Raw genomic sequence first — 72,089 nt, 5'->3', positions numbered from 1 at the left:
CCAGGGATCGATCCTGCGTCCCCTGCATTGGAAGGCAGATTCCTAACCACTGGACCGCCAGGGAAGTCCCTGGGTGTCTAAACATTTGAGTTTGCACCAGCATGCTTTTGAGCCAACGGTCCCAGTTGGCTGTGAGGGGCCATCTTTGCCTCATTATGTAACTATGTCAGTCTTAGAAGCCGATTCTTAATCCCAATCAAGTCTCAGGCAACTGTAGTCCCAAAAGAACTTCGAAACTTCACGAGAGACTCTGAGCCACAACAACGCAGACACTTGGCTCCCAAATTCCAGACCCTCAGACACTATGTGAGATGTAAACGCCTGTCGTTTTAAGCTGTTAAGCTTTAGGATCTTTGCTCTGCAGCAGTAGATAGCTAATACAAATGCCTTGAGAGGCAAAGCCCATCGAGCTGCAGGAAAGGCTGGCTTTGTGCTTACTCCCTCTTTCTCCCAGGAGGCCGAGGGTGCTGCTTTGAAACAGACAAGGCACAAATCCATCAGAATCAGCCACTTTTCACTTGCTTCTAGATTATTTAGGCCTCCTTTGCCTTCATCCCAACGCCAGACCTTTTAAAATGTTAAGCCTTTAAATAGGCCTGGGCTTCAGTTTGGGAAACTACATTTCTCTTTAATCCCTGCCACACTCTCCTCTGCCCAAAGCCAGAAAGGTCTTGGAGGAAGCTCATCTCTGCCCTGATTGATTTTTCCCCTCAGCTGTGGCTCCATGTCATTGGCTCTGACTGGGTCCTAATTAGGGAATTGGCTTCCCCATTTCTTGTCCTGGGAGCTGGAGATGGCACTGCCAAGGTGGGGGACACCTCCGTGCCCTTCCATTCTCACCCCCCTCAGCCAGGATGTTCTTTCAGAAGTCTGGCCTGAATCTCTCCTGGTGCAGCTTAAATCTGCACCCTTCTCTCTTTCTCCACAAAGGAGTTTCTTCCCAGCAAATACAGCCTCCTATTTGCTTTGTCACAGCTGGTGATCTGAGCCGAGCCTCTTCTCACTCCCAGCACAGCCTGCTGACCCCCTCCCAGAAGAGGACAGAGCCCACGCTGTGTGAGGCGTGTCCTGCTCTCCCAGATGCCTCATCATCGTCCATCTCTTGTTTCCCTTGCTGCCCCAGGGAAGCCGGGGAAGCCTCTGGGGATCCCTGTGCCCTATGGGGCTGAGACCAGGAGAGGAGTCCTGAGCTCAGTTCTCAGCTCTGTCCTCTGCTCTCCCGGAGTGGCTCCCCTGGACCTCCGTGTGCTCACTTGCAAGTCCGTCTCTCAGGGCTGCAGAAGCTTGAGTCTCCATCTGACCCGTAGGAAAGCCAAGACATGCAGGTTATGGGCCAGCTCAGCCGGGTCCCCAGGACTGGAGTTCCTGCTCAGGGCTCAATCCCCAAGACAGCTGGGCCTGCTAGAGTCCTGGTGGGATTGGTCTGTTTCCTCTACCCCTTCTTCTCTGCCCTCCTCTGAGAGGCCTGTAGAAGGGGTGAGTAAGGGAGGGGAATCCTGAGTCAGATATTCTATCTTCTATTATCATCGAAAAGTTCCAGGAGAAACCAGCTCATTCCAATTCTCACCATGCACAGGCCTTAAGTAAAACTTAAAATCCTATTTCCTTTTTTTTGTGGGTAAGCAATTAGTGAATGGTCCGTTAATAATGATGGAGATCAGAATTGTGATTTGTTTGGGAGTTTGTTTTTTAAATTTTTTTCCACTTTCTCTGAGAATTGGCTTCAGTGCAGGAGAGGAGCAAGAAAAAAGGAAACTAATGTTTAGTGAGTATCTGTTAAATGCAGCAGGATTCCTTGTCAAGGGTTCTCATGAAGTTGTTACCAGTTGAACAGTGCCTGTTGCCCCATCTTACATATAGGGAGAACATATGATTTGCTTTTGACCAACACAAGACCTCAGTGCAAAGGTAGGTGTCTCCATTCAGAGCACCAGTAAGCCTTCCTCAGGTGAGGCTGGCCTCATGCTTCCCCAGGGAAACAAACATTTATCTGGCTGGGTTGGGATCCATGGACACATGGGTTTTCCCACTGCCTATCTCTGTGCCCTAAGCCTCTTTCACCTCCCAGGCCCTGGGCCCCTCCACACACATGCCTCAGGGAGGCCTATGTGGAATTCGGAGATGTGAATGAACAGGATATTGTATACAATGCAGGTAAGAATATAAACTGGAAACAATTTGACAGTCTCTTGTTAAATGGAACATTTGTGTACCCTAATACCTAGTATCTTATTTCTTACACATACATAGAGAAATTTTAGAACTGTATACCAGGACACATGTACAAAACATATTCAATGCTTGGTATCATTGTTCAAATGGCAAAGGAGTAGAAACAGTCTCCGCATCTATCAAAAGGAGAATGGGTAAATAAATCATGGCATATTCACACTGTATCAGTTGAGATCCAGTCTGGAAAGCAGAAGCCACACTTTCTCTCTCTCTCTCTTTTTTTTAAATTTTTATTTATTTTATTTATTTATTTTTGGCTGTGTTGTGTCCTCGTTGCTGCACGTGGCATTTCTCTAGTTGTGGCAAGCGGGGGCTACTCTTCATTGCGGTGTGCGGGCTTCTCTTGTTGCAGAGCACGGGCTCTAGGCGTGCGGGCTTCAGTAGTTGTGACATGTGGGCTTAGTTGTGGCTCGCGGGCTCTAGAGCGCAGGCTCAGTAGTTGTGGCGCATGGGCTTCGTTGCTCCGTGGCATGTGGGATCTTCCCGGACCAGGGATCAAACCCGTGTCCCCTGCATTGGCGGGCAGATTCTTAACCACTGTACCACCAGGGAAACCCAGAAGCCATACTTTCAATCAGAAAGGATTTAATACAGGATGTTGTTAGCAGAGGCACTGGAGGGCTGAAAGAAGACAGAGGGAGTGCTGAGCTAATCCCTGAATAAAAAGTCAGGAAGGAGCTACCCACTCCAGGGTGGAGAAGCAAAAAGGAAGGGAGGGTTTTCCAGACCTCCCAGAAGCTTGGAGGAGGGGCTTTAAGGAATCTGCGCTCTGACCTCTGAGGACGGGACAAAACCCACCACTGCCTCTGAGAGGAAGCAAGAGGTTTTGGGGGAGTGAAGAAAGGGCTGGAGCCTGGGGCTAAGTGCCACCACTAGAGAATCACTGGAAGGAACCAGGGATATACAGAGATAAAAAGAAGGTAGTCCCTTCTCCCCTCTTCCACCCTCCAATTTCTCTTCAGCGCCCCCTATTAGCAGAACCTAACAGGATGCCAGCTGAAAATGGATCAAGGACCTAAATGCAAGAACTAAAACAATGAATCATGTCGAAGAAGACGTAGGACAAAATCTTCACAATGTTGGATTTGGCAATAATTTCTTGCATATGACACCAAAGGCACAGGTAACAAAAGAAAAAATAGACAAACTGGACTTCAAGAAAATTTAAAAATTTTGTGCACCAAAAGACTATCAATAGAGAAAAAGGCAACCCACAGAATGGGAGAAAATACTTGCAAATCATATTTGCAAAGGGATTACTATCCAGAATATATAAAAAACTGAAACTCAACATCAACAACAAAAAAACAACCTGAATAAAAAGTGGGCAAAGGACTTGAGTAGACATTTTTCTAAAGAAGATATACAAATATTCAATAAGCACATGAAAAGATGCTCAAAATCACTAATCACTGGGGAAATGTAAATCAAAACTGCAATGAAATACCACCTCACATCAATTAGGATGGCTATTATCAAAAAAAAAAAAAAGGGGGGGCTTCCCTGGTGGCGCAGTGGTTGAGAGTCCACCTGCTGATGCAGGGAACACGGGTTTGTGCCCTGGTCCGGGAAGATCCCACATGCCGCGGAGCGGCTGGGCCCGTGAGCCATGGCCGCTGAGCCTGCGTGTCCGGAGCCTGTGCTCCGCAACAGGAGAGGCCACAACAGTGAGAGGCCCGCATACCACAAAAAAAAACAACAAAAAAAACCAGAAAACAAGTGTTGGCAAGGAGAAAAATTGGAATCTTTGTGCACTATTTGTAAGATTGTAAAATGGTACAGCCACTGTGGAAAACAGTACGGCGGTGCTTCAAAAACTTAAAAATAGAACGATCATATGATCCAGCAATTCCACTTCTTGGTACGTACCCAAAAGAATTGGTAACAGGGTCTCAAAGAGATACTTGTACACCCATGTTGATAGCAGCATTATTCACAGTAGCCTAAAACGCTGCAGCAACCCAAGTGTCCATTGATGGACGAATGGCTAAGCAAATGTGGTGTATACACACAATGGAATGTTATTCAACCTTAAAAAGGAAGTAAATCCTGACACATGCTACAACATGGATGAACCTCGTGGGCATTATGCTAAGTGAAATAAGCCGGTCCCAAAAGGATAAAAACTGCATGATTCTGCTTATGTAAGATACGTAGTAATTTAAGACAAAAAGTAGAATGGCAGTTGCCTGGGGCTAGGGGAAGTGTGGAATGGAGAGTTATTGTTAAGGGGTACAGAGTTTCAGTTTTACAAGATGAAAGAGTTGTGGAGACTGGTGGTGATGATGGTTGTACAACATTATGAATGTATTTAATACCACCGAACTGTACACTTTAAAATGGCTAACCTGGTAAATTTTATGTGTATTTTACCACAGTAAGAAAAGTTGGGGGAAAAAAAGATGAGAAAACATGAACTTTAGGACAGTTTGCTTCTTGTTGGGGGAGACAGGAGGGAGCGGGGTGAAGAGCAACACAAAGGAAGATGCAAGTTATTACTGATGTTTCAGCTCTCTTGTCGGGTGGCAGGCTCATGGGTGTTAACCATATTATGTTTTACAGATAATATTTTGTTAAATATGCCTTTTTAAAATGCACAGAACATTGAATTTTAAAATATAAGTGAGAAAGCATTCAGAGGTAAAAGAAGGAGGGAATGTAGCTTGGAGGCGGGCCAGTTGGAGTAGTGGGCGTGGGCGGTGGCACAGCCATGACGTCCGTGGGACAGCGGGGCCCGGTGCTCCGGCAGGAGGGCAGCACGGGTGCAGGAGGAGGAGGAGGAGGAGGAGGGCAGCCTGGGATCCTGGCGGCGGGGATGCAGTGCCGCCCTCGACCACACGAGGGCGCCCCACACCGCCACATCCAGGCGGCGGCAGGGGAACGGGGTGGGCGGCAGGAAAGGAGGGAAGCCGGGGAAAGGCCTTTTGGGGAGGGTGGGGTGGAGGGAGAGCCTCCTGTCCGCCCAGACTGGCCCCTGTGTTCAGGTTTACTGTGTGGTCAAGCCTTGAAGAAGGTCAGTGTGAGGTTCAACTGGAAACAGAGCCGGCTTTCAGGCCCTGAGGAATCCACGCGAAGGTCCATCAGGGCTGCCTGCGGGACTGGGGTGGGTATTTGTTATTTATTGAGGCGTGGGTGGTGTGCCTGTGCTGTGTCGGGAGTGACTCTATAGGTTAGCGGGTGTGTGTGTGTGTGTGTGTGTTTCTCCAGGAATATAGTGGAGAGTGGGAGCAGGGCGAAGAGAGGAGCAGTTGCTGCTTCCCCCCGGCCTGGGGCTGGTACTAACAAGGAGAGCCTGCAGCAAGATCCAGCCCGTGAGGACTCAGAACTTCCGCCTCAGAGGAGCCCCAGGTCTGAAAGAGGAGGGATGAGCCTGGCTGCCGGCGGTGGAGGGCACCGCCCTCAGTCTGGCCCAGCAGGACTGTATATCGGGGGCTTCCTCTGGGGCCTGCAGGCAACGCGCCCCCCGCCCCAAGCCTTCCAGTGGTGGTTCGGCACCCAGCAAAGTCTAGGATGCCACAGCGGCTGCGAGGCCCTGGATCCTGCTAGGGGCTGCTGCTCAGGGACCTGGTGTTGCTAACTGGTGCCCAAGGGCATAGCCCAGCAGAGGTCTGTGACCTGAAAAACACCGCTGATCTCACTTTAGACCAGAACATTTTTTTTTTTCTCCTAAAAGCAGTGGCAGGGAGCCCAGGTTTGAGGAGGGTATGAAGGGTGGGAGAATATGCCACCTCAAAATACGCCTCTAGAGCAGAAGGATTATTCTGAGCTGATTATTTTGAGAAACTACACACAAAGGAGGAGTTCTGAAAAACAGAGTAGAAATTACTTTTTTGAAAGAGAAATTTACATTTATAAAGAAAATCTCCGTTTGTAAGGGTATCTCCCTCACTGGGTGGAGAAGTTGACTTTGGATCCCAGAGAATCTTAAAAATCCCTGAAGAAGGCAGTAACTTAAATCTGCATAACAAACCCTACCCTTGTTTACTCTGCTTCTCCTGGTAACCCTTCAGAACTGACTTCCTCCCCACACTCACCTTTGTTTCTTCTGTTTTTGGCTGAAGGTGGTATTTAAACCTCTGGTTTAAGCCACCTGGGAGAGTTAACTCCTCTTCCCTAGGTATGTCCCTGGTGTACAAGTATATGAGAATAAACTTCTGTTTTCTTCTTGTTAATCTGTCTTCTGTTTACAGAGGTCTCAGTTGAGACTCAGAAGGGTAGGGGAGAGTTACTTTTCCTCTCCTACAGCTGGGACAGCTTCGAGGACCTAGAGGCTTCTCCCCTTCCCACCAGTCTCTGGTCGGCGATCGCACGTGAATGCGCTTTGCGGGCTATATCCTGGTCTGGCGTCTCAGCCCAGAATTTGAGAGCATTAGGGTTGGTAGAAATCAAACCCAGGGTGGGAGCCTCTGGCCAGTAGGCTGAGGCCCTGTACAGTGTCCCAGAGCAGGGGGAAGAGAAAGTCCTGCAGCTTCTCAGGGGAAGAGGAGGAATAGCAAGCCACAGGCGTCCTGGGGATGAGAGCAGGACATTGCAGTGCCCAGGACATGCCCTGCGGGGGAGGGAGAACAAGAGCAAGCCTCAGAGCGCTCTGGCTGATCACTCTGTCCTTGTCCAGCCTTCTCCCCAGTGGCCTGGCCTTGGCTCTGTACACCCCATCTTTCCAGGAGCTGCATTCCTAGGTCTAGCCAAACAACCACGAGGAAGATGTGAGAGAACAACTTCCTTCTGGGATGGGACCCCTCTGGGGAGTAGCAGGACCTGGTGGGAAGCGGGGGTCCGGGGAGCAAGGCTTAATGACCATGTAGTCTTTAAGAAGAAGGCATCAGCACCAGTCCTGGGTTGGTTAAATTTCCAGTTCCGCCACCTGGTAGCCATGTGAACGTAAATGAGCAAATTACTTAACTTCAGTTTCATCATCTGCAAAACATGGGAACGATAATTACCTTGCAAAATTATGAAGATTTAGAAATTAGGAATGTAGAATGCTCAGTCAATAGTAAATGCTGTTACTGTTGAAACCGACTTCACCTAAAACCTCTGCTGAGTTTATGATTAACCTCTCTGTGCAAAATTTTATTGCCTTTCTTGTTGCATATCTGTTCCCCACAGGATTGAGGATTATCAAAGAAAAAGGGGGATTGAAACCTAGCAGGACCCTGCAGAGATCTCCCAGGTACAAAAAGCCTTTCCATTTCCCCGTTTTTCGTTTGTAGGAAAAGGCTTTAGTCTCCTAGGCCTGAGTTCCAAAGAGCAGATTCAAGCAGTTACTAATTAGGGAAGTGAGGAAATGCAGAAATAAAGGGAAAGCAGCCAAGAAACAATAGTTCAGTGATAAAACAGAGTCCTAAGGATATACATAACCATCTGACAGGTATCTTTTTTTTTTTGACAGGTATCTTTGAATTGTTGTGCAGGAAGTAAGACCCTTATCCAGGTGGAGGGCAAGCTGAGCACAAGCAGGTACATCCCAGACTGGCTGGAACCAGAAGGTTGGTGATTAAGATTCCTGAAATATCACCCTGTTACCTCACCACCAACCAATCAGAAGAAAGTCATGCCCCCTGCAGCCCTCACCCCAAATGTTGCCTTTAAAAACCCCTTCCCTGGGGGCTTCCCCGGTGGCGCAGTGGTTGAGAGTCCGCCTGCCGATGCAGGGGACACGGGTTCGTGACCTGGTCCGGGAAGATCCCACATGCTGCGGAGTGGCTAGGCCCGTGAGCCATGGCTGCTGAGCCTGTGCATCCGGAGCCTGTGCTTCACAACGGGAGGGGCCACAACAGTGAGAGGCCCGCGTACCGCAAAAAAAAAACAAAAAAAAACCATCCCAAAACCCTTCCCTGGGGACTTCCCTTGTGGCACAGTGGTTAAGAATCCACATGCCAATGCAGGGGACACAGGTTCGAGCCTGGTCCCGGAAGATCCCACATGCCATAGAGTGACTAAGGCTGTGCACTGCAACTACTGAGCCTGTGCTCTAGAGCCCATGAGCCACAACTACTGAGCCCATACACTGCAACTGCTGAAGCCCATGTGCTTAGAGCCCGTGCTCCAAAAAAGAGAAGCCACTGCAATGAGAAGCCTGCGCACCACAATGAAGAATAGCCCCTGCTCGCCGCAGCTAGAGAAAGCCCGCCTGCAGCAACAAAGACCCAACGCAGCCAAAAATAAATAAATAAATACATTTATTAAAAAAACAAAAAGCCTTCCTTGAGAGCCATCTGGGAGTTTGGGTCCTTTGAGCACAAGCCACCTGTACTCCTTGCTGGGCCCTGCAGTAGATGCTGTACGTGCCTTCACCACGACCTGGTGTCAGTAAGTTGGCTTTGCTGTGCCATGAGCAAGCAGACCCAAGTGTGGTTTGGTGACACTATCATTACTTTCCAATGCCCAGACCCGTGTAAGATGGCTCCAGGCCTCTCTTCCAGGCTCTGACAAAGCAATCCTATAATTTGCCTGTACTACTGTACTGTGATAGTGAATCACTAAGAAGTTATTATGTTACCCAGACAGGAGTGGGTTAATGTCTCTCTGTTGATGGGAGCCTCTGGGAAAATGCCTTGATTCCAAAGACTTTGTTGGTTGGTGAGCCTCTCCTTTCATCAGGGATCTCACAGCAGAAGTCATACAGAACTTTCAGAGCAGAAAGAGACCAGGGGTGGTGCCTGTCTCTATGGCCTACCCTGATAGAAGCTGGGGCCCAGGCAGTGTAAGGCTGTGCCGATGTCCCTTGTAACTTTCGTATCATGGGGGTGAGAGCTCAGGGGTCAAGTGCCTCCAACATTGGGGGAAGAGAAAGGCCCTGAACTTAAACTATGTTGTACAGCTTTTCCCTTCTCCTTGCTCTGGAGCCTCTCAGGCAACCCGTTAAAACTCCCTTAGGTGAGGCAGGGAGAAGCCTCCCTGGTTCATGGCACATAATAGCTGCTTAATAAATGTTGCTGGAATTGAATTACATGCAGACAAGAAGGTTTTTGGGAGCGAAGGGACTTTATGTGAATTCAGTCCAGAGGCAGGAGCCTGTAGGTGGGCACCACCCAGGATCAAGTGCCAGGAGTTGATAGGGGCCGCACCCTTCTGGGTGTGCCTGATGTTGAAACCTGGCAGCCACCCTAGGTTTCTCCCTGCTCCCACTCCCACCCTGCTCAGTTCACTCTGCCTCTTCCTAAACTCGCTTGAATATGCTCTGCTGTTTCCCTTGCCCTCCTCTCAGCAACCATATTTCCAGCCCAGACCACTGCCGTATCATACCCGGAATCCTCGCTTCCAACCTATTGCACAAACCGCATCCAAGCGATATTGAGACCAGAACGGTGATCCCTCTCCCTGCTTAAACACGGCTATGAGTCCCTATTGCCTACAGGATAAAGCTCACATTCTTCAAAAAATGACATGTAAAGCCCCATGCGCCTGCTCTCCTCTCCAGTTTCCCTTCTTACCCACTACCCCCACTGCCACGCTGGGCACGGGTCAGACTGAACTGTCCACTCGTGGAGAATGCCAAGCACCCTTTATCTTCCAGGGTTTTGTGTATGTAATGCTTCCTCAAGGTGGAGATTAGCATTGTCTCACACACACACACACACACACACCTTGTTTCCTCCTGCTTAGTCTGATTAATTTCTAGTTCTCCTTCAAGCCCCATATTAGACTCCGCTACGACTGGGAAGCTGTCACTTACCCCCTTCCCTCCGCACCCTGTCAGTGCTGGCCTGGGTGCCCCTCTCTGCTCTCCCAGCTTCCGGTGCCCCCCAGGCCTTTACTTTTGCATTGACCTTTGTGATCCCAGTTTTTGCTCCCCCCGAGGAGGAGTGAGTCTCCTCCCTTCTTCAGGGTGTGGCCCTGCCTGGTTCACTGCTTTATCTCCAGGGCCTGGCCCAGTGCTGACACTTGGCAGGCGTGTAGCTGTGACCACTGTAACTTCGCCAGAGCCCACCTTCATTCAGCACACGCTGCGTGCCAGGCCCCGGGAGGGTGCCTTCAGGCATAAATGTGGTTAATCCTCACATGGCTGAATAGCACACAGGGTCCATTCCCACCTGTTTCCTGTCCTTTAGAGGTGGAAAGCTAAAGCCTCATCATCTCGCAGACCTACTCCTTCGGGAGTGGTGGGCGCACATTGTGATCCAACGCTGAGATCCCTCATGTAGGATCTGGAAGGTGGAAGGGAGCTAGAGGCCACCTTCCTACCGCTTTGGCTATTCCCTTCTGGCAAACAGGGTCATACAGATGTGCGTCTTCTCCTGCAGCGGTGTCCAGTGTGTGGTCCCCACCCCCGGCAGCAGCAGTAGAGGCCCTGCCTGCTCCCTGGGTCACAGCCACGACACTGTATCTTGAACTCAGGTTGCCAGTGATAACGTCCAGATGCTCACCTTCCTCTCCTGCCCACAGCGAGGGAGCAGATCCTCTGGAGACTCAGCTTTACCTCCTCCCTTCCCCCGTCCAGCCATCCAACCATCCCATTAGCACCTAACCCCCCCGTATCAAGTCACTCTCTGCTCAAAATACCTTGAGTGGTTCCTGTTTCCTGTGCTAAACTCTGGCTGATACGACTGTTGTTATCCTTATTTTACAGATGGGGAAACCGAGGCACAGAGAAGCAAAGTGATCTTCCCAGAGCCACACAGCCAGTGGGTGGTAGGGCCAGGCTCCAAACCCAGGTCTTTCTGAGCCCCGAGCCCACTGCACCATCTTGCCTGGTGAATATGTGTTGGTGTTGCTGGCTGCGGGAGGAGGCCCGGTGAGCTTTTAGGCGGTGGGCTGTGCTGACACCCATGGCAGGTCCTGAGCAGGTCCCCAAGGTGTCTGTTCCTTCCTGAGAAGCACAAGTGGCTCAGGTTCCTGGGGACTGACCCCGAGGCTGGGGCTGTGGGATGTGTGGGGCAGGGAGGCTGCTGAGAGCCATGCCGTCTGGGCACCGCGTCAGTCAGTTCCCAGGGTTGGAGCCCATCAGCAGTGTCTGGAGAAACACAAGTGACCAGTGCAAAATCAGATTAGGGGGATGGTGAGGTGGAGGCGTCACCAGGCCCGGAGGCCGTCTTGGGCGGCACCACCTCGGTGAACTTGTAGTGGTTTGTTCTTGTCATTGCCCCAGGGTTGAATGGAGCCTGAGAGTCTGACAGACATTTGAGGCTCATGTACGTACCAGAATTCAGAGGGAGAACATGGTGGGCACTCAGACTGAATGTTCCTGCCAGCATGCTCTCTCCTATTAGACAGCTAAAAGTATAGGGGAGGCCAAAAGGTTGTCCAGTGAGGAGAAAAGTAAATCAAAGGAGTTGGTTGACGCTTCAAGTATTTAGAGGACACCAGTCTTTGGCTGACTACATCTGAAGGCAGGGAGCAAGGCAGCCAGTGGGCCAGCCCCTCTCCCTGGACAGATCTTCCTCTGGTGTCTTCACTCATGTATCCGTTCTTTCCTTCTTAAACAGACTCAGTAAGTGAGTGCTATCACATAACAAGCATCAACAGATCCTCCTGGCCTCACAGAGACGTTCCAAGGGAAAACATGTCTTCTGAGTTTCCTTGTTGATTAGTGCCTTTCAACATCCTGCCTTTGCACAGGTGCAAACCATTTTCTTGTCAATGACTCTAAGTGCGCTAGTTGCCTGTGAGACGTGCAGGGTTGCCCGGCGCTGTAATGAGGACTTAACATTCCTAGACATCTGAGGTACCTGGGACATTAATGCTCCACCACCACAGGTCTGCCGGCAGAAGTTCAGCCAAAAGGTAGGAAGGGAGGGGAGGGAGTCTGACAAAGGGTATAGAACGCAGACACATTTTCATTCATTTCTCCGAGGCTGCCCATAGGTTCACAGGGATCTCTGTGTTTGTTCCTTTATCAGACCTGGGCTTGGGAAACACTGCTGCTAATTCTCTCGAGTTCCTGAAGTTCACCTTCTGGATTTTAGGGTCCTCATCACACTGTATTGTAAGCACTGATTTTCTTTTATTGCCCCCACTGGACAGAGCTTCTTGCAAACAGAGACTGGCCCTCATTCACGTTGCTATCTTCCTAGCCTAAGCCAGGGCCTGGCACATGGTCTGTGTTTAACACATGCTTGCTGGTCGCCTCTACCATGCCTCCACACAGCTCTCTCTGGATGCTCTTCTCTGGGAGACATGTAGCCTTCCCTTTCTCTACCCAGCTCAGATGTCACCTCCTGCAGAAGCTTCCCCAAGTCTCTCAAATCAAAAGGGCTCAACAGCTTTGCATGTTGTCCCCTCTCCTCTCAAGAAGCTCAGTCTGGTAGGGGTTTAGAAAAGCAAGCTAACGTGTACAGTGTACTGTGATGCTTGACAGACTTTAAATGGGCAAAGGATCACTGCGTGTTCATTCAGTGGAGTGCTCTGAGTTGTCTAGGATTCCAAGCTGTCTGATTCTCTAGGGAACTAACTGCACATTTGATTATCTTTTGCTGGGCTGTTTTATAACTTTGCTGTGATAGAAGTTAACTTGTACAGGGCTAATGATGGCGCAGATGTTTCCTGCCTGATGTGTGATGCAAATTGTTCCTGTTCGTGGCAATGCAAATGAGTTTTGTCCAGTAGAGAATAAGTCTCCATAAGTCCAATTCTCATTTGAAAGTTGTAAAATCTTACTGGTTCTTTCCTTTTTTTTTTTTTTCCAATTCAATTACTTATTTTAGTAAATGAGTAAGAAATAGAAAATTTTAAATATAGATATTTGTGTCTTTTTACATTTTAATTTTAATTTTTATTGGAGAGTATAGTTGCTTTCCAATGTTGTCTTAGTTTCTACTGTACAGCAAAATGAATCAGCCACACACATACATATATCCCCTCCTTTTTGGATTTCCCTCCCATTTAAGTCACCACAGTGCATTAAGTAGAGTTCCCTGTGCTATACAGTATGTTCTCATTAGTTGTCTATACTGGTTCTTTCCTTAATTAATGAGTTATATAAATATGTTAATTTTATTTCTGTATGAGAGTCATGATTTTACCATTTTGCAAATTATGTTTCAGTGGTAAAAACTATGACAGAGGTAGTGATAATATGTACTGAGCATTTATTCTGTGTCAGGAAGTATGCTAAAGATTTTATAGTTGTCATATTTAATCCTCACAGCAACCCTATAAGGTAAGTTCTATTTATTAGTCCCATTTTACAGATATAGGAACTGAGGCCTAGAGGTTAAGTAACTTGCTTAAGGACCCAGTAAGTGGTCTATCTGGACTTTGCACCCAGAGACCTGGGATTTGACACTAAGATTCATATTCTAACTGCGCTGTCGCCATAAAGGCACTCAGAAATAAATTGGGGCAGCCACTGTGGAAAACAGTATGGAGATTTCTCAAAAAACTAAAAATAGAACTACCATATGACCCAGCAATTCCACTCCTGGGTAAATATCCAAAAAACAAAACAACAAAACAAAAAACACTAATTTGAAAAGATACGTGCACCTCAATGTTCATAGCAGCATTATTTACAATTGTCAAGATATGGGGACTTCCCTGGCAGTCCAGTGGTTGAGACTCTGTGCTTCCACTGCAGGGGACTCAGGTTTGATCCCTGGTCAGGGAACTAAGATCCCCCATGCTGTGTGGTATGGCCAATAAATAAATAAAATATGGAAACAACCAAAGTGTCCATCAACAGATGAATGAGTAAAGAAGTGGGTGTATATATATGCAATGGAATACTACTCAGCCATTAAAAAGAAAGAAATTTTGCTATTTGCAGCAACACGGATGGAATTGGAGGGCATTATACTAAGTGAAATGTCAGACAAAGACATACTATATGTTATCACTTGTATGTGGAATGTAAAAATTACAACAAACTGGTGAATAAAACAAAAAGAAGCAGACTCAGAGATATAGAGAACAACCTAGTGGCTACCCGTGGGGAGAGGGGCAATATAGGTGTAGGAGGAAGAAAAAGGGTTGCTATGGGATTATATGAGATCATGTGTGTGAAACTTTTGAAAATTGTAAAGCACTATAGAATTTAAAGAATCATTCATTCAATTAGAAGAACAAAACAGATCAGTGGAAAAAAAAACAAATTGGGGAATCAGAGAAGTCCTCCTGGTAAAAGGAGACATGAAGCAAGTTTCAAACGGTGGATAGGAGCTGGTGCAGAGGAGAAAGGAGGGAGGGGTTTCCTGGCAGAAGTCAGCATGTAGGAAGGCAGGGAAGTCTGAAATAAGGTCCTGCACTTAAGGAACTAAGAAATTCACCTGGGGCTTCCCTGGTGGTGCAGTGGTTGAGAATCCACCCGCCAATTTGGGAGGCACGGGTTCAAGCCCTGGTCCGGGAGGATCCCACGTGCTGCGGAGCAACTAAGCCCATGCGCCACAACTACTGAGCCTGCATGCTACAACTACTGAAGCCTGCATACCTAGAGCCCGTGCTCTGCAACGAGAAGCCACTGCAACAAGAAGCCCGTGCACCACAACAAAGAGTAGCTCCTGCTTGCCGCAACCAGAGAAAGCCCACGCGCAGCAACAAAGACCGAACACAGCCAAAAATAAATAAATAAAATAAATTTATTAAGAAGAAAAAGAAACTCACCTGGGCTGGAGAGCGGGGTGTGGGCTGAGTATTGGCAGAAGAAGACTGCAGAGGTATGTGGGAGCTCATCAAGAAGGGCCCTATGGGTCAGGCTAAGGAGTTGGGACTTTATCCTCAAACTACAGGATTTAAAGCAGAGTGAGTGATTAGACGAGTTTTATTATTTTTATCTTTATTGCCTTTATTTGAAGTTATAAAAGCAGCTGAAAATCTGGCCGTTTTAGAAAAATCATTTTAGAAGCAGTGTTGAGGCTGCATTGGAGGTGGTGAGAAAAGACAGGGAGGATGTTAAAAACCAAGTCTATGGCAGGGAAAAAGAAAAAGCATTGCAAGGAGAAACAGTATGTACAGCAGTTCAATCTATACATTCGGGCAACCGATGAGGTACGTGGAGGTGGGAATGGGGAGAGGCTGGGACGCAGGTAGTTTACAGCCCTCCAAAGTTCAGAACTCCATCTACTGCAGGCCTGCTTATGCTCATTCTTAGCATTTGAGAAACAAGATAGTACTTGGGATTTAAAAGGAAAAGGGTTCTTCCCATTCTGAAAAGCATATGTAAATAGGGCCTGACACAAAAGTACCCAGGCACTTTTCTTTTAGCCTCAAGGGAAAAAAATGAGTTAGGAAAATAAAGATAAAACACAATGACAAGAATTATTATAAACCTTCTCTTAATAATTACAGACATACAGATTGTCAGCACACCAGGTGATTTTTAATCCCAGCCCAGTTCCCCTCCTGGCTTCTTAATGGCTGCTGGCCACTTCCTCTTGGGACCTGGCCAGAGTAAGCTCAGGAAATGCAAACTTTTAATTCTGGAATCAGTAAAGCATATTAGGAAAGGAAATCCCACAACTGAAGAAATCACATTATGAATTCCAAAGCCAAGGAAAAGGATTATAAATCAGATTGTGAATTCATTGGAGACGGGACCATTTTACTTATTTTGGTGCAGGATCCAAGTGACTGGTTTGGTCTCTATTCACCCTTCAAGGTTATCCAGGATTCAACCTCTTTCATTCTCGTGTTTCCAAACTTCCACCCAGTACAACATTTAGCTCTAGCAGCTGAGCTGTCTGCAGTCTTGCTTTGCACCCTTCTGACAGCAGGTGTGGGGGAGGGGTGGTGCCAGCTAAAGGGTCAGTGTTTTCATTTATACCCATGTCCCTAGGATTGTGCGTGAATGAGAACGTACTTGAAAGGCCTTTGTACACTCTGATGAGCTATACAAATATTACCGCATGTTCTTTATTGTTCTGGTTGATGACAACTGACACTATTTAATTTTTAAAACTACTATGAGCTCAATACTGCTATGCACTCAACTGTATGCAGTGTACATTCACAATCCGCACAATAATTTCATTATGTTTAACTGACCAAAGAGGCTCAGAGAAATTAACTTGCTAGAGTATATACTTTTTGTCCTTTTTAGGCCCTCCTGAGATTGGGTTAGAGACTTCTCCATGTGCTGGCCCATCACAGCCCTTACTATGCAGTCTCCCCCGCTAGACTAGGAGCTGGGGGTGCCAGGAACTGCATTCTGATCACTGTTATCCCTTCTATCTAGGAAATAGGCAAAAAACACTATTTAGGTGAATTGATGAAGGCTGATCTTATGTCCACTGCTCTTTTCTGAATATTGCTGTTTTCCTTATAACTTACTGTTCACTGTCTGCTTTCCCTTACTAGAAGGTAAGATGCATAGAAAGACATTTTGTTCATGACTGGATTCTCAAAGCCTAGAGCAATGCTTGGGGAACTAGTAAGGGTCCAGTAAATACCTGTTAGTAAATAAACTAAAATAGCTGCTCGGGCAAGCAAATTCTACTTTTTGTGACATCATAGTATTGTTTTCTGATGCTGATCTCAGTAAGATAATGTTCGACAACCGTTAACACTGTAACGTGGGTAAGTGCGGAATGCTCTGGCTTCCTGAGTTAAACATTCACTTGCAGCTGAATGATGACTGCAAGGGGAACCGCAGGAATGCTGTCCCCAAGAGCACCGTCTCAGGAAGGAGACACTGGTGGTTGACACAGGCAGCCCGTGGACTCTACACTCTACAGCTTTGGTCCAGCACCAGCGAAATCACAGCTAGAGACCACTGTGCTCTTGACTTCCATCTCATTCACCTTCCTTTCACCAGATGCAATTCTTGAAGCAGAAAAATAAAACCTGTTTGTAATAATTATCAGCTGCATTTTCTTAGGAGTCATGTGTCTCTTGCCAGAACTCTTCTAGATCAAAGGTACTGTTTTTTCCTCTCTGTAAACCAGTATTATGTGCTCCATTAAATATTTCTTTTAGTATAAAAGTAACCATGACATCAAGAAACTTTAGAATGTGGAAAAAATATAGAAAAAAGTTACCTCTAAATTTACCAGGCTCACAAAGTTAGTATATTTGTTTATGTCCTTTATCCCCTGTGCACATGTATATATGTACTATGCACAGACATACACACCATGGTAGTTCTGCTTTTTTCATTTAACATTGTGCTGTGAATATATCATAAGGACTTCATAACCATCTGTTTAAATCATTATTGATACAAGAAATTGGTAATTTCAAAGGAACAATTTTCTTATATAAATTCCAAGTCTGGAATTCTTAGGGAAAAGATGTGAACTCATGGTGTTTGACACATATTATGAAATTGCTTTGCCAATACTGTTGTACCAATTTATTGAGCCACCAACTGATGATAATTTATAATTTAAGTCATGTTATTGATATAGTAGAGAAAAATAAAAATCTCATCAATCTTTCAGTTTACCTTTAAGAACATTGCTAGGGACAAAGGACTTTAATCATGATTGGTTACTAGTTACATTTCTGCTCTTTAAGAATCATCACGAATATTGAGGGGAAAAGATTATCAGTTACTAATCAGGTGTCTTCCTTGTGGAGGCAGTGTACAAAGAGCAAGGGCTTTGGGATTCAAATCCACCTTACTTAAAGAGCCGGGACATATATGCAACAACCTCATGAGGTGTTAGTTTCCATTCATTTCAAGACCATTACATTTGTAAGACTAAACGGAGGATCTGATCCAACAGGACAGTTTTTGATCATTTAGCTAATAGTCTTATCTTTAAGAGTCACTCCCTTAGAGCTATCCTCTGCATGTAAGGCTCCACCCACCTTGGAAATTAGAAGAGCTCAATTTTTTCCCAGGTACCACTTTTCTTTGATTTTTTAATAGGTGCCTACCCTTATTAAGCCCTTACTTAACACAAGCTGTCACATATCAACTAACCTTCATGACAACCCTAGTGGGGGATGGTACTAATTATTAATACCTTACGAAAGAAAACATCTGATGCTTAACCCTAGCAGTCTATATCGTTAAGCAACCGGTAGGCTGTGATTCCTTTGCTAGCTATTCCAGCCTCCTCTAGCAAGTCAAGGTAAAAGTCAGCAAAAAGTAAGTAAATCAGTGCTGTTCTGCTGAGGAGAAAGATACTCTGCCAATCACTCTCAACTGAATGATTGTCACTATGGCCCCGACTAAATGGGGGAAAGGATACAAAGCTAGAACACGCTTCAGGAACGATGTACTTGAAACCTCCTTAGATGCTTCAGATTAGAAGCATCTAAGGAGGTTTGGCTTAATTTCTCACATTTGGGCAAGCCAGTCAAGCTTAGGCCATCACTTCCTTATCAAGTTTTCACAGTGACAGAAGTCTATCACTAACCTCTTTCTTCAAGTGCCTGAGCTGATTAAAACAAGCCATGTTGTTGCAAAGGTGGAAATTTACTGTTAACCTTTCCTCATCTTTCCAACCATAAGGAGTGGGCAGGGGGCACATGCCTGATTGATAATTAAGTTTATTACACTGTGAACCATTTGCTAGGGAAGGTGTAAAACCCAGACACTGAGGTTTTTCATATAAACCAATACCCAATTTATCAATCTGAAATTCAATATAATAAAACATTGGCTCATATATTAAATGGCTTTTAACAATTTTTTTCCTTTTTAAAATACAGGATTAATATTGACATATATAATCTATGGCACAAACTACTAAATTCACACAACCCAAGAATAAGAGGATTATTCATCAATGTGATTAAATCGGGGATAAAAATACCTCCCTGAATTTTCCATAATTTGTTTTAGCATCATCCTTTCCTGAATATTTTTTGTAGAAATTATTTATTTTGAATAGTTTAAGATAATTTCAGTTCTCAATAGAGGACTATAACGTGATAATATAGTCTTGTTATCATGATCATCTACAACTGTCCAACCTATCAGTTTCTTAAATAATTTTCCAGATTTGAATTGGGAGGCTATTTCAGAGTATACTCTTGAACAGTCCCAAGCCTCTTTGGGCGTAACTACTTAGAGAGCTGTATGTTCTCTGTGACTTACAGAGTGTGGAACAACGCAAAGATAGGCAGGGACTCTATTCTCCCAAAGCAGCCACTGAAGCTGTGTCAACTGAAATAAAATTAAGAAGTCTAGTCAATCCTCCTATGGAGCAAGGGACAACAGACTGCCCAGTCAGAGAGCCCAGACACATCCAGTGTTGAACACAACACTGCAACACAGAGAGGATTAGTTGATTGTTAACAAGAAATAGATGGCAGAGTAGGCCTATATCGGGTTTTAGTGTTGGCTCTGTTACCAAACTTGATCTTGAATAAATCCCTTAAGCTTGTATCTTCAGTGGGAAAAAGTCAGAGTTGGACTGGGTAATAAAAGGTTTGTTTAGTCCAGCTTTGAGCCAGTTTTTAAACTTTGCTTCAGAATACAGCAACTTCAGAACACTTCCTTCTGATAAATGGTCAGTCTGCACCAAAACCCCCTCACTTCACTAACAAGATTCAACTAATGGAAAAAGACTAAGTAGGGTCTTATGTGTGGATGTAGCTTAACAACTGGGATGGGGAAAAATCATCTCATACACCAGGTTTACTCCCCCCACCTCACATTTTTTACTTGTATTACTTTACTCAAGGGTGATCCTCATTTTTATAGAAGGGGAAACAGGTACACAGAGGTTAAGTCCATGCAAAATGGCAGAGTCCAAACTGGAGCCAAGCCTGCCAACAATCACAGTAGGCTTCTCCACTAAAATTCCTCCTCCATCTGTCATGATACTTGGGCACAGAAGGGGAGCTTTCATTGTATCCTTAAGATTAACTGCTCTGGTTTCAAAATGCTTTCAGAGAGGTCGTTTCAAAAAATTCCCCTCCTGGTTGCCTTAAAGAAGAGGTAAGGAGAAAAATCAAAATAAGCACAAATCCCAACACACATAAGCTGAATAATTTACATTAGGAAGGGCCAAATTGAATCTTGATAATAAAAATGAAGACACAAAATATTTTCCTCAAGAAAATAAGCACATGGAAGAAGAAACATTTCTTAAAAAAAAAAAAGTTTATTTTAAAAAGCCAGCCTCTTAAGGTTTTATACCTATACTTTCACACTGTCAATTACAATGACATTTAAAAATGCATTGAATATAATTTATTGACTGTCTATCATTATCCTCCTGCCACCATTTAAAAGATATTAGGTGAAAAAATATTTACAGTTTTCATTCTGGTCCATCCTCCTTCCTATCCTTATACTAAACCCATTTCTCTACTTTTCAGATAAGTGAAAAGGGTCACAAAATCTTTAGGTTTATGTAAAGAGTAAGAATGTGTCTAATAATTCTAAGCAAAACATTAATTTTCTTTAAGGCCTTATAAGAAAAAGAAAAGGAGTTACTTATTAAAGCAAACATAGCAACTTCTCTCCCAATCTTATCCTTATTGGTTTGTGTGGGCCAAATCTCTATGGGTCTCTTTAATTAGCAAATATTTTTTAAAAAAACCCAAAAAACTGAACACACAAAGACTATCTCACACACAGTGCTAAGCTAGATGTGGCTATAAATGGAACCACTATGAATCAAAGGGGGAAAATTCCAGGAAAAACAACAACAAAAGATTCCAAGTCTCACAGTTTAACTGAAGTTTTGGAAAAACCTAAGCTGAATTCAGCTGCTGTTTGAAATGCCTGTCTATGTTTAATTTACTGAGGAGGCACAAATACACAGTTTTGTGTATTTTAATACTAATTTTTCCAGTGTGGGGGGGGGAAATACTATGTGATCTCAAAAGGGGCGGTGATCTATGACCACTCAAAATTTATCTTTGGAAAGGGGAGCAAAAATAGTAATTTAATGAAGTCAACTCTCAAGCACTTGGCTTCTAATAAGCAAACCAAGAAAAGATAACTGGAGGAGGTGTACTGATGAGTACAGTGCATCTAGAACAGCCAAGATGTTTGCAAAGTTTTATGCCTTAAATTTCCTAAATATATATCTAGCAGGCACATATGCCAAGCAACTATTGATGCTAGGAAAATATTTTAGTCAGGATTTTATAAAAACCCCAACTTTCAAATCTTCTAGTGACAATGTCTGACACTATTATTACAAATAACAATGAAGCAAGATTAAATTTTAGATTTGCCTCAAACTAGTTATTTTTCCTTGTAACAGAACACTTAAAATGGATGAATTAAGCAGAATGGTTTTAAAAGTTAAGGCTCCCTAAAGACTAAAACTTAAGGCACATATTATTATCACACTATCACAGCACATTATCATGACACTGTTAAAAGCAAAGATTTAAACAAACAAAAACACAAACCAACTTCCTTCTCTCATTCTTTTTCAACCACTTCCTTCCCAAAGGCTATGACATTTTTAGCCCAGGCTACTGGTAAGGAGTGAAACAAAAATTCCATCAATGAACCCCTGGTATGATTCCCACAGAAATGTCCAGTATTTGCATTGAGCACCACTGGTAGATCACAGGCCAATAGAACATTTGGGATCATGAGCTGCTCCATTTACCCATCAGCCCCACAGGTTCAAACTGGACTCTCCTCCTCCTTGGGGCCTCCTTCTATGTCTTTAGGATCCACAGATTCTGCTGCATCGGTAACTTCTTTTGGCTTCTCAGCAACATCTATACTGGTCTCCTCCTCTTTACTTTCCTTTTTCTGCTGCTGCTCAGCTTTCTGTTCTTTTGCAAGAAGTCGGTAATTGATGCCCATGCCGATGAAAAGATAGATGCCTGCGACAATAAGGATTATACCACATGCCCAGTATGTGTATTTATAGTCTCCATATATGTCATTGAGACGACCTAAAGATGTCAAAAAGAAAAAAAAAAAAAATTATGTGGGTAGACAGTTACGCCCTTTCCCAAATAAAGCTTAAGAATCCATTCAAAGAGCCCATAAATGACTAATTATCTAAAAAGAAACTGCTCATAATTATCTGATCTTTTACTTATAATGTCACACTGATTTTGGATGGCCCCGCGCAGTCTGTTAACTTTAGGAACTTGAAAATAATTAAATCTTGGCAAATTTGAATTGGGGAAATCCTAGAGACCACCTAGAGTCAATCCTCTCAATATTCAATGGAAAAATTTGTTGCTCAAAAGAGGTTTAGTAGTCTTGCCCAAGGCCATAGAGCTAATTCCAGTCTCCCAGGCCAATGTACTTTCTCTGACATCAGCATTTCCCAAAGGGCGTTCCTGTGAACACTCATCCTCTGCTAAAACATTAACTAACAGCAACACCCTTCCACCATTCTAAGTGCTTAATCCTCACAACAGGAAGGTTCTACCATCATCCCCACTGTATAACAGAAAAACTGAAGTACAGAAAACTTAAGTAACTCGTCCAAGGTCACAAAGCTTGTAAATGAAACAGGTTGGCTGATTCAACCCAGCAAGTCTGACTCTGAGGCCTGCACCATAACTTCTGTGCTACAGGGTTACTCCCTAGTGTTTGCAAAGTCAAGTAAATTTGGAAATGACACATAGTCTTTTCTATTAAAGGCTTTATTAGACCTGATAGTAAAGAAACTTATTTACTTTGGCGTTTCCAAACTTTTCTTGGCCATGAATTCCTTGTTACAGTAAAATTTATTAGCATCTCAAAATAGTATTTATTAAACTATGGAAAACCCTACACATAATAAAGGACATAATAACCAATTCAAATATAATTCCATACGGTTTTCCAACATAGGGCATCATGCACTCAGCAATACTTATTCTCTAAATATACACACGGCCCTGGGTCTGCTAGGCCCTGAGTTAAGGGTGAGCAAAGGAGGTAACATCCACAGCTCAGTGGAGAAGAGAAGTGTTAATCCAATACTACACAGACTGTGACAAGTGCTACAAGGAGCGTCTGAAGGCAGAAAATAGGGGTTTTAGACCAGCAATTAGGGTCAGGAAGCCTTTTCTTAAAGTGTAACCTTAGCCAAGACCTATAGGATAAGAGTTATCAAGGAGAAGGGAGATGGGAAAAGGCTCAGGGCAGAGAACAGCGAGTGCAAAGGCAGGTGATAGGAGGAAGCACAGGGTGTGAGAGGAGAAGCAGAGAGCAAACTGAGTGGTGGGAAATGAGGCTGGAGACACAGGTGGGCCAGGCCACGCAGGCCCTAGTAGGCCACAGCAGGGAATCTGATCTTCACCCTGAGAACGTGGGAAGCAACTGGAGTGTTCTAAGAGACGAAGAACAGCTAGAGTGGATATGGGTAAAGTTAGAAGCCTACTGACAGAAGAAAGGAGATTTGGATAAGAGTGGTAGTTGTGATGGAGAGAAAACGGGCAGATTAGAAAGAGATTTAGGAAGCAAAAACAGACAGGATTTGGAATCTCCTTGGGTATATATAGGGAGGAGAGAGGGTGGACAGGTCAGTAGTGGATCTTCTGTTATGTATCCTTCCTTGCTTTATGGTGCATAATCTCAAAAGCATGACTCACATCCAGAAGTCCAAATTATTGTTGCATTCTGTAGCAATAATAATTTTAAAATGTAAACCATTTAGCATTCTTAAGAGAATAATACACCGGGTTTTATTGTTACTTACTAGCTGTGTGATCTTGGACAAGTTATTTCACTTTTAGAAGCCTCTATTTCTTTATTTATAAAGCGGGAACAATAATTGTCCTACATCACAGACTTGTAATATATGGCAGAATATAGAAAACGACTAGGATAGTCCCTGGTATACTGTGAGCCCTCACCTGGTACCTACTGTTATTATTTTAAATATTACTGCTGAGATAAACTCCACAATTAAAAAGAAACCACCAACAGTATTTTAAAGGTGGTTATACATACATTTTTCTACAATAAACATGTTAGGTTTTTTATCAGGAGAAATTATTATACATACTTAAGTGTGTAATAGTTTTTATTCCTCTTTCAGCTTGATGATTCACTTTAATTCAGTTCTATCATTTGAGCAATTACGCTGTACCAAGCATTGTGCCAGCACTGAGGGTACAGAAGCGAAGAAAGACTGTCAAGCAGCTCACTGATTTCTGCCTTCTATCACCTTCCTAATCTTCTGTTTTATGTTATTAGAACCATACAAATAGGGAGACATACTATACCTAAAAGTGGTGGCCCCAGCAGGACAGGACAGCATTCCACAATGGTCACCAATCCCACAGCACTGGAGAACCTCTGGGGTCCAACCAGGTCCATCAGCGTTTCAAACAATACTGAGCTGAGCCACCCAAATGCGAATCCGAAGAATCCCGCATAGACACAGAATCCTATGTAGCTAGAGGACAAAGGTGCTGCCAGATGACAAACTCCATTTGCAATAATAGAAGCAGCAAAAAAATACTGAACTCGAGGTCTTATCCACTTTGTGTTGGCTACAAGTCCCATAGAAGGTCTGGCTACCATGTCAACAAAAGCCAGAATGGAAAGAAGGAAGGCAGACTTCTCACTAGAGTAATGCTGACTCTTGCCATAATTACTAAGAAAGACCAAAGGTGTAAACAGTCCAAAAAACATGAGCACATTTCCAGACAGGTAGAGCAAAAAGCCTCTGTGCTTGAACAGGGATAAGTCCAGGAATTTATTAAGTGTTTGGAAGACTGATCTTTTCTCTTCTTTCGGATTTCCTCCAATGAGATCTGTATTTGCATCACTTGCCCCCTTTTTTGCGTCAGATTTTCCAGCTTCCGGAAGAGATTCTTTAGACATATATCTCTCTACAGTGGTTGGCTTGGGCCCTATTGGTCTCATCAGAGCTCCAGCCACACAGCAGTTTAATAATAAGCCCCCAAGAATTAGGAAGCTTCCTCTCCAGCCATAGATACCAAAGAAAGCCTGATTAAGGGGGGCCAGGGTAGAAAGGAACACAGGGCTGCCTGCCATGGCCAGTCCATTTGCCAACGGTCGCCTCTTGTAGAAATACTTGCCAATCATGGTTAAAGCTGGATTCAAGTTGAAGGCAAGCCCAAGACCTGGGGAGAGGGGGTGAAAAAAGAATCACATACTCCAATAAATGTCAGAAACATATTTGGCATTACTTAACCAGACAAAGAAATTAAGAGGTATATAATTCAAAAAGATATAAATAAATGGAAAGATATTCTGTGCTCATGGATTAGAAGAATTAACATTGTCAAAATGTCCTTATTACCTAAAGCAACCTACATGTTCAGTGCAATCCCTATCAAAATCCCAAGGACATTTTTCACAGAAATAGAACAAAAAATTCTAAAATTTACATGGAACTACAAAAGACCCAATGTTCATGACAGCATTATTTACAGTTGCCAAGATATGGAAGCAACCTAAGTGTCTACCAACAGAAGAATGAATAAAGAAGATGTGGGGAGATTATATATATATAATTCCCCCCAATGGAATACTACTCAGCCATAAAAAAGGAATAAAAATTTGCCATTTGGAACAACATGGATGGACTTGGAGGGTATTATGCTAAGTGAAATAAGATAAGTTAGAGAGAGAGTAATGCAAATACTGTATGTTACCAATTATATGTGGAATCTAAAAAATAAAACAAACTAGCAAATATAATAGAAAAGAAACAGACTCATAGAGAACAAATTGGTGGTTAACAGTGGAGAGAGGGAAGGGGGTGAGGGGTAAGATTGTGGTAGGGAATTAGGAGGTACAAAGTATTATATATAAAATAAGCTACAAGGATCTACTGTACCACACAGAGAATATAGCCAATATTTTATAATAACTATAAATGGAATATAACCTTTAAAAATTGTGAATCACTGTGCTATACACCTGAAACTTAATACTGTAAACCAACTATACCTCAATAAACAATAAAATGAAAAATAAACTTAAAAAAAAGATATAAGTAATGGAAAGTACACACAATATTGTATAGCGGTTTAAAGTGTGAGCTCTAAAGCCAGGCTATGTGGACTAGCCAGAGTAATCTGGCAAGAAAAAGAAAGAAAAGGCATCCAAATTGGAAAGGAAGTAAAACTGTCACTGTTTGTAGACTATCATGATTTTATGTATAGAAAACCCTGAAGACTCCACCAAGAAATTATTAGAAATAATAAACAAATACAATAAAATTGCAGCATACAAAAGCAGTATAAGTCAAAATCTGTTGCATTTCTATATGCTAACAATGAGCTATCAGAAATTAACAACCCCATTTATAATCCTAAGAAAAAGAATAAAATATCTAGGAATAAATTTAACCAAGGAGGTTAAAGACTTGCACCCTGAAAACTATAAAACACTGTTCAAAGAAATTGAAGACACAAATCAATGGAAAGATATCTCGTGCTCATGGATTGGAAGGATCAACATTGTCAAAATGTCCTTATTACCTAAAGCAATCTACAAATTCAACGTAATCCCTATCAAAATCCCAAGGACATTATTCACAGAAATAGAACAAAAATTTCTAAAATTTATATGGAACCACAAAAGACCCCGAATAGCCAAAGCAATCCTGAGAAAAACGAACAAAGCTGGAGGTAGCACACACCCTGCTTCCAAACTATACTACAAAGCCATAATAATCAAAACAGCATTGTAATGGCAGAGAAATAGATACATAGATCTATGGAACAGAATTGAGAGCCCAGAAATAAACCCATGCATACATGCACAATTAATTTACAGCAGAGGAACAAAGAACATAGAGTAAGAAAGGATAGTCTCCTCAGTAAATGGTGTTGGGAAAACCAGACAGCCAATGCCAAAAAAAAAACAAAAAACAAAAAACCTAGACCACTATCTCACACCAAACACAAAAATTTATTCAAAATGGATTAAAGACTTGAATATAAGATCTGAAACCATAAAATTCCTAGAAGAAAATGCAGGCAGTATGGTCTTAGCAATATATTTCTAGATATGTCTCCTCCTCAGGCAAAGAAAACCAAAGTAAAAATAAACAAATGGGATTACATCAAATTGCTTCTGCAAAGCAAAGGAAGTGGATCAATAAAATGAAAAGAGAACCTACTGAATGGGAGAAGTCATTTGCAAATGCTGTATCTGATAAGGGGTAATGTCCAAAATATATAAAGAACTCATACAATTCAACAACAACAAAAAAACCCAATTATAAAATGGGCAGAGTTGGGACTTCCCTGTCAGTCCAGTGGTTAAGACTCAAAGCTTCCACTGCAGGAGGCATGGGTTCGATCCCTGGTTAGGGATCTAAGATGCCGCATGCTGTGAGGAGTAGCCAAAACAAAAAAAAAAGGCAGAGCAGTTGAACAGACATTTTTCCAAAGAAGACACACAGATGGCCAACAGGCACATGAAAAGATATTCAATATCACTAATTATTAGGGAAATGCAAATCAAAACCACAATGAGATCACCTCATACCTGTCAGAATGGCTATTACCAAAAAGAAGAAATGACAACTGTTGGCGAGGATGTGGAGAAAAGGGAACACTCATACACTGTTGGTGGGAATAAACTGGTACAGCCACTGTGGAACACAGTATGGAGATTCCTAAAAAAATTAAGACTTGAACAACCATATGATCCAGGTATCCCGCTTCTGTGTATTTACCCAAAGAATACAAAAGAACACTTAAATTGAAAAGATAACGGCACCCACCCATGTTCATCACAGCATTATTTACAATAGCCAAGATATGGAAACAACGTAAGTGCCCATCAACGATCGAATGGATAAAGATCGTTGATGTATGTGTGTATATATATATATATATATATATATATATATATATATACACACACATATATATACATATATATACACACACACACACACACATAACCCCCTCACACACACACACATAATGAAATACTACTCAGCCATAAAAGATGAAATGTTGCTATTTCTGACAACGTGGATGGAACTTGAGGGCATTATGCCAAGTAAAATAAGTCAGATGAAGAAAGACAAATACCACAATGATTTCATTCATATGTGGAATACAAAACCAACAAACAAAAACAAAATAAATTAACAAACCAAACCAAACAATTACGTAGATATAGAGAACAGAGTAGTGGTCACCAGAGGAAAAGAGGCAGAGGGCAAAATGAGTAAGGGGATCAACTGTGTGGTGAAAAAATAAATAAAACCAGACTATGTAGGTTCAAATCTCATCATCATCACTTATTGGCTGTGTAATGTCAGACACGTTGCCCTCCTGTGACTGTTTCATGGTATGTAAAACAGGCGCACAGCACTGCTGTGACTAAAGAACTTACTACCTGGCATGTAGTAAGCACTCAATAAATGTTAGTAGTTATTTTTATAATTGTTATTTATATTATTTGAAGGTGATTAACTGTCAAATCTGGCAAGTCACGTGAAGGATCATTATAAGCAAAGAATGTAATTAAGGAGACTGTTATCAAATAGAGTTTTAAAAACAGTTTTTAAAATAGACTATGCAATACAAAATTATTCCTTTTACAACAGCACCAAAAACTTTAGTGTGCCATTTATAATGGCTAAATTGTATAACTTTCCTGAAGGGCCAGAGAATTAAAACCAACATACAAAGTTTTTGTATAATTAAACACAACATTGCCAAGATGTCAATACTCCCCAAATGTAAGTGCTAACTTGACGTGATTCCAATGACAATATCAGTGCATTTCATTTTGGAGATGAGGTTAAATGATTCTAAAACATACTAGAGAACACATGGGAGTCAACCAGAAAATTTTGGGTGATGCAGGATGGGACTAAACAGAACTGATATTTAAAATGGACTTTAAAAAGCTACAATTGGGCTTCCCTGGTGGCGCAGTGGTTGCGAGTCCGCCTGCCGATGCAGGGGACACGGGTTCGTGCCCCGGTCCGGGAAGATCCCACATGCCGCGGAGTGTCTGGGCCCGTGAGCCATGGCCACTGAGCCTGCGCGTCCAGAGCCTGTGCTCCGCAACGGGAGAGGCCACAACAATGAGAGGCCCGCGTACCGGGGAGGAAAAAAAAAAAAAAAAAAAAGCTACAATCAATAGAATAGTGTGACTCTGACTCAGGAATAGGTAAACACTGAAGAAAGTGGACAGAAAGTCCAGGAATATACCTAAAATATATATAAACATTTAATGTACGATAAAAGTAATATTTTAAAATTACTGCAACAAGAATTACTCAATAAATGTTGCTAGTATAAGTAAATATTCAAATAACTTGGAGATGCTCTTCCCTGGCCCCTGCTTGCTCCCTACTTACCATTTATGTCTAAGCTATTCAGAGACTTAAACCAGTAAACCAGACTAGGTCACTCCCCTATTGCAAACCTGCTATTGGCTTTCTGTCCATAACCTTTACCCTGACCTTATCTCCCAGATCTCATACCAGACCATTCTCACCTGTGCTAACAAGCACGCTGCTGATTTAGGGTCTATGTTCCCCTAGATTTTCACAATGCTAGTTCCCTGCTGTTACTCTATTAAGGTCATCTCTTCAGCAAGGTCTTTGTATAGAATTTATCACTCCCTGATTTTTCTTATTTATTTCTGAGTAGCAGTGTCTGCCTCTTCCCATGAAACAGCATGACTTTGCTGGACTTGTTGCCCTATGCCCACAGCATGTAGACAGTGCCCGACATACATATGGTTGTTGTTCATGATATGCTCTTAAATGACAAAAACTGGTTACAAAATACTTTATGTAACCGTATCCCTTTTTGTTCTGAAAAAAGTTATGTTTGTGTATAGAAAAAAGTTGGGAAGGATATATATACATAAAAATGTTAGTAGTCAAAGTCTCTGGACTGTGAAGTTATACATAATCTTTATCATACTCATCAGCAGTTCATTATCTTAATTTGGCTATTAAAATAAGGGGGAAAGGACTTCCCTGGTGGCACAGGGGTTAAGAATCCACCTGCCAACAGAGGGAACGTGGGTTCGAGCCCTTCCTGGTCTGGGAAGATCCCACATGCCACGGAGCAACTAAGCCCATGCGCCACAACTACTGAGCCTGTGCTCTAGAGCCCGCGAGCCACAACTACTGAAGCCCGTGCACCTAGAGCCCGTGCTCTGCAACAAGAGAAGCCACCGCAATGAGAAACCCGCGCTCCGCAATGAAGAGTAGCCCGCGCTCTGCAACAAGAGAAGCCACCACAATGAGAAGCCCGCGCACCGCAACAAAGACTAGCCGCCGCTCACCACAACTACAGAAAGGCTACGGGCAGCAATAAAGACCTAACACAGCCATAAACAAACAAACAAACAAATAAATAAATAAATTTTTTTTTTTAAAAAGAGAGCGAGACAGAGATAGTAACCAATGACCGCCCTTGCAACGACTGCTGGACACATTTTATCTACAAATACTGACTATTCTTAGGACAAGGGATACAATCATTTCTTTCAATTCATTTATTCAACAATGTACACCTACTGTATGACAGCAATTTCTTTTTAAAACTTGATTTTCTATTGCTCTTAAATTAACAGGTTGTCAAAATGATAATTTCTATAAGGAGGGACTTTCACTCAAGATCTGAAAGACCAATGCAGGTGAATACCAAATAGCCAGCGATATATTAATGCTTGAAAATGAATCAACTCACCTCCAATGACTCCGACACACAAGTAAAGTTCCTGCACAGTGTTACAGAAGGAAGCTGCGATCAAGCCACAGCCTGACAAGCAGCCGCCAGCAATCATGATTGGACGACTGCCATATTTATTCACCAGGATACTGCTGATAGGACCTAAGAGATAATCAAAAATTTAGTGGTACACAAGGCATTGATGGCACTAAACGACAAGTCCTTCCAAATAAGCAGATACAACAAAAGGCAATGGTAAGAATATTGTTATCTATAATTATTTCATAATCATAGGTATGTGTGCTGGAAAATAAAGATGCTAGAAGAATCATTAATTGTGTATCTTCTCTATCTTGAAATCTTGGATGGAATTTTACTAAAATATAAAAGACTCTAGTCTTTCCTTAATCTTTCTCTCATAAGGCATAATAGGCTGAAAGCCTTGGTAACAGACGTTCATCGGCTTCTTGATTTATCTAGGATATGATCAACACATATTTAGTAAGTTTGCTCTATGTTAATTTTTGGGATAGGCAGACTGATGAGAGATTTTAAGAGTGTTCTTTACACATCATCATAAGTGTAGTTTGTGTCATATTTTTTAAAAAGAAGAAAAAACAAAGGCAAAATACACAATTTTTTCTGCAAGTTCAGTAGTTTTGCAATTAGGACATCTAAATTTAAAACAAAACAAAACAAAACTGTTCCCATTTACACCTAGATATCTCAGGTATTGAACTGAATGGAATGTCTTCTAGGGTTAACCGGGTTCTGTGCCTATACTGCTGTTTTGTGACAGCAAAACTATGAAAAAATGTTTGTAGAAGATTATCAGATAATGGTCTAAACATTCTCAGGTTTAACAACATAAACCAGATTAAATCTCCTCAGCTAAAGAGATGCATACCAAAAAATCAGTTTTTCTTTAACATGAGAGAAGAAACCAAACAAAAGTGTAGTGTTAAAAGGATCACAAATAAAAAGATTTTATGCGTTTCATGTATCAGTTTTCAAATACAAAAAAATCAAATGGCCTCTCCTTAGTTGCTACAAATAGGTATAAACTGTAATTCCCCTTTTCCAAAATTTTAAGTCTTAATTGAGTCTTATCTAAAGCAAACAATGTTTTAAGAGCTGTAACGCAACTCTTAGACTAACAATATTTGCTGAGTACAAACGAATGACATTTGACATTCTCTGAATTTCATTTATTTATAATACTTATGTCCCTACTTCATGGCTCTGGACTTTGGAGATGACAACTTTGTTTACATGACACCATAACATGTCTGCCTTGTTAAGGCAGATGACTGCAAATAAGAAAGGGTCACTGCAATGCATCAGTAGGGAAGGGGACACAAGAAGAACTAATATTTGAACTTGCAGCTAGTGAGAACCAAGTTTTGAATCCAGCCCATTTTCTCCCCATTACATATGTATTTTTGGAACTACAGTTCCAAAGTTATAAAGCAGAAGACATACAAATCAAGTTTCTCTTCTATTAGCACAGTAAATTCTGACTTTATTCTGTAGTAAGTCTATTTTTAAAAACAGACACAGAATGCACATATTCAGAATATACTACTGATCATATGTTGACATATTTTATTTCTATAAACACTATGAAAAATTCTGCATTACTCATATTCTAGTGCTACTATATTCAGAGTTGCAGTATGGTACACTATGATTAAAAGGACAGGCTCTGGCCCCAAGGAACCCAATTTCAAATTATGGTATGTATATTCAAACTGTGGTATGTATATATGTATACATACATATAATAAACATGCAAGAAGGAATGAAAGCTTTTGATATCCTAGTATTTGAGGACCAATTCTCTCTAAGGGGCTGGTCAAGAAATGACTGCGGGAGAGACTTCAGGCTCAACCAAGGATGTGTATAAACAAGTTCTCATTGAACTTCTAAGTCACTTCATGAAAATATTAGGCCACAGCTGCTTTAGAAATAATTTGAATTTACAGCTTGTGTGTGATGAAAGAATTAAATACTGAAAGAATATTCATGAAATATGTCCATATAAATTAGGCATTAAACAGATTTTTGTATAGTCAGAATTACAAAGATAAAAAAATACTGCCACACTGTCGACTCTGTGAAGTAGAAGTTAATGCTGTAAAGTCTACAGTATTTTAAGTTCTAAACTAGGGATGTTACGATGACATTACTGTGGAACTGAAAATATGTGAATTTATACTTTCATTTTTTAAAATTAATTTTTATTGGAGTATAGTTGCTTTACAGTACTGTACAGCAAAATGAATCAGCTCTACGTATACATATATCCCCTCTTTTTTGGATTTCCTTCCCATTTAGGTCATCACAGAGCACCGAGTAGAGTGAGTTCCCTATGCCATACAGTAGGTTCTCATTAGTTATCTATTTTATATATAGTTTCAATAGTGTATATATGTCAATCCCAATCTCCCAATTCCTCCGCCCCCCTCCTACTTTTCTTTGGTTGAGAGTCCACCTGCCGATGCAGGGGACAAGGGTTCAGTCCGGGAAGATCCCACATGCCACGGAGCAGCTAAGGTCCGTGAGCCATGGCCGCCGAGCCTGCGCGTCTGGAGACTGTGCTCCGCAACGGGAGAGGCCACAACAGTGAGAGGCCGCGTACCGCCAAAAAAAAAAAAAAAAAAAGGAAAACCTCAAACAAAAACCAAGAGTAAGTAACTAAGATCTTCTCCTTTAAAAATATACTTTAACAAGTATCAGTATATATCTGTGAACCAAAGCACATGGAGGGAGGGAGGGAGGGAGGGAGGCAGGGAGGAAGGAAAACTTAACCCTAAACCACTCACAACTCAAAACATATTATTGTTGAGGGTGTGGCCGAAATGTACAAGTTAAAGAATTAAGGCAGTTTTAAATATAATTCTTGTGGGGTCATACCACCTAAGAGCCAAACAAAACAAAATAACCCATTTAGTAAAAATTATGCCACAAGGCTCTTGATATGCAATTTATCTTTCAGAGTTATTTCAGGAAGAATGGCCCCAATTAGCTATCATTAAAAATAGAGAGGGGTACAGTTTGTAGGCCTATTATAACACAAATTCAGAGAAATGTGCTAGTTATCTCTGGGTGAGGACAAAGAAGGAACTGTTTTCCCAAAAGAAAGTGTCATGTGCAATTAGCACAACTGACATCACTTACTTCTGATGCAAAATGCCAGCGGCTCTCAAGCTCTTGCTCTTAGAATTGCAGCATGTGAACCTCTTGTTTGTAATCAGCTTAAACGTACACTGAGCACCTGGAGTACCTCTGGATAATATTTACGCCAATTTCTTCAAGCCATCAGTCAAAACCTGATTAGAAATCCTGGCAGATCAAGTTCAGAGCCTCCAAAATTATTGGTTCTCAGAAGCTAGAAAATGTCCAAAATCCCTTTTGATTTCTCTGGGCTCAGGAAAAAAAAGTAAGTACTATAATTTAGCACTTACATTCTTTTAAAAAGCACTTAATTTTACAATAGACAAAACAGGCATACGTTCAAAATTTTAAAGGCACAAAAAACTTACCCATTTTTCTGTGCAATGAGATTAAGCACTGAATTAATTTACAGACTTCAAATACTTATTCCTGTTTCATGAGATTACATTATTGTCTCAAAAGGATTACAAGCTTCCCAAGGGCAGGGATCAAGATCAGTGTTCTCTATCACTCACACCTAGCCTAGTGAGGACTCTGTGCATCCGGCTTAATAAATATTGGTTGAATCTGCCACCAGATTAGAAGCCTAAACTAAGGTTTTACAGTTGAATTGCAGAATCTTTATACTGGCTTTTAAAGAGCTCATGTGAAAATAATCTGAGGCACTAAATTATGATTAAAAAAGTGAAATCTTAGCTAAATAAGCAACATGAAACCCTGTCAATCCCAAACGATAAATACACTTAACTTTCGAATCTCTGCTAACTAAGCAACTACATATTTTATTATTATAGGAGGTTTTGACTTTTACATGTTAAATTGTGTTTTGATGTTCCAAGGCAAACAAACAAACCCACAGTATTTTAAATGATATTAAGGTAAGCAACGTACTCTCCACATTTCCTTCACAACATGTCAAAGAAAACAGAAAGGGAAAAAATGATAAAACTTAAGTTTAAGATGAAGCTGAAATGCTTTAGGACTAATTATATCACAAGGAACAAAACAAGGAGGATTTTATCCAGTTCTTTAATTCTAACACTATGAAAAGATTTTACCTGAGACTTTAAACTGTGCTATTCAGGTTAGCCCGATTTACTTTAATTCTCCCAACATCAATTTTTTAAAATCTTTATTTACACTTATACCTCAAGAGTCTAGCAGAGAGCAATAAGAAAAATAAGTTGTGCACATGTCATTTTTCTGAGAGTTTAAAAAATTTTTTTTTCCCCTCTGAGAGCTTTTTTAAGTTCAATGATACGGAATTGGAACAAATCCTCACAATTTCTTATTTCTGTTTCGGAATACTATAGTGCAACAAACAAAGCAAGAGTTGTCATTGTTAACAAGAATAAAAAATGTGACTCTAAACATAAAGCTCTGAGAAATACCATTTCAAAACACCTCACCGAATAAAACATTTTTTTTTAAGTTACCTAAAACAGAGCATCTGGTTGCTTAATGAAAATTAAAACAGCAGGCCTTAGTGGGTACTTACCTCCACCATACATGACAGCCAACATGATGGAAGATATCCATGACACTTCACTGGTGGTGGCGTTGAATATACCTTCAATTTCTTTGAAGAACACAGTAATAGATTTGGGAAACGCATAGGAGAAGCCGATGGAAATGAAAGCTCCAACTACCACTGCCCATCCCCAGCCTCCATCTGGGGGGGTGTATCCAACTGGACCTCCAACTGCCGGTGGCATTTTAAGTGTAGATAAATCCCAAAATGCAGTTCAAATCCAAATATCTAAAAGATACAAAATTTAAATAAAATGTCAGCAATAAAACACTCCCACCTAGCATTCCCAACAACAAAGCACCCCTCAAGTAACTGAACTATTTTTCAACGTTACTTGGCCAATATACATTATCTTCTAAGGACGTTATCAGAAAAAGAGACTTCAGAGACATGATATTGTCCACATTTTTTAGTAGCTTAAAGGAAAACAGCTCCTCACCATTTAAGAAACCATAACTGAAACAAATCCTTTTCAATAAATGTAGCCTTTGTATTTCAAATAAGCCTTCTTGTCTTAGCAGTTAATATAATCCCTCAAATTACTAATAACTAAATAAGTAAATAAATGTCTTATTTGACTATCTGCTTACAAAATTCACATAACACATACCCTACAAAAGTTTCAGGTTTTAATACAGGCTTTATAAGTTTTTCCCTTTTCCCATGTATTCTACAATACTGACTTTCTCTTACTAATATGCTGACTTAAAAGTAATAGGAAGGAGGTACCTGACTCACTAGATATGTAGCAATTTACAAAATAAAAGATCATTCTGAACACATAAGAATTTCATTTAATGACCTGGAAAATTATTTCAGAAAAGTTTCCTTTTATCTAACTTCCTTGGTTAAACTCCTAAACAACGCAACTAATCAATACAGTTGAACTCACAAGTTGAACTATAATGTCAAAAGATGGTAGTTTCAAATCAAAGATTATCCCGTTTTCTTGAAGCCACCTAGTACTAATGAATAGCAAGGTTAGAAAATGAAACTTCCTGTTAGATTATGAACAGGGAGAAGATGGGAATGTTTGTTTGATAGTAGCCTTACCTATTTTCTCATGAAGGTCTCCTTTAATTTATTCAAAGCCAACTTCCACCCTATACTATAACTCATCCTACAACAGTATGTTAGCATGTCCATTTCAAATTATCTCCACTCAGACTGTATTATACAATAAATAAATACAGGTCACAGATGACAAACTCACTCTTGGCTACAGCATTCTTTAGTCTAAAACACAAATCCTAATTTCACAGTGTAGGAGTCATCTCCTAAATACTGTTCCTTCCAATCCATCTGAACACTTCAAATATGATTTAAGACACTGGACATTGTAGGGGTGGGAAGAAGACAGTCCCAAAGGGAAGTTTCCCTAAAGGCAAGGATATAGGTTTCATCACTTCTACTCAACATTGTACTAAAGTTTCTAGTCAGTTTGTGCAGGCAAGGAAAAGAAATAAAAGGCATAAAGACTAGAAAGGAAGAAGTAAAGCTGTCTTCATTCACAGAAGACATAATTGTCTATGTAGGTAATTCTAAAGAATATACAAAAAAAGGTACTAGAACTAAAAATGAACTAGATCTCAGGACACAAGACCAATAAATAGAAATCAACTCTATAAGCCAGGAAAGAACAATCAGAATTTGAAATTAAAAAAAACACTGAACAAAACATTTACAACAGGACCAAAAAACTGAACAGGGATAAATCTGATGTGTAAGATGTGTACACTGAAAACTACAAAATATTACTGAGAAATTAAACAACTAAATAGATAACCTACCCCTATGATTTGAAAAAATCAAAATTTAGGCAAAGATTTCTGAAGGCACATGGCACCATGTTAATTAAAAAGTTTCTAAATTGGGGTTTCCCTGGTGGCACAGTGGTTAAGAATCCACCTGCCAATGTAGGGAACACAGGCTCAAGCCCTGGTCCTGGAAGATCCCGCATGCTGCAGAGCGACTAAGCCCGTGCGCCACAACTACTGAGCCTGTGCTCTAGAGCGTGTGCGCCACAACTACTGAAGCCCACGTGCCTAGAGCCCGTGCTCTGCAACAAGAGAAGCCACTGCAATGAGAAGCCCATGCACTGCAATGAAGAGTAGCCCCCGCTCGCCGCAACTAGAGAAAGCCTGCGTGCAGCAACAAAGACCCAACACAGCCACAAACACACAAAAAGTTTATAAATTGAATTTCAAGCTACAGATTGGGAGAAAGTATATACAAATCATATATCCAAGAAAAGACATGTCCAGAATATGAAAAGAACTTTTATGGCTTAATAGCAAAAAGACAAACAACACAATTAAAAAATGTGCAAAAGATTTGAAAAGATACTTTACCTAAGAAGTACATGAAAAAATGCTAAAAATTGTTATTCGTTTGTGAAATATAAATTAAAATCCTAATAGAGATACTAATATATCTCTATTAGAATGACCAAATTTCAGACTGATAATACCAACACTTGGTAAGGACATGAAGCAAACGGAACTCCTGTATTGCTGGTGGTAACTCAAAATGATACAGCCAAGTTAGAAAACATTTTGGCAGCTCCTTATGAAGTTAAATATACATTTAACATGTGACCCGGTCATTTCTAGGTATTATCCAAGAGAAATGAAAATATAGATCTTCACAAAGACGTATATAAGAATTCTCTAGTAGCTTTATTCATAATGGCCCAAACTGAAAACCCAAATGTCCATAAACAAATGAATGGATAAACAAATCATGGTATAGCCATACAATGGAACATTACTCAGCAATAAAAAGGAACCAACTACCAACACATGCAAGAACATGGATAAATCACAAATGCATTATGTTAAGTGAAAAAAAGCTAGACATGAGCCTACATTAAGTTCTAGGAAAGGCAAAATTATAGTACTAGAAAACAGATTGGAGGTTGGGGAGAGGAGGCTGACTGCAAAGGGGTTTCAAGAGAACTTGATTTTGGTCATGGAAATGCTCTATTATTATGGTTATGGCAGTAATTATTCATCGAATTGTATATCTTAAATTGGCACATTTTATTGTATGTGAATCATACCTCAATACAGCTGATCAAAACAAAAAATATAATCAAGGACAGTGTCAAGGAGGATAAACTCTGGTGGCACAGGGAGATAATACAGAAGGAAAAGAAGATGGCAGGCAAATTCCTCTGTCTTGCCTATCTGGATGGTTAAAAGAAAGAATAGGAAAAGGAAGAGGACAAAGAAGAGGAGAGAAGACTCTCTTCTGAGAATTCACAACTACAGGCCTGCGTGAGCTTATGCTTGGCACGGGAACATCTGTGGGAAACCTCCATTGTTCTTCCAGAGATATATATGTTTGATTTTGCTAGCAAAGATTTCCCACAGACAAAGCTCTGCCAAGTATAAGCTGACAATCTAAATTTTCAAAACACACCAAGAATCAATTAATCATGAGTGAAGTAAAACCAATCCAACGCAGCCAGAACTATAGACATTGGATATGGATACTTAAAATGATTAAAAGCATGAAACAAGGCATTAAATGAAAACACACACACACAAAATACTATAAAAAGACTAGTTCATTTGAAACAGAACTTCTAGAAATGAAAAGTATATTCAACAAAATTAATACGTTAACCAGCAGACTGAACATAGCTGGGAAGAAACACAATGAACTGGAGGATGGGTTTGAAGAAAATAAAATTCAGGGAGACCTTTATTCTGAAGCTAGGAGAAAGGTTTAGAGACATGGAGTTTAGAATGGGAGGATCTGGCAAACATCTAATGGGACTTTGGAAGAAGAGAACAGAGAAAGTAGGGAAGAGACAATTTTCAAGAGTTAATGGCTAAGTATATTTCAGACTTGATGAATAATATGAACTACAGTTTAAGGAAATCTAACAAGCCAGAGAAAAATCTTAAAAAAACACTATTGAGAAAACATAGATTATAAAACTAACAGATAATCACACCGACAAAACAGAATTCCCATCAATTTTGAAAAACTCTCAGCCACCATATATTCAAATATTGATTCTTCACCATTCCCTCTTTCCACTCCTCTGAGACTCCAACTGAATGTGGGTTGTCCAGATGGAATAAGGTCCTGCCTTTTCCAATATTTCTGCTTAACCCCTGTCACGAGACTCTTTCTCTCTGGGACTATGTATTCTGGAATGTTCCCTCCTTTGGGGGCCCCAGAGATTTTTACAGCCTGTGGCAGTGAACCACAGTTAAGAACTGGTATAAATGAGAGATATACTTTCCTTGTGTAGTGGATCTAAGGGCTTTTGGATAAAGCAAATTAGAAAAGGAGAAGCAGAAGACCTCAGGCCTCTATTCTCAGGAGAGATGATGTTTAGTTAAGGGTATCTGAATCTGAGAATCTGGAGAATAATTCCATTAAAAATATAACCCAGTTGAAAGAGTAAAGACCTCGTCCTAGGGCATTTCACTTACCTATGATTCAGGTGGGACAAAAATATTTACATGTTGAAGCTTCCTTAAATTTCTACTGGAATGAATATAAATAAAAGCTATTTAACAGCTCAGTTCTGCTGAAGGAAACAGTCTGGATGCTAAAATTATGTTAAACAGAACGGCTCCGGGCATTAATTTTGAGTTTTTCCTTCATCTAATTATGAAAAAAGAGAAAAGCACTTGAAATTTTTCAACCAAAGAACCACTAAAAAGATTACTTTGCCTCAGAATGTTTGCACACACGGAGAGAGACACCCACACACAGACGGTAGAGCTGCTTAACACACCAAGCTCTGACTCCAACGGCTAATACGTGCTGGACGTGATTAAACTTTGAGCTTCGCTGCCAGCTATGATTTGTCCCAGTTAGTTACAGCAGTTACAATTTTTAGTCTCTAAGACTTGTCTCATCAAGTTAATAATACCTTATTCCATAGTATAAAACTTAAGATTTAAAACTTGAAGAAGCTTTAAAAAGATTAGGAAATAAAAAGTATAAGAAACAAGATTATCCAAATTTCAAAAGAACACTTCAAAAAACCAGACGTGGATTCAAATACAGTTCTGCCACCATCCAACAAATGGCTGTCCTTCCTAACTTAAAAATTCTGATGGTACCTAACAGAAAGTGTGTAATGTCATTATCTAAACACACTATTTTCTTTTAAACTGACCAAATCTCAGCTATAAACAAAAGGGTTCATTCAGAAAGTAAATTATGTGAGCAGGCCCCCGGCACAGTATTCAGAGCCCCACTGAGAAGAAGGAATACTCAAGTCCAGAGGCTAAAAGAGATTAAAGTTTAATATTTTAAACCTTACGATGTGCACAGTAGCCTTCCTATTAGCTTAGCTATTATTTTATGACTCTCTAGTATTTGCCTGAAAGCGACAGGAAGATTTTTTTGAAAAGTGATAGGGTATATACGTCAACGCTACTGTCTTAGTCCCAGCTTCCCCTTCCCACCCTGTGTCCTCAAATCCGTTCTCTCTCTGCATCTTTATTCCTGTCCTGCCACTAGGTTCATCAGTACCGTTTTTTTAGATTCCATATATGTGCGTTAGCATATGGTTTTTTCTCTTTCTGACTTACTTCACTCTGTATAACAGACTCTAAGTCCATCCACCTCATTACAAGTAAGTCAATTTCGTTCCTTTTTATGGTTGAGTAATATTCCATTGTATATATGTGCCACATCTTTATCCATTCATCTGTCAATGGACACTTAGGTTGCTTCCATGTCCTGTCTATTGTAAATAGTGCTGCAATGAACATTGTGGTACATGTATCTTTTTGAATTACGGTTTTCTCAGGGTATATGCCCAGTAGTGGGGTTGCTGGGTCATATGGTGATTCTACTTTTAGGTTTTTTTTTTTAATTAGTTTATTTATTTTTGGGGGTACGCGGGCTTCTCACTGTTGTGGCCTCTCCCATTACAGAGCACAGGCTCCAGATGCGCAGGCCCAGCAGCCATTGCCCACGGGGCCCAGCGGCTCCGCGGCACACGGGATCCTCCCGGGCCGGGGCACGAACCCACGTTCCCTGCATCGGCAGGCGGACTCCCAACCACTGCGCCACCAGGGAAGCCCTAGTTTTTTAAGGAAGCTCCATACTGTTCTCCATAGTGGCTGTATCAATTTGCATTCCCACCAACAGTGCAGGAGGGTTCCCTTTTCTCCACACCCTCTCCAGAATTTATTGTTTCTAGATTTTTTGATGATGGCCATTCTGACCAGTGTGAGATGATACCTCATTGTAGTTTTGATTTGCATTTCTCTAATGATTAGTGATGTTGAGCATCTTTTCATGTGTTTGTTGGCAATCTGTATGTCTACTTTGGAGAAATGTCTGTTTAGGTCTTCCGCCAATTTTTGGATTGGGTTGTTTGGTTTTTTGATATTGGGCTGCATGAGCTGCTTGTATATTTTGGAGATTAATCCTTTGTCAGTTGCTTTGTTTGCAAATATTTTCTCACATTCTGAGGTTGTCTTTTGGTCTTGTTTATGGTTTCCTTTGCTGTGCAAAAGCTTTTAAGTTTCATTAGTTCCCATTTGTTTATTTTATTTCCATTACTCTAGGAGGTGGGTCAAAAAGGATCTTGTGGTGATTTATGTCATAGTGTTGTGCCTATGTTTTCCTCTAAGAGTATTATAGTGTCTGGCCTTACATTTATGTCTTTAATCCATTTTGAGTTTATTTCTGTGTATGGTGTTAGGGAGTGTTCTAATTTCATTCTTTTACATGTAGCTGTCCAGTTTTCCCAGCACCACTTGTTGAAGAGGCTATCTTTTCTCCATTGTATATTCTTGCCTCCTTTGTCACTACCAAATGTAAAATAGATAGCTAGTGGGAAGCTGCTGCATAGCACAGGGAGATCAGCTTGGTGCTTTGTGACCTAGAGGGCTGGGACAGGGAGGGTGGGAGGGAGGCTCAAGAGGGAGGGGATATGGGGATATATTGTATACATATAGCTAATTCACTTTGTTGTACAGCAGAAACTAAACACTGTAAAGCAATTATACTCCAATAAAGGTATTTTTTAAAAAAAGAATTAAAGGAGGTACAGTGCCTGTCAAAAAAAAAAAGTGATAAAGAACAATGGGAAACAATAAATAACCCTAACTTTTCTTAACAATGATGGTGGTGACAAGAACCACCTTCTAGATTTTCTGATTTCTCTCCTTTTCTCATAAGTATCAGGAATTGTGCAAGTAAACATCTGGAAAACCAAAGTTGAGCTCCCTACCCCACATGCTCTGCCCCTACTCCAGAATAGTTGGAAATAGTATTCATTATGTTCTCTATACTTTTCTCCATCAACATTTAAAACAAAGCCACTGTCATTTCCTAAAATGACAATGGCCAGTATGTGAACTTAAAAGAAGCAGAAAGCATCTAAAATCAATTATCTGAAAAGAAGTTGTTACTAAGTGTAGACCAGTTTTAGGTTTCAAATTCACATGGAGGAAATTCCCTGGTGGCGCAGTGGTTAGGAATCCACCTGCCAATGCAGGGGACACAGGTTCGAGCCTTGTTCCGGGAATATCCCACATGCCCCGGAGCAACTAAACCCGTGCGCCACAACTACTGAGCCTGCGCTCTAGAGCTCACGTGCCACAACTACTGAGCCCGTGAGCCAAAATTACTGAAGCCCGCGCACCTAGAGCCCATGCTCTGTAACAGAGAAGCCACCTGCAATGAGAAGCCTGCGCACCACAACGAAGAGTAGTCCCCGGTCGCCGCACCTAGAGAAAGCCCGAGCACAGCAATGAAGACCCAATGCAGCCAAAAATAAATAAATTTAAAAAAACCTCACATGGACACATTCAAATCCAGAAAGGCTGATTTACTGAAGCTATTGGTGCTGAAGTAGCTAATTTACTGCTCTTTATAACTGGTCTTAGTCCAGCTTCATGGCTTTCAGAACCATTTGCCCCAAGGTAAATCACATGATTCAAGGTCTAGGAAAATTCCTTCTTTTGCCTTCTTTTCCATTTTGAAATTGAATAAAATGAAGAAAACAAATTAAAAAAAAAACCCACAAACAAGCAGAAGGTACTAATGAAAATGAGACAGGAGGGAAGGTGGCAGGGCACAAACTTTTTTTTTTTTGCTGTAAGATCTAAGTTTCCTGACCAAGGATCAAACCTGGGTACTGGCAGTGAAAGCCCCGAGTCCTAACCACTGGACCACCAGGGAATTCCCAGGGCACAACTTTTAAAAGAATGTCATAGCCATTCAGGACAAAAACTGATTCGGCCCAAGATGGCAGAAGATTCAACTTCCAGTGGGCCTGGAGCATCATTATACGCTCACTGTAATACATTAGCACATGCTACATGACACACCCACAGGCACCAGGACAGTTCCAAGGCCGACCATAAAAGGCTAAAAAATGGGCAGTGGCCCAATTCCTGGAAATCCCTGCCCCTTCCCACCCAAATAATTGGAATAATCAATCCTCCCACTGGTTAGCCTATGACATTACCCAGTCCATAAAAACTAACAACCCCATAACCCAGGGCTGCTCTCACCTTCTGAGATGGCCCACGCTCTGTGGAATGTGTTGTAGAGTGCGTATCTCCCAGGGCTGCTCTTGCCTTTTGAGATGGACCACATTCTGTCTATGGAATGTGTGTCTCCCAGGGCTTCTCACCTTCTGAGATGGCCCACACTGTCTACGGAGTGTGTATCTCCTTAAATAAATCTGCTTTCCTACTTAGTTCTGGAGCAGAGCCTCTTGCCTGCCTGCTTGTGTCCTTCCAAGCATTCTATATTTAATAAATCTACTTCTTGCCTATCGCTTTGCCTCTCGCTCAATTCCTTCTGCACTGAAACATAAAAATCCTCAGCTTCATCAAGTCCTGGGACCAGGTGCGTGGTTTCAGTTGAGAGACTGTGGATTTGAGTACCCTCCTGAGCCAGAGCTTGTGGGTTCAAGTCCCAGCTGAGAGGTACGATCGGGTTCGAGTCCCAATCTGAGGTGTGCAGTTTCCAAAGGAGAAATATAACTACTCTAACTGGTTAGGCAAACACTCGGCAGTTTTGAAATGCATGATTCTGATCAAATGGCATACGAAGAACTTAAAGAAATGTAAACTTGGAGTAAAAAAAAAAAAGAAACAAAAAGAAAAAAAAATCACCTATTGTTGCACATATGGGTTATTATTATTATTTTGCGGTACGCGGGCCTCTCACTGTTGTGGCCTCTCCCGTTGCAGAGCACAGGCTCCGGACGCTCAGGCTCAGCGGCCATGGCTCACGGGCCCAGCCGCTCCGCGGCATGTGGGACCTTCCCGGACCGGCGCAGGAACCCGTGTCCCCTGCATCGGCAGGCAGACTCTCAACCACTGAGCCACCAGGGAAGCTCTACTTTTTTTTCTTCTATAAAAACTACCATGGTGGGACTTCCTGGGCAGTCCAGTGGTTAAGATCTTGCCTTCCAATGTGGGGGTGTGTGGATTCAATCCCTGGTCGGCGAGCTAAAATCCCACATGCCTCACGGTCAGAAAACAAAACATAAAACGGAAGCAATATTGTAACAAATTCAATAAAGACTTTAAAAATGGTCCACATCAAAAAAAAAGCTACTGCGGTGAACTAGAAATTTAGGACAGATTTTTAGATATAGAATTTCTGCAAAATTCAAAGGCTTTTGATTCATATTGTAAAAAATAAAAAGAGCCTATTTTTCCTCTTTCATTGTATTTGGTGGCAAAAACACTTTAAACTAAGAATCATACCAATATTCAGAACTCTGAGAACAGTGTATGTCAACAATGGTAAGGTTTATTTTAATACAGACAATAACATTACATTTTTTTCTACATTAAAAAGCAACTAATAGGGCTTCCCTGGTGGCGCAGTGGTTGAGAGTCCGCCTGCTGATGCAGGGGACACGGGTTCGTGCCCCAGTCCGGGAAGATCCCACATGCCGCAGAGCGGCTGGGCCCGTCAGCCATGGCCGCTGGGCCTGCGCGTCCGGAGCCTGTGCTCCGTAATGGGAGAGGCCACAACAGTGAGAGGCCAGCATACCGCAAAAAAAAAAAAAAAAGCAGCTAATACTCCAATATAACTAGTCTGTGGATTATTTAGGGCTGAGCATTAATTAAAATCCTTGGGTAAAAGGTGGACACCTAGTCAAAGAAGTGGTAAATTCATTTTTACTTTTCACTGCAAATCCCTAACTTCCAGGGCACTATCCCACCTCAATGTGCGTGGTTAGGCACTTAGGCTAACCTCAAAGTCACACAACAGAGAAGCTAAAGTACTGTACATCTGTAATAGATTTTAGGAAATAGCAGCATAATTAACTAAAACAAAAACCATGAGATCAAGTTAGTTTAAGTGCTCTTTAACACTGGGGCTTACATATGGGGATAAGGAGGCAAATGAAGATGTCCAAAGATTAGAAAATAACTTCTATGGGGGAATTCCCTGGTGGTCCAGTGGTTAGGACTAGGTGCTTTCACTGTTGTGGCCTGGGTTCAATCCCTGGTCGGGGAACTAAGATCCCACAAGCCGTGCTGTGTGGCCTAAACAGACAAACAAACAAACAAACAAACAAAGTTGTTTGCTCATTAAAAAAAAGTAACTTCTATGGATATTTCAAAGCTTTTTTTTAAAAATTGGAGTATAGTTGCTTTATCAAAGCTTTAAGAGAAGTTAGTAGAACCAATTCTTTATTACATCAGACACAACTAAAATGTGTACTTACAAGAGGCACCAATGCTTTAGGATACCTTAGTGTTAAAGATCAATTCAGAAACTAACAAAAGCAAAAACAGTACAATTTTCTTCCAAATCCACATACTGATGTGACACAAGCATTTAGTAATTTGCAAAAATGAAATTTTTTCATTAACTGACAATACCATAATTATAAATTTATCTAATGCTAAGATTCTGTTCCAGCCCCCAATATCACTATTCTTTTTCTGAATATACCTTGCCACATGGAATTAATCCCCTCCATGACATTTTAACTCAAGGCTTCTTGGGTAGGATTCTGAAAACTCTAAGATAATAAGTTGCATATTTGTTTCTTCCTTTGTAAGTAACTATTTCCCTAATTAGCTTAGGTGTGTGCTTTTAGATCATGAATTAAGGACAGAGGCTATTGTTTCAACAACAACAACAACAAGCTAGGGAATTCCCTGACAGTCCATTGGCTAGGACCCCATGCTTTCACTGCAGTGGGCCGGGGTTCCATCCCTGGTCAGGAACTATGATCCCACAAGCTGTGCGGGGAGGCCAAAAAAAAGTAACAACCAACTAACCCCTCCCCCATGACCAAATGTTAGGATTCAAAGAATCTGACTCTCCCAGTTTTTGAGAAGTGTGGAAAAATATGAAACCAGAAAAAACCCTCCAGTGATGTTAAACTTTCTGGAACTCTAAGAAACACACGCAGAAAGGTATTTTGTTTTGTTTTGCTTAAATAAAAGAAAAAAATTATGGAATACAACTTTCGGCACAGAACTTATCTGATTAGTATCACTTTCTGAGTTATTACTACACCAGCAGATTTTGCCTTCTTTAATGCTTCACTTTTGCCTGATTCTAGCAGATTAAAAAACTAGCTATTGTCCATGTTGAGACCAAGTCCTGTTCCCTTCCACATGTTAATTTATTTCTTGCTTGGCAAAGAGTTTCCAAATATAAAACCATTTCAAATTTATATAAAACATAAGAATGTGAGCAGTAGTGAATGAAGAAAGGGAAGTTGGAGGCTGTGTCCTCCAAAAGCAGGTTTTCCTTGGCAGAATTCCAGGCTATATTTTGGAATACCTGTATATGTTGTTTTCTACAGCAATGCAAATATATATTCAACAAATCAAGAGCTAAGTGGGCCATTTCAATTTATTAATATATGACCTACCATTTCAATTCATTAATATATGACCTATCCTCTTCCAAAATCTAAAGAAGAAATATAATAGGCTGAATTAAAATTACAAATAGATGTGATATCAAAACTGTGTCACTTATGTTACTTTGAATATAATCAATACTTGAATATAATTGGTGGTATTTCAGTTAGAATCTACTTCACTACCTATTCTGAAGCTTAATGGGGAGATTTACAATTCATTAAAAGGCAAACAACAAAGAAAGCTTTTCCTTTTCTTGCAAAAGGCTAAGTTGAACTCAGAAAAAATTAACACTATACTTAGTTTCACATGAAAAACTTTTAAGTTTTGAAGACTAGAGGCAACACAGTAATATGCTGACATTTCATTTCAAAGCTTAATTCTCCTCCTAAAAGTTTCAAACCATATTTTTAAATACATATTTTTTCATCCCTTTCTAGTAATTTCTTATACACATAATTGTTTAATAAATATCCTTTGAATGAGCCTGAACTTCATTATTATGCTACCTTTGACCCTCATTATCTCAAAGAACTAAGTTGTTTTGTTTTCTTGTTTGTTTTATTAGTAACAGACAAACCACAAAAGAGTAAGTATTAAAACTGAGTACTGTTTGTCTGGCATTATTAAAGCATTATCCACCATTCTCAAATGTTTCCTTGCAAAGCTTTTTAAGAATAGAGACTAAAGATATATCAAAAAGAAGTCAGCATTATTACCTCAAAATATACTGTAATTAAACTTAAATAGCCTTTTTAATTGCTGACTATATAAATCTGTGTTCTCGTTAAGATAATAACGAGAACACGGTTCTGCAGTTCCTTTATTAGAAATACATAAGTTTCAGGGGCTTCCCTGGTGGCGCAGTGCTTGAGAATCCGCCTGCTAATGCAGGGGACACGGGTTCAAGCCCTGGTCCGGGAAGATCCCACATACCGTGGAGCAAATAAGCCCCTGCGCCACTACTGAGCCTGTGCACTCTAGAGCCTGTAAGCCACAACTACCAAGCTCACACTCCTAGAGCCCTTGCTCTGCAACAAGAGAAGCCACCGCAATGAGAAGCTCGCACTCGGCAAGGAAGAGTAGCCCCCGCTCGCCCCAACTAGAGAAAAAGCCCGCGCGCAGCAATGAAGACCCAACGCAGCCAATAAATAAATAAATAAACAAATAAATTTATATATCTATATAAAAAATACGTAAGTTTCAAATGAATGTTTTACTTTCCTGGAAACAGGTAATTTGTTAAACCACTCCTCTTCCCTCTACTACATCAAGTAAGTAGTTCTCTAGGTAATACAGTAAATACAAATAACATCATTACACAATCACAATAGATAAAAAGTGTAATAATAGTAAGTGTATTTCTAACCTACAGAGTAGGTATTTCAAACCTGAGATTCATCAACATCTTTAGGGGTTCCTCCAGTTGAGCAAAATAAAGGCCTGAATCTAATATAGTGAGCTGCTGAAGACAAGATTTGAAGCAATTTTAAGCACATTTGCTGAAGCACCCAAAAGAGGGCAAGAAAATCCAAGTCACTGACGACATGCTTTATCCTATTTAAGTTATGGCCCTTAAAATAGAACTCCTTTGGAAACAGTAATTTTAAACATATACTTCCTAAATACAAGGGAAAATTATTCTGCCTTAATTTGTGAAAATCATTTTACTCTCCCTTAGCATATACACAAGCATTTTGTTCCCTCTCATTTGTGAGGTCAGAATTTATGATTTAGTACATAAAAGTCAAGGGCCAAAAAATTTACATAACTGTGACATCATGAGTTGTGTGCTGTGTTGCATCACAGGTTCTAGCTAACTTTACTCTCACAGAGGAACAGAAGTACAGGAGTTAGGAGCAGCAGTTCTTAGCTTTTTTGGTGCCACAGATTCCTTTAGCAGTGTGATAAAACCTATGAAGACTTTATCAGAATGTTTTTAAATGTATAAAGGTATTATTGTCAAAACATTTAAAATTGGATATAATAATGTGATTTTTAAAGTACGAAATTAGATAAGATCTAGCAGTGGGTCTAATAACCACAGTAATTTCCAAGTAGTGATGAATTTGAACAATTTCAAGATAGCTGCAGCCGCTGTATCATGACACGAAAATATGTGATTTCCATTGGTGACAAAGTCACAGGTACTGCCAATACTACTATGGTTCGTTGCCTGCATTCATAGTTGAAATAAATTCTAAATTTTACTTAGAGGTTAATGAAAAGATGTAATTTTTTCCCCAACCAAGTTCACAGACATTCCATCCAACATGGAGTATCAATCTGCAGATCCCAGGTTAAAACCTCTGATTGGGGAACAGAAGAGAAATTTAATAAAGTAAAAACTTAGCTTTCACTCTCAAAAGCTCAATAAGGCAATTTACAAAAGCTCTGTTAAGCTCTATTATTATCCAAGATAGTTTAACACACCAGAACTGTACCATCAGGCCTTCACTCAATAGTCTTCCAAAGATTTATATAAGAGCAAAATCACAGGGAAGAAATATTTTTCAACAAATAATCAAATATGCAGCTTACAATGCCTGTATATTTTGAGGAATTTCTCCTTTATATGAAGGCTAAATCATTGTAATCAAATCGGATTCAACATTATGAGTAGTTGTGATCAGCAATAGGGGAGTGTGGACAACCAAAGGAGCTGGATCCTACTGTTTCTGCATGAAAGGTCAGTAGCAGTCTTCAATGGCTTAGCCCATGCAGCCAGTCACACTGTCCTGGATGTGAACTCATGTAGCTATTGTGTATACTGTGGCCCCAGGAGAGAAATCACCATTTCTATAAGATCATTATTGCTCTTTTAATCACTTGTCTGCAAGACACTGTGGCTCAAACAGGTCACCTACACTAGTCTTCCTGCCATAAATCCATTATAAACTGGATCCTACAACCAAAAACAGAGAGGGAGAAAGAGGTGGGGGGAAGGAGAAGGGGAAGGGAAAGGGGAAGAGGAGGAAGAGGAGGGAGAAGAGGGAGAGGAGAGAGAGGGAGAGGTAAAAGAAAAAAATTAGAGGAAAAAAGCATGGAGAAAAATTTGTCAGGGCAAATTAAAGGATGAGTAACATACAACTTAAAAGGCCACTGCACCAATCTAATAATGACAGCAGCCTAAATTAGGGAGCAGTAATAAGAATGAAAAAGGGGAGTAGAATAGGGTGGGAAGGAGTGGACACGAGACAACAAAGGGGAGAAGGGGCTGGCACTTAATTGCATTTGGTAGAGTGGGGGCCCACTGGAGAACTATTAAAATGACTCAGATTTTAAGTCTGGCTACCTGGAGTAGTCAATCCCTGTCCTCAAGGAATTTAAAATCTGTAATCTGGTTACAGCTAGAGATTTAGATTTGGTTAGGGAGTGATTCTACCAGAAATTCCCCCAAAGCTATGGGAACAGATAAGCTCTTCAAGAAAGAACAAAGACCAAAAGAATCCCTACCAATTTAAGAACAGAAATTCTAAATATCCCAAATACTAAAAGCTATTCGAAACATTAACATCAAGTGCTAAAAAACAACCTAACAAAATATGTACTGGCTTTTTAAAGCGGATGTACCTTGTTACATTGAAATACATTTCTCCACAAAGAAAGTGTTGTGATCATATATGATATTGTATTAAAGCACACAAACTTTTAACTTGTCCTTCCTATTCCAACTACCTCTCTTTTATAGAGGTATTCTAGCTAATCAATTACGAAGGAATGTTAGAATTAAAGGCACAATTAAATTATTGCCATTTGCAAACCACTAATGAAATAACGGAACGAGGCCATCAATATAGCAGAATGAGGGACAACCAAACATCATATGCCTCCTGATGGAAAAATACACACCACCACCTATGAATTATACTTGCCCTCTCCACCACACCATGCCTCCTCTCAGAAATCCAACCGCAATCTATCTACAAATTTACAGAAAATACGAGGGATAGGAGAACATGTTAAACCTATACCAGAGGGACATTCAATAAAATCCAGAATGAGGGAAACTGCAGAAAAAATAACCCGGTTCCATCAACAAATAACTTACGAGGAAAATAAGAGAGAAAAGGGGAACCTGTAGTTTAAAAGACATACCAACCAAATGTAATTTGGATCCCAATCAAACAGACCACTTACTTTGAAACAATTTAGGAAAAATTGAATACTGCCTGGTTATTTGGTGATGTTAACGCTTAAAGGTGGGATAATGGTATTGTGGTTATGGTTTTTTAAGAGTCATATCTTCTAGAGATATACTGAAATATTTACAGATGAAATGCATATCTATGTTTTGCTTCACAATAATCCAGTAGGGGGCAGCAGGGAGTAAGTAGGAGTACAGATGAAACGGTAATGGCTGTTTGAAACTTCAATTGGGTTTGAAACTTTCCATAATAAATTATTTAGAAGGGAAAAAAATCACTATCAATAACAGCAAAAACACAGAAAGGACAAAAATGGATTTGAGTCTTGTTTCCAACCCTTACAAGTTGAACAGCCCTGGGCTAGTCACACAACCTCCTAATGTCCACATTGGTTAAATGGAGAAAAATAATAAACTCATTTGCTCAAGCTAGAAACCTGGGAGATATTTTTAACTTCTCTGGCTTCCCCAGTCTCCCACATCTGGCCTATCACTGAATCCTGTCTGTTCCCCTCTCTCTTCCATCTTCCCACTACTGTCCATCTTGTCCATCACTGTGGTCTCACAAAACTCCAACAGCCTCCCTCCAACCTGTTCTCCACTTTGTATCCAGAGTGATATTCCTAAAATTCAAAATCTGATCATGCTATTCCCAGCCCCATTTAAAACCATTAAACTGCTTCATTTAGCTTCAAGACAGGAGCACTTCCTTAAGTTTTTTTTACCTAGTCCCTTCCCTATTTCCTTAAGATGACTAATAAGGCCTTTCATTATCTGATATTGTCTACTTCCATCTTTCCCCATTCTCTCTGCTCCCTCTTCATGCTTTAGCTTTGCTGAAATTCTATACGTTTTTCTAATGTACCCTGTACTGATTGTAGCTTTAGTACTCATGTCTGTAATGCTCTTTCCACTATCACTCCGTGGCCTAGCTAGCTCCTATTCATCCTGCAATTCTCGGGTTAAATAGTATTTCCTCGGAGAGGCCTACCTTTGCTTCTATACTAAATTGGGAGTTTTCTCACACCTACATAATACAGTATTTGTTCCCAAAGGAACCTGTACTTCCTCGATCATATACTCAATACTTGTTTGTAAAGAGTACTTGTTCTGGTAATTATACATTTGTTTTCCAGTTACACCATAAACTCTGGGAGTGACAGGGCTAGAACTTGTTCATTGCTGAATCCTAGCTCTCTCTGAATCCTAGTGCCTGGCAGCCAATAATAAATCAAGTCGCATCTCCCTTGTCCTCTAACAAAATGAGATTGGCCATGTAGGCATTTACAGGGACCTAAATCCTGCATAGGCATGCATATTATGAAGTGGATGTAAAATATAGTGGGAATGAAGGACATAAGAAGTTGGGAAGTTATTATTCAAAATAACTGTTTTTTGGCATGAGATAATTCATATCTATATTTATAATTTTAGAGAACGCACAGGAGCGCCGAACTCACTAAATGGGAGTCAAAAGACACATCATCTCCACCCAACCATTAAAAAGTTTTCAGAACTAAGATGAGAAGTCACTTACCCTCTCCAACCTTAGCTTCCTAATCTATAAAATAAGGGAAACTGACTAGCTGGTCATTAACATCTTTTCCAGTGTTATGTGCATTAATATTTAAAAGGCTAAAAATATGTAAACTATTGAAACACTGATCAGTTGGTTCATCCTATGGTGGCATGATCCTTTTTCCTTTTTAATCTCTTTAGGTATGCTATAGCCTATTATGTTAAGCTTACAACTAAACCTTTGAACCTATTCAGCTATAAAGATCTCAGGTAATGCTCCCCAGACCATTAACTTGCATTTTTAACAAGGATCACTGCAATCCAATGAAAGAACAGCATCTATCTAATCCCTGAATTACTGAAGTGCAACTTTTGTTTAATACTTACCCAATACTTGTTTTAAGGGCTAGATTTCTTAAATTCTTTATTATATCTATGGCAATTTGAAGGCAAAATTATACCCTATGGTATAAAACTCGGATTTATAGGTATATTTAGTGCCTAACTAAAAAAACTACACTAAAATACATACTCTCTGCATCACCTCACTGGTCTGGTAGCTGACATCAAAACTGATTAATGGCTAATTCCTACTTACACTCTTTCAAACTCTCACACAATTCAGAGTTCACCCTATCACTACATTCCTCTAGTAACTATACCCACATTTGTTTTATCAGGGCACTAAAGTGTACACATTTTATTTCGAAACCAGAATAATTTTTGAAAAAAAAATTTCAAAACTAGTTCTGACAAAGTAGCTTGTCAACATTTTACTGTTATCAGTAGATGCCTAGTTTATAAGCAAACTGGAAACTCGACTAAAGTAGTAACGTTTGTTTTGGGGGGAGTAATGTTTGTTTTTTTGATTAAGATTAATCACAAACTAGTTTTGGCAACTAACTGCTTGTCGCACCAAATAAGTCATGACAAATAAATGAAATGTTAAAATGCACGTGGAAAAAGAGGATGCATTTGGAAGAAAAAGCGTGCATCAGACCAAGTGTAACGCTATGCTTCAGATTCCTCCCGACAGGGCCGCCTTAAAGCCCCAGAGCGAGGGCGCTGCGGCGGACGTTCTGCAGCTACAGGTTGAATGACAAAGAGTTCCCGTCAGCACCACTCCGGGCGTCTGCCAGTTGCAACGTCCCCTCCTCAAAGTCCTCTCAGACACTGCAGTCACGCCTAGGCTGCGGGGACTGCAGCTCCCTCAGGCCACTACCGCCAAGTCGCCAGGTGGGACAAGGATTGGCTGGCCGAGGAGGTTGGGGCGGGCGTGCCACGAGTCCAAAATAACTCCCGCCCCGAGTACCGGGAGAAAGCCGCCAGCAGTCTGGAGGCACCACGTGAATCGGCCTCACGTCGATCCTTTCCCAGATCAAAAGCATCTCCGGAGCAGCCTACTTAACACTAGAGGAGAAGCGACTTCCCCAAGGTCACCGGCAGCTCGACCCCACTCCTCGACCAGGCCGGTGGCCCGCACCTGACAACGGGGCTGCAGCTCTGCTGGGAAAAGCGCTGTCCCCAGCGCCTCAGGGTCTCCTTCACCAACGCTGCGCTCCGAGGCCACGTGGCTGCTGCGGCCAAGATGCCCCCGCCCGGCCGCCCCCCCTCCCCCGGAGACCAAGCCTTCCACTCCCCCGAGGCTCCCTCCGACCCAGCCGAGGAAACAAGGGCACCGCGGGGTCCCGGCCGAACGTGCGGCCGCCAGTTACCAACTAACCGTTATGCGCGGCTCGCGGCGCCGAGCGTGAACGTGACGCCGCGGCGCGGCTGGAGTCCCGCAGGGCCCAGGGTCCAGGTAGCGTCTTTCACCGGCTGCCTCGTCTGCTCGCCCGGGAACCCACGCGACCGAGTAGTCACGTCGCAGCTCGCCAGCACTTTGTCGGGCTGGGCCAGCGAGGCTGCTTTATAACTGGCCGGGGCCGGAGCATGCGCACAGGGGGCGGAGTCGGCCCTCCCGGCCACCGCCCCCTCCCCCCTACACTCACACCCGAACCGCAACTCGCGCCTCCACAGCTCTCAGGCGCGCGCCCGCTCACTCTCTCGCGCGCGCTGGCGCCCCCTCCCCGCCACGTGACCGGCGGCCCGACAGGACCCGAAAGCTGCGCCCCGCTATGCAACGCCGACCGCGTTGCCGCACCGCTGTGGGGGACTCGCCCTTTCGGCCAGCCGTCGGAGGACTTCGGGGTGACCTACTCGCATCTGGGACACCAACGTCGATCTCGCCCTCAGTCTCTGCCAGAGAAAAGGGGGAAACCGCTAAGGACGGATGGGGCGTGTCCCCCGGCTCCTGACTCAGGTGTGGGGGGGAGATGGGCGCGCGGAAGAGCGGGGAAGTGACTGGAAGTGGGGGACTGGGCGGGGTTTGAGTGGACGCGGGTGCACCTCCGACCCGGGAAGAGGCCGAGGGCTAGAGGTTAAGAGCGTGGGCTGTGGGCTCGCAGCTTGAGTTCTGTGACCTCGGGGAAGTCACTCAAATCCTCAGGGCCTGTTTCCTGCTCCCTAAAATGGCAACAGTAGTAGAAGCGACCTCAGAAGGGCTTTTGGTGGTTTTGAGAGAATTTATGGAACCTTCTTCCTACAGAGCCTGGTCTGTAGCATTTGGTGAATGGTGGGTATAAAGGCAGAAGTCGGGAGAGAAGAGCACGTCTGACGGTGGCGACACTGGTCCCAAGGGAGGGTCTGTGTGTCGGAAATATGAAGAAATGAGACTGCAGAGAGGCCAACTTTTTATGGACGCTGAGGATTTGGGACAAAATATAATTATAGCTCACAGTTCTGAAGGGCCGATTGTATTCTTAGCAGTTCACCTGAACTATCCTCACAACCCTATGGTGTTGTTGAAGTGATCAAATTAAATAATCCTGGAGTGCTTCTGAGGTCTCCGAGGAATTTCTTTTGAGAAATGCCAAGAATGTACGAATCAAGGCCCCTGCCTTACAAATTTTGGGGGAGGGTGAGTCAGGTAGAAATCCACCAACATTGACAAGTACTTGGAGCCTGCCCTAACCCTGCCCCCCTCTCCTCCCCTCCCCCTCTCCTTACTTAATTCCCTCTACAACCCTGTGAGGTTGGCCTTCAGCTTTTTGTTTTGCAAGTGAGGAACCTAGATTGTGATGGAGTGGGGATTGAAGGATAAAATTCTGAATGCTTCCGTGTGCTTTCTTCCTCTCTCCCACTCTGACTCTGTTTCACACAACAAAAAGCTTTCAGTAACAGTTCAGCACATTAGAAGACAGTATGGAATCTATAGCCAAGTACTGCTTATAAGCAGTAATCGATTTTTACCTTTGATAAATGCAGAGAAAATAATAAATGCAGAGAAGTAAGGCTCTTCAGGTGTTTCGGGTGGTCGGGATTTAGAACGGCAGTGCTTCAGGACTGTTAGGGTAGTAGCAGCATTCAGGGTAGGTGGTAGGAGAGTTGAATTAGGGAGACAAACTAGGACTGGTTCAGAGGTGAACTATCAGGACCTGAACAATGGAATGTAGTGGTAAGTAGTAGAATAAGATGATTTCCAGGAAACCTCAAAAGAAGGCTTATAGAGGAGTATAGTGTGGTAGATTAACGATATGGACCCAGGATCAGATCTGAATTCCAACTTTGATACTTGGCACTTAACTAGCTCTTTGTCCCTAGGCAAATCATTTTACCTCTCTGACCCTCCCTCATTCTCTGCTCTGTAAAACAAGAGCACTACCTTCCCCGTAGAGTTGTTATGATAATAAAGTCAGTATTTACTTTAGTGTCTGGCATATAGTAAGCACTAAATAAATGTATAACCATGGGAAACCATGAAATTGAATCCTAAAGATTAACTCTAAAGTTCCCTCATTTGGTCCTAACAGTGTAGTCACAGGATCATACTTAGTGTTGTATTGTAGTTTTGTATTCCTTTTCTTGAAGCTATCCACCAAAATTATATATACCTCAAGCCCCATAAAATCTGGATCTGCTCCTAGTAGGATCTGTAGTGTTGTGAAAAGAACATAGGCTTTGGAATCAGACTTGTTCCCATAACTTATTATCCCTGTTACTTTAGGCAGTTAATTCACTGACCTATTCTGGCCTCAGTTTTCTTACCAGATAAGTTGAAGGTAATATCTACCAGCCTGAGCTGTTGTGAGTCAAATAAGATAGTATTCGCAAAAGCAGTGAAACTTGGAAAGTGCTCTACAAATGTTTATGAATTAATATTGGTATAATTTGTCCATAAAGTGTATGAGGCAAAGATCAGAAGCATCCCCAAGGTGGGACTTCCCTGGCTGTCCAGTGGTTAAGACTCCACACTTCCAATGCAGGGGACGCAGGTTCGATCCCTGGTTGGGGAGCGAAGGTCCCACATGCTGCGCAGCCAAAAAATAAATAAAGGAAACAAAGTAAAAGATAAAAAAAAACCAACTCCAGTGTTCTTAGCTGAAAAAGTAGAAACGGCGTGGGTGAGCTGGCAAAAATAATGAAATGACACAGGTAAAATTTTTGCTTTTCTGCCAGGTTTTCTTCCTGATTAATCCATGAGACACTGAAGAGGTAAACTAGTAAGCATAAGATCAGAAATTTAGAGCTGAGAGGAGGTTGAAGATCATCTAGCATAACCCCCTACATTTTACAGAAAGTGAAATTAAGGTCTGGGGAAGCTAAAAGGCTTTTCTAAGGCCACCCATCTAATAAGTGGCATGATCGGAAGAACCAGATCTCTAGGCTCCAGGTTCTTACAGTTCCAAGCAGTCTTTAAGATAAAAGCATTTCATCATGGGGTCTTTCAAAATCAGAGAAGGTATGGTGCTCCCTAGTGGCTTTTGCCTTCATCACAACATTTTCTAGGTACACTTTTCTATTTTAAAGGTTGATAGGCAGTTTGCAAGCTTGTCAGTAAGTGAACAAAACTTCTGAAGATTTCAAGGTAAGAGTTATAACTTCAGAAATTAGTAATGAGATGAGACATGCAAATGCAAAATTTGAAAGTTCATAACAACTAGTTACTATTCAAGTTGAGAAAGTTACTCAACTGCTTTATCTGGAAAACGAGAATAATAAAATTACCGTGTATTTTCTCTGGAATTCAACTGTGTACTTCATTTACATTCCCCCAGTTACTCCATCATTTCTGTGACGTAGGAAATAACAGGAAAGGATTCTTTTAAAACAATAATACTTAATAGATTAAGAACATTCCCCCCATTTAACATTTATAGCAATTTAATTGGGAATGTGGAAAATGAAAAGTTCAGAACAGTCCATATGGGGAACAGGTAACAAGAATATTCCTTTTTGACCTATTTATCCTCTAATTCAGTTTGTTTTCAGCGAAACTGCATAAGGCTCTCCTTATGGCAGTCCAGTTCCCATACCCTTATTCCATTCAGTGGTCTGATATGGCTTTTGTCTCCTGCTTCTTGTCTCTGCCAGCACAGGCTAGTTTTGGCCTATGCTGTTTGTAACCTACATCACTGTTTAGGACCTTTGCTAGCAAGCATTCCTTTTAGGCATGGTCCTACATATTTGCTAGCCTGTCTACTTCCTTGACCCCGGCTAACCCTGAGCTTGCCCCTTCCTTCTTTTTTTCCTCTCTCTTGTCTCTTCCTTTCTTGCTTCCTTCTTCCCTCCCTCCCTCCCTCCCTCCCTTGCTGTCTTTAGTATTCTAGGCAGGTGGGCTGAGGGTGGGGGAATAACAATAACGATAAATTGATGATGGCTAAGATTTAGGGAATATTCAGTATATGCCAGGCATCGATCTAAGCTTTTTACACATATTAACTCATTGACTCCTCATAAAAATGCTATGGACTAGGTGCTATTTTTTAAAATTATTTTAAAAAATATTTATTTGACTGTGCCAGGTCTTAGTTGTGGCACGTGGGATATTTTAGTTGCGGCATGTGGGATCTTTAGTTGCGGCATGGGGGATCTGGTTCCCTGACCAGGGATCAAACCCGGGCCGCCTGCATTGGGAGTGCAGAGTCTTAGCCACTGGACCACCAGGAAAGTTTCTGGACTAGGTACTAATATAATCCCTATTTTACAGACAGATACAGTTACAGAGGTAACACACAGAGATGTTAAGTAACTGCCCCAAAGTCACATAATCAGCATTGTCTGGAATTAACAGGAAGTAGTCATTATTTAGTTTTCAGTATAAATATGAGTAGAAATTGTCATTTGTAACTGATAATACCATAGGAGACTAATCAATAGACTTTGAAGGCCATCTTAGGAAGACCATGTTCTAGGTTGCTTCTACCCCGGTAAAGCTAAACAGTCATTATAAAAACTGTTGGCCAGGGCTTTCCCGGTGATGCAGTGTTTAAGAATCCACCTGCCAATGCAGGGGACACGGGTTTGAGCCCTGGTTCGGGAAGATCCCACATGCCACGGAGCAACTAAGCCCATGTGCCACAGCTACTGAGCCTGTGCTCTAGAGCCTGCAAGCCACAACTACTGAGCCCGCGTGCCTAGAGCCCGTGCTCCGCAACAAGAGAAGCCACCACAATGAGAAGCCCACGCATCACAACAAAGAGTAGCCCCCGCTCGCCGCAGCTAGAGAAAGCCCGCGCGCGGCAACGAAGACCCAATGCAGCCAAAAATAAATAAATAAAACAAAACTGTTGGCTATGGAAGCTGCCTTTGAAACTAGAGAGTTCAAAAGGAACTACCCCCTGCTTATCTGAATCAGGGTAGTTGTGAACCTCTGGGCAGGTAAGTTGGGGTGGAGATGTTGGGATATCTTTTCAACAGCTAAATTTTAAGATCACCTATATTCCAGGAAGTTCTGGGTGTCCTGGCTCCCACATTGCACGCTGTGAGATCTTTCAGCGTGAGAGCTTGGACCTTATGGCCCTTACCCAACAGCAGCAGCAGGCAGTTGGAACTCCTTGAACAGCTGTACCTCAAACCTGGTGTGACTCGGAAGAGGGGTGCATGCAGCGAAGGAAGCCTCTTAGATCATAATGACTAACTTTATGTATCCACTTGCTTGGGGAGTCAGGCCTGGGTGTTCTAACTGGACCTTGATAACTGCTGCACTGGTGTACAAGATGAGGCGTTGATAAAGCACAAAAATCAATCTGTGGTGACCTCTGAGAACCCCGAATCTGCCACAGTGCCCTGCACCATACAGCACCTGTGACACCTGTGCCCAGGTGAGGTCCAGGGCTGTCAGCCTAACTTCTGAGCTGTGTATTAATAGAGTGAAGCCTCTCTCCACCCGCTTTCCTTTTGCACAAATCATGAGTTCAGATGTCATGCCTATTGTTTTTTACCCTGACAGCCTTATTTTTTGTGGTCATAGAATAAGGCCATACCCCTCTGGGCAGGGTGTGAAGATTTCCCTAAATAAGGTAAATGTTCTCATCATTGATCATTCAAAGAAGAGAAATCTCACACAGGAATACTTGCAGCATGGAACAGGCAAGATGGCATTTCTGGATTTACTTTCTTAGGGTTTGGACTTAGAGGAGGTAAGAAACGTTGAGGGCTCTCCTCACTGAGTCTGGGGAAATGGCCTCTGCCACAGAGCTGCCTAGTAGGACCCAGGCAAAGAGGTTTTCCTGGAGACCCAAAAATGAAGGTAAATATTCATGTTTTGTTAGTCTGCCTATTGATGCATCACCCTACTTATCCTTGAACTTCAGTCAAGTTTAATCTATCCATCTAGGCATCCAAGTTCACGTGTTTCAAATGAAGCACTTTCCCGTGTAGCACTAACAGTACAAGTTTGCTCGACATTTCTGCATAATACATTATTCGCTAATTCAAAAGAAAATAGAATTCTTTAAATTACTAACACTTTATATTTAATCAATATAAAGGGGAAAACAACGACAGGAAATTGCGTGGGGGTTAGAAAGTGAGGAACGGGTAGGCAGATGGGGAGTAGGGCGAACAAATATTGCAGCAGGCTAGTCTGTTCCACATTGGTCTCTGCTGAAGAATTTAAGAAGCAGGCAAAAAGGGAAGTGCTCCTTCCTGGCCCCCAAGTCCTCCCCATGGTGTCAGTGGTGATTTATGAAAGATCTTCAAGGAAAAGCTTAGTCTCAAACAAAGGTCTTAGTTACAAGATTTGGCAGTCCCCTCCCTATGAGGAGATTCTCCTTCCATTACGACCTTTGGCAGATCAGGATTCAAGTTTGAGACCCTGTGGATTGTCTTACAGTTTCACCCACAGTTTTCTCCCATTCCAGGCCCATGGTTCCATTTTGGTCACCATGGCCACAGTAACTGAAATGGCCTGCTTCATCATTTGCAATGGACAGCCTCCAGCCCCAGACTCCAAACCAACTGCTAAAGACAAGTTATTTTCTCCCTAGTGTCTCAAACTCATGGTCTCAGACTGAGGGCTTTAATTTTACCCTGCTTTGGGAGAGCCCTCTTTAAGTCTTCTAGATCTACATAATGCCTCTTACTGTTTATCATTTCTAATCTAGTAGCAAAAAAGAAACTGAAATATCTTGTAGCAGAATATCCTTTATTCTATGATACCTACCTCCGGGATACCTGGTCTCTTCAGTGCCCCCAAACCAGAAGCATAGTAACTCTTACCAAGCTCAGAATATACCATTCTACTGCAGCTGTGGTTTTTTTATTTTTCACCACTCCCTCATTGATTTGTCTCATGTATGCTTGCCATAGCCACATCACCAGGAACCAGAATCTGGAGAAGTTACATGCCAGCAACAACACGAAGCACAAAGCCATAAACTGCAAACAGGCAACAAACATCAGGGCAACCATCCACGTAGAAGATTAGGTATGCCTTTCATGTTGCTTCAGGCCAAAACAATAATAATGAAATAATGGGGTTTTTGCTCCTGTTTCCAATGAAAAGATAAATTAATCTTGGAGCCTTCCAACTTCATATGTATCCCCTCTGGTTTGCTAGTCATTGCATTTACCAACCCAGGTGAGACCACATCATGCATGAAACACAGCCCAAATATGCTTCAACCGTAACATGGGAATATATAATGCAGGCTATGTTGATTACCAAGCCCACTTACAGAATCCAATGGGATGAGTGAGGTATGGACACCAGGACTTAGCGGAGGAGTTCCTTGTTGCTGCAACCATGCTTCTTAACAAAGACCTTCCACCAAGAATCTAGGAAAATCCCATCCCATTCCCCCAAACTTATAGGTATGTTATTAAGCTATTCTTATGCTTAGTCATAAAGTGGGTATTTTTTAGCTTATAATTACTAAAAGGCTGAGGTTTAAACCTAGGTCTCATAGCTTGTGCTCTTAAATGCTGGACGATTTTCATTTATCTAAAACTCTGAGGTCATAGGGAGGGATGGGGATGAGGAGGGTAAGAGGCAGGAAATAGATGGATGTTTTATAGTCCCAACCCTGAGCCTTAGCTTTACATGCTGTTTCTTCAGAGAAAGCACTTCCTCCGTGTACCAGGTGAGCTGTATACAGAATAACATGGAGATGAAAGAGAAGCAGACAGACTAACAAGGGAGTAGTTTTAGTAATTCTATTATATAATTCAAACCTCCTTGTAATCCAGTTTAGCTGCCCCACTAATTAATGTGAATTAATAAGTTTCATAATTATCATATTTACTCACCAGGTTCTTTCTACATAATTACTGTTTACACTTTAATAAATTGCTTAGGAAGGCCACCTCCTAATCCAAATTAAATGTAGTGTGTTTCATTTCCTATTTCATTCCTGTGGGCACATGATTATTTTGGAAAAAGCTTTGGCTTGATAATTAAATTCCATATCTCGCTCTCTCTAAAACATTACATATTCATAAGGCTTGCCAATCCAAGGGAAGGGCTCTTCTAGGCTGTTAGTGGATCTCCTGAAATTTTAAGGACTTCAAGCAAAAATGGATGCAGTCTTTGTACTTTAAAATTCAGGCATTCCAAACTTCTAATGTGTTGTCAGCTAACAAGAATGCAGAAGTCATAGAATTCAGATCTTAAGAGTATTAGATAGCCATATAAACATTTTATGATCTAATTTATACATTTTTCATATAGAAAACTTTTCCTCAGGTCAGCAAAGCAAATTAAGTTTCTCCTTTATTTTCACATGAGGGGAGAAAGCTGGGGAGAGAGAAGGAAAGGTAATGTTTTTAAGGTAGATTAAAAAGGCCTAACACCCCAAGAATTTTCTATCTGTGTATTGCAGGGACAATTTAAATTCTCTGTTAGCATTTGGTATGACTGTCTGTCAACTTGGAAAGTTAACCTTTCTAGGACAGTCTCTACTAGAAATTGGGACTTCCTCTTCAAAAAGATTTTTGCTTACTTCTTTTCAAAGAGATTGCAAGATAATTTTAGCTCACTGAAGAACATTTTCCACCTCTTGATTATCCAATACAGCTATAGTACTGTTCCTTTTATCCCTCCTCCCTTTGTCTTTTAGACTGGAAGGTATCAAAAGGTAAAAGGTGTTCAGAAATGGAGGCAAACATAGATGAAGCCTAAAGAGATTCCCACGTATCCAGGTCTCTAGCAGCCTTCCTCCTGGCCTCTTCCTCTTTTTTTTTTTTTGTTTGTATTTTTTGTGGTACGCGGGCCTCTCACTGTTGTGGCCTCTCCCGTTGCGGAGCACAGGCTCCGGACGCGCAGGCTCAGCGGCCATGGCTCACGGGCCCAGCCGCTCCGCGGCATGTGGGATCTTCCCGGACTAGGGCACGAACCCGTGTCCCCTGCATTGGCAGGCGGACTCTCAACCACTGCGCCACCAGGGAAGCCCCTGGCCTCTTCCTCTTGGCATTCTATCCTTACCAGGAAAAAAAAAAAAATTACTCTGTAGGCCCCCACTCAAGGACCTGACTTCCCTGGGAATTTTTATTCTTATATTCAAAATACATATAGAATTTCATTCAGTTAAGTTTTATGACACGGGGACTTCCCTGGTGGCACAGTGGTTAAGAATCTGCCTGCCCATGCAGGGGACATGGGTTCGAGCCCTGGTTCAGGAAGATCCCACATGCCGAGGAGCAACTAAGCCCATGTGCCACAACTACTGAGCCTGTGCTCTAGAGCCTGCAAGCCACAACTACTGAGCCCACGCACCATAACTACTGAAGCCCGTGTGCCTAGAGCCCATGCTCCACAACAAGAGAAGCCACCACAATGAGAAGCCCATGCACCGCAATGAAGAGTAGCCCCCACTAGCCACAACTAGAGAAAGGCTGTGTGGAGCAACGAAGACCCAACGCAGCCAAAAGTTTAAAAATTAATAAATAAATTTATATTTAAAAAAAGACCAGATAGATGCTAGTTTAAAAAAAAAAGTTTTATGACATGAAAATTGTTGAAAAGCAATAAGCTATTACTGTGTAATTTCTGTTTATATCAGTGATCTCTGGTTTAAAAAGAATAGGCTATGCAAGACATGGAAGCAACCTAAGTGTCCATCGACAGATGAATGGATAAAGAAGATGTGGCACATATTTACAATGGAATATTACTCAGCCATAAAAAGAAACGAAATTGAGTTATTTGTAGTGAGGTGGATGGACCTAGAGTCTGTCGTACAGAGTGAAGTAAGTCAGAAAGAGAAAAACAAATACCGTATGCTAACACATATATATGGAATCTAAAAAAAGAAAAAAATGGTTCTGAAGAACCTAGGGGCAAGACGGGAATAAAGACGCAGACCTACTAGAGAATGGACTTGAGGACACGGGGAGCGGGAAGGGTAAGCTGGGACAAAGTGAAAGAGTGGTAGTGTATATATGGACATATATACACTGCCAAATGTAAAATAGATAGCTAGTGGGAAGCAGTTGCATAGCACAGGGAGATCAGCTCGGTGCTTTGTGACCAGCTAGAAGGGTGGGATAGGGAGGGTGGGAGGGAGACAGACGCAAGAGGGAAGAGATATGGGGATATATGTATATGTATAACTGATTCCCTTTGTTATAAAACAGAAACTAACACACCATTGTAAAGCAATTATACTCCGATAAAAACGTTAAAAAAAAAAAAGAATAGGCTATGAACTTCTCTCAACCTTTGATGCAGGACTCCAGCTGAACTAGCAAAGGACATTACATCAAAGAAACTTAAATATTTTTTTCTTTAATAATTTAACTTTCTGTCTTTTCTCCTTCCCAATGTATCGCTATAAACTTCTTACAAACAGGGACTGTTTCTTCTGGTATCATACAGATTGCTTTATATAAACTTACGTATATGCTAGTACAACTTGGTTGATTATTTCAAAGTGGTGTCAGCATAATAATGATGGTAAATAACAACTAACATTTATATAGCACGGCCTCTGTGCCAGGCACTGTTGTAAGCATTTTATATAGAGTTGCTTAATGTAAAGCCACTTTTATCTGATTGTCTTTTATTTTTCTGGCAAAACGCTTTAAAAATCTGTGCTGCAGTAAATTCCACAATTCAGCCTTCACCTCCCCAACAAGAATAACTAGAATTCCAGTGTCGTCTCTTTATTATTTTGACTCCAATAAACTATCACTTTTTAGGTCCATGCTTGCCCTCGAGACTTGACCTGAGGACACAGCTGGTACTTGGTTTGCTTATCTTAGCATAGGAAGCAGCAAACAAAGCCTCAAGTAACTTTGCTCTTGGTATAAATCCTTGATTAGCTTCACTGAAGTAAAAGATGCAGTAAAAATGTTGATTTGAAGTTTGCTTGCTCTACATTTCATAATTTTTCAGAAAAATATTGGCCAGGTCAGCAAATATATGCCATATATATATATATATATATATATATATGTGAAAGTTCCTTATCCCTTGTAATGTAATAAAGAGTAATGGATTGGTTCAATTTAGAATCTAACAAAATGACTAGTTTTTTCTTCCAATTCAGACTTTGTTTCTCTTCTTAAGACATTTAGTTTCATGCAGTTATGAAATTTCACTGTTTAGCAGTGAGAAGAAGTTTGATAAAACTGCCACTAGACAAGCTTGGACCTTTTTTAGAAAAAAAAATTTATTTATTTTGGCTGTGTCAAGTCTTAGCTGTGGCACACGGGAACTTCGTTGCAGCATGCGGGATCTTTAGTTGCAGCATGTGAACTCTTAGTTGTGGCATGCATGCAGGATCTAGTTCCCTGACCTGGGATTGAACCCAGGCCCTTTGCATTGGGAGTGCTGAGTCTTACCCACCAGACCACCAGGGAAGTCCCGGGACCTGACACCTGACAAAAACAAGAGGTGTTTTTGCCAATTAGTAATTCTTCCGTAGATTTAGGGGATGGAAGATAATCTGGCTCTGTTTACTTAGGAATTATTTATTTATTTATGGCTGTGTTGGGTCTTCGTTGCTGCTCACGGACTTTCTCTGGCTGTGGTGAGCGGGAGCTACTCTTCGTTGTGGTGCACGGGCCCCTCATTGCAGTGTCTTCTCTTGTTGTGGAGCACGGGCTCTAGCACGTGTGGACTTCAGTAGCTGTGGCACATGGACTCATCAGTTGTGGCTCGTGGGCTCTAGAGTGCAGGCTCAGTAGTTGTAGTACATGGGCTTAGTTGCTCCTTGGCTTGTGGGATCTTCCTGGACCAGGACTCGAACCCATGTCCCTTTGCATTGGCAGGCGGATTCTTAACTACTGCACCACCAGGGAAGTCCCAACTTAGGAATTTTTAAAGCACTAGCCTAGAACCAATTATAAAAATGTTGTTGTTCTATTAACCAAAGCACTTTTCCTGGCTGCACCACACTTCTGCCATTTCTGAAGGTGTTTACAGAAAGTTTGCTACCGTTTTAGCCATCCATTTTAGCAATACCACTGCTATACTTACGGATTCCACAAGGCTTTAGTAATCCAAGTGCATGTTTAAGACATTCATTCATTGTACTTAATTCATCCATTCACTCATTCATTCCATATTTATTGAATAGTTACTATGTGTAGTAAGATTTTTATAATTAAATTATTTGTAAAAATTTGTTAATTCCTGTACATGGGACAAAATTTTAATAATACAAAGGAATATACAGTGAAAAAGAAATCTTACATCCCAGTTCCTCAGCCATTCACCTCACCTCCCCACAGTCAACTAATATTACCAGTAGTATTTTTATTAATATGTTACTTTTATACGCTTCTAGAGATATTCTATGTATATATAAGTATATACATAGATTTTTTTATATATATATAATGGTAGCATACTGTATATACTATTCTGTACCTCTCCTTTTTTCACTTAACAGTTTCTAATGGATAAGATTTATTGCTCTTTGGGTACATTAGATTAATTTCAATATCATGACCAGCACATTTCAATATTAAAGTTTTAGTAAAAAGATGCTCCAGAAAAGACCGTGAAATGATTTCCTTAATAGGACAGTGTTTGTTACAGAATCAAAAACTTATCACAAACTTCTACCTTTTCTAAAAAATAAATTGTAAATATAGTTATACACATGAAACAACCAAAAAACACAAAAAACAAAAATAAAAAAAGAGGAAAGAGAATAATAATAAATACATGCTCAGAAAAGAATCTGTATAGGCTCAGAATAAAGGTAAAGGGGCAATAAGCTATGTGAAAATGTGCTTTGTGATTCTGTACATGATGTTACAAGTTGTTCTTTTGAATGATCAGCTATCAACAATAACCTGCTCAGCCAGTAAGTCAGAGTCCAGCAAGGGGGTTCTGTGGGTTTCCATTGTTTCTAGCTTAGTGTTTTTCCTAAGGGGTCTAAAGAGCACCGCATCTGTCAGGATCACTGAAAGCTTTTTGTTTTGTTTTGTTTTGTTTTTTAGAACGTTCTAACGAAGGTAGCCACTTCCAAGGTTTTTGCCTTTTTATTTACCTAGCCAATCCACCCACATAATCTGATGAGTCAAATTGTCAAATATCTGAATGTAAATTTTTCTGCCATCATAATTTTGATACAGTCTAGGAAGTTGTACATTTAAAACTTGAATACCTGCCATGTGTTTTCCTCCAGTTTATCCAGTATTGGCTTACTGATGTTTAAGATTTATTAATGTTCAATGCAAAAAATTAATGAAGTCTTAATATCTTTCTAAAAGTATTTCAGGGACTTCCCTGGTGGCGCAGTGGATAAGAATCTGCCTGCCAATCCAGGGGACACAGGTTTGATCCCTGGTCCAGGAAGATCCCACATGCCGTGGAGCCACTAAACCCGTGCGCCACAACTACTGAGTCTGCGAGCCACAGCTACTGAAGCCCATGCGCCCAGAGTCCATGCTCCGCAACAAGAGAAGCCACCACAAGGAGAGCCTGCGCACCACAACAAAGAGTAGTCCCCGCTCGCCACAACTAGAAAAAGCCCATGAGCAGCAACGAAGACCCAACAAGCCAAAAACAAAAACATAAATAAAATTAAAAATATTTCATTATTGGGACTTCCCTTGTGGTCCAGTAGTTAAGAATCTGCCTTCCAATGCAGGGGACATGGATTCGATCCCTGGTCGGGGAACTGAGATCCCACATGTCACAGGGCAACTAAGCCTGTGCACCACAACTAGAGAGAAGCTTGCGCACCGCAACAAAGAGCCTGTGCACCGCAATGAAAGATGCTGTATAGCTTAGTAAACTGTATTCAGCATCTTGTAATAACCTATAATGGGAAAGAATCTGAAAAACTGTACATACAGTAAGTCCCATACGTACGAACCTTCAAGTTGTGAACTTTCAAAGATGCGAACATACGTTCCCATGTCCAATCACATAAGTTGGTTCATGTGTCTGGCATACATTGTCACATGTTCATCCTCTACAAGTAGTTGTGCTTTTGTGTACTTTACTGTACAGTACCATATAGAGTACAGGAGTACAGTATCTTTATTTCAAGCCCAGGATGTTTGGAAGCAAGCTTCAAAGCAGCAGTGATGTAGCTGGTACTACTGTACTTTTCAAGATACTGTACTGTAAGATTAAAAACGTTTTCTTTATTTTTTGTTTGTTTTTTATGTATTATTTGTGCTAAAAGTAATGTAAACCTATTGCAGTACAGTACTATATAGCTGATTGTGTTAGTTGGGTACCTAGGTTAACTTTGTTGGACTTATGAACAAATTGGACTTATACGTGTGCTCTCAAAACGGAACTCATTCAATCACTTTGCTGTATACCTGAAACTAACACAACATTGTAAATCAACTATACTTTAATAAAAAATGAATAAAATTTAAAAACCTGAATCTCCCTGAATCTGCAGGGCACCTTCTAAACTCTACCCCATTGAAAAAAGTGAAGCATTTGAGGATATCTCAAAAAGAAAAGTGGTGAGCAAGTGGGGAAATGGGCAAAAGAATGGGAATAGACATTTAACCAAAGAAAGAAATGCAAATGACCAAAGTAAAATACAGAATAGTATTCAATAATAATCAGATATGGATATCGACAGGGATTTCTCTGAATTATCAAGTCCAGACCAAGGGGGGAAAGTGGGGATGGGGGTGAGATGAACTGGGAGATTGGGATTGACATATATACACTAATATGTATGAAACAGATAACTAATAAAAACCTGCTGTATTAAAAAGTAAATTAATTATGTAAGAGTTTTTCACAAGACATATTGGCAAAGACGTATTTAAATTATAAAAACAGTTTTATAACTCTCAAGAGTATCTGGAAACCAGCACTCTCATACATGGCTAGTAGGAGTAATTCTAGTTATGAGAATTTATCCTTAGGAAATAATCATATATTCTTGTACAGGTTTTTTCAGTGCAGTGTTATTTATAATAAAGACTATACATAACCTAGATGTTTAACGATAATAGGTGAGTTAAACTGTGGTTTTTCTCGGGACTTCTCTGGTGGTCCAGTGGTTAAGACTCCATGCTCCCAATGCAGGAGCCCTGGGTTCGATGCCTGGTCAAGGAACTAGATCTCACACGCCACAGCTAGGAGCCCGCGTGCCACAACTAAGACCTGGCACAGCCAAAATAAAGAAATATTTTTCTAAAAAACTGGTTTTTCTAAATGTTGGATTACAAATGTAGCCGTGAAAAACAATCATGCTTTAGAAAAATATGGGGAATATTTATGAGGTATTATTAAAGAATGAAGATTTCAAAACACTAAGTACAAATCCATCAGGATTTTATTTTTTAAGTAAAGTATGAGCACAAAAGTAACATTAGAAGATTATAGCTCAAAATGTTAAGAATGTTACTCAGTGGTGGGATTATAGGGTGGTATTTATTTTCTTTATATCTTTATTTGGATATTTTTTTATATTTTTAAGTTGTGCCATGACTACCTGAAAAAAAAAGGAATATACTTTATATAAGAGAGCTATTTTGTTTTAAGCACCTGTGGTAATTGATTTTTTTTTTTTTTAAACTGGAAAAGACTGAGCATTCCATATACCACAACAAGGATGACAAAGGGGGAGAGTCTGCCTGTCAGATGAAACCATAGACTATTCAAACTGGGGGATGAGTTAGAAATAATTAATCCAACTCCCTTTATTTTATAGATGAAAAAATACAGTCTAAACTTACCCAAGGGCACAGATATAGTGTTTAGAATCCAAACAATAATTGGATTTTCTAATTCCTAGAATCTTTATCTCATCTTTCTTCCTTTCTACTTATTGTATAATGTAATAGTTGGCAACTGTGTTCTTTTAAGTCTGAGAAAAGAAATGGAAAAATTTTAGGATTTTACTATATCTTAAATAACATAATAACATAGCTTTTCTTCCTGGTTTTGAATTGGCACTTGCCTCCCCCACCCAAAAAAATACCCATACACTGTAGTTATCTTCAGAGTAGCCCATTTGAAACAGCACCAATAAATACAACTTCATGATGCTGATTTAAATATCTCTCACATCCTCCCTTTTCACCCAGCTACCTTCCTCAAGGCCACAGACTGATTATAAGAGGTAATAACGTGGACTAAGAAGCCCTGATATCACCTCACTACTCACTTTAACACCCTCCTTTCAAAGCAAATCCATCTTTCAAGTCACCTCAAATTGGGTCTAATATCCGGTTATGAAAAGATTTCTGACACAAAACTCATTTAAATGTGGCTTCCTAACGATAAAGCAAGCAGCCTTGGTGCTCAGAGACTGCTGTCATTTAGATCAGAACAGATTATTGTCATCATTATGTAATTTTTGTTCTTTATAAAGAAAACCCTTTGGCGTTTACTTTACCATGGTTTTCATAGTCGCATGAGATAATTTGGGGAAGTAATCCGAGTGATTATCTGACCCAGCATTTTTGGAAGCAAGTAACAGTTTTCAACACCAATACTTAATGGAAATCTCTAAATTAATATATTTTTAAATTATCAGAATATCAGGAACTTTTAAATTTTTGGAGATTCTTAGGTGGTATGCAAACTTATCATTTCATTTGCTGACATCTCAGTCAAATCAGGATCTGTGCTCTTGAATCAAAGATGCAGAAGCCTGTAAGGGCTTTCCTCTGTCATCTCCCCTGTAAATAATAGATTTTTTTCTACTTTATTTACCTGGAGAGGTGTACACAATATGAAAAGGCAAAGACTTGCCCTCCATAGGTATGGTCTACCTAACAGATATAGTGGGGCTTACCTGGGACCTCCATGAGTTAGTCTCTACTGTGTCTTCCAAAGGAAACAGAATACACTGTCCTTTGGTTGATACAAACAGAAGACAGCAGCTGTATGTGACCTTGTGTCTGACATGGTTCTGGCATCTGGACAGAATCTTTTTGGTAGCCTGTGCTTTGTCCCCTTCTAGCAAGTACAGCAACTAGGCACCTGGGCCTAAGACTTAACCGCTCCACAAGATCCCAGACCTCCTTGAAGGTAGGAGAAAGGGGTTCCAGTATTCTCAGCATTTAGTTATCAGTCTCAGATGGGCTTAGTGTTCAGTTAATGAACAGGAACCATGCCAGGGAGAGACACATGAGCTTAGATCTCAAAGGGTATGTCCTCTGAAGCTGAAATCATAAACCAGAACATCTGATGTGTACCTCATACACAATGAAGGAGGGAGGACTGCTGACGGAAATGTCACGAGCAGCTGCTTTTAGCACTTGGCTCTCACCTATGAAGCTTCCCTCTCGGGCACTACACTCTACCCTCTTCCTGCATGAAAGCCATTTAGGGCTCTTTAGTTCTCATCCTGCACACTGTGAAACAGGCTATAAATTTATATCTATTAAATCAGTCTAGTTCATGGCTGGTTGATGTGCCTGGTGGGTTATAAGAATGACTGGCTCGGGCTTCCCTGGTGGCGCAGTGGTTAAGAATCCTCCTGCCAATGCAGGGCACACGGGTTCGAGCCCTCATCAGGGAAGATCCCACATGCCGCAGAGCAAC

General features: G+C 41.2%; 2 protein-coding genes and 1 long non-coding RNA gene across 5 annotated transcripts; 1 reads left to right on the top strand and 2 right to left on the bottom strand.

Annotated features, from left to right (window-relative positions):
* Positions 1-20,156: 20,156 nt before the first annotated feature.
* On the bottom strand, positions 20,157-54,773 carry SLC16A1 (solute carrier family 16 member 1). Of its 2 annotated transcripts, none has more exons than XM_060139316.1 (5): positions 54,564-54,773; positions 35,297-35,557; positions 30,640-30,783; positions 25,030-25,074; positions 20,157-21,933 (listed from the first exon to the last, which is right to left on the bottom strand). In XM_060139316.1, exons 2-5 carry the CDS (start codon positions 35,511-35,513, stop codon positions 21,656-21,658), a joined length of 684 nt encoding a protein of 227 aa, XP_059995299.1. In that variant the 5' UTR covers positions 35,514-35,557; positions 54,564-54,773; the 3' UTR covers positions 20,157-21,655. The 2 variants fall into 2 exon arrangements, with proteins under 2 accessions (XP_059995299.1, XP_059995298.1); XM_060139315.1 differs by having other exon boundaries at positions 24,208-25,074; positions 54,564-54,769.
* LOC132514510 (synapsin-1-like) lies at positions 54,231-55,717 on the top strand. Its single transcript, XM_060139317.1, has 2 exons — positions 54,231-55,142; positions 55,428-55,717. The coding sequence occupies exons 1-2, from the start codon at positions 54,773-54,775 to the stop codon at positions 55,439-55,441; spliced, it is 384 nt and encodes a 127-aa protein (XP_059995300.1). The 5' UTR covers positions 54,231-54,772; the 3' UTR covers positions 55,442-55,717.
* A 1,336-nt stretch (positions 55,718-57,053) lies between these two features.
* LOC132514511 (uncharacterized) lies at positions 57,054-71,370 on the bottom strand. Of its 2 annotated transcripts, none has more exons than XR_009538836.1 (3): positions 71,338-71,370; positions 57,887-57,950; positions 57,054-57,189 (listed from the first exon to the last, which is right to left on the bottom strand). It is a non-coding gene; the product is annotated as an uncharacterized LOC132514511 (long non-coding RNA). The 2 variants fall into 2 exon arrangements; XR_009538837.1 differs by lacking the exon at positions 71,338-71,370 and adding an exon at positions 70,274-70,391.
* Positions 71,371-72,089: the final 719 nt, after the last annotated feature.

The sequence above is a fragment of the Lagenorhynchus albirostris genome, chromosome 2, assembly GCF_949774975.1.
Source record: "Lagenorhynchus albirostris chromosome 2, mLagAlb1.1, whole genome shotgun sequence".
Taxonomy (NCBI): Eukaryota; Metazoa; Chordata; class Mammalia; order Artiodactyla; family Delphinidae; genus Lagenorhynchus; species Lagenorhynchus albirostris.
Note: the sequence above shows the minus strand (reverse complement) of the source record. Positions and strands in the feature narration are given on the sequence as shown.

Coding starts and splice junctions, on each gene's coding strand:
- SLC16A1 (XM_060139315.1), bottom strand. CDS start 35,513: ATGCCACCGGCAGTTGGAGGTCCAGTTGGATACACCCCCCCAGATGGA. Junction 25,075..30,639: donor GTGTGTCGGAGTCATTGGAG/GTGAGTTGATTC, acceptor CCCTCTCCCCAG/GTCTTGGGCTTGCCTTCAAC. Junction 21,934..24,207: donor GCTGGGGCCACCACTTTTAG/GTATAGTATGTC, acceptor TGACATCTTTAG/GTCGTCTCAATGACATATAT.
- LOC132514510 (XM_060139317.1), top strand. CDS start 54,773: ATGCGCACAGGGGGCGGAGTCGGCCCTCCCGGCCACCGCCCCCTCCCC.